General features: G+C 46.2%; 1 protein-coding gene across 1 annotated transcript; it reads right to left on the bottom strand.

Annotated features, from left to right (window-relative positions):
- Positions 1-36,932: 36,932 nt before the first annotated feature.
- On the bottom strand, positions 36,933-40,931 carry LOC143840802 (uncharacterized). The gene is made up of 3 exons (XM_077344285.1): positions 40,588-40,931; positions 39,758-40,503; positions 36,933-37,295 (listed from the first exon to the last, which is right to left on the bottom strand). The coding sequence occupies exons 1-2, from the start codon at positions 40,852-40,854 to the stop codon at positions 39,784-39,786; spliced, it is 987 nt and encodes a 328-aa protein (XP_077200400.1). The 5' UTR covers positions 40,855-40,931; the 3' UTR covers positions 36,933-37,295; positions 39,758-39,783.
- Between the last annotated feature and the right edge of the window lie 31,158 nt (positions 40,932-72,089).

Consider the following 72,089-nt stretch of genomic DNA (forward strand, 5'->3'; position numbering starts at 1 on the left):
TTTATAACACAAACATATTATCTAAAGGATGCCCAAAGCCTATCAACATTTCAGCACAGCTGACAAAAATACACAGGGGAAACAAAAAATGGTTAACGCCAGAGAGATGTGGAAGTGGCTAAATCCTAGGGACAAAATCCAATCAACTGCAATCAATCCTTTCAATTGTGTAATAAAGTCTTGAGAAGATTAAGCTTTGCCATTGGAAAGTGACATTGTTTTCCATTTAATAATGAACCTCTTATTGCCCTAGTAAACCAATGTCAAATTACCATGAAGTTAAAGGACACAGGGCTTCATCTGTTACTATTTTAAGCTACCGGTCCCTGCCGTTTTCAAGGGCTCAGTACACTGGGCAACATGCAACAGCACAAGGGGCCTTTTTGATGTTACAATAGATTTGTTTTGGCAAGGAAAACCGGATTCACATTCTTTAATGCACATTTGCATTGACTGTTCTGTCCCTCTCACTTTGACCAACCATAAAAATGTTCCCGGCAAAAGCAGTGTCTTTTGCTTTGGTTTTAAAAAGATGCTGCTGTTTAAGGTTCAGCCACAAGTTGAAAGACATAGGTTTATTAAGCTGGAGGAATGGGCAGATGAAAATCATATTTTATACCCACATCAAGCTGGATTCAGAAAGGGCTTTAGTACTATTGACCAATGTCAGATACTTCAGCAACTGGTCTATTCAGGGATAAATGGCCCTAAGAAAGTGTTGTACGTTGCATTCGTTGACTTGGCCGCAGCTTTTGATTCTATAGACAGGCAGCGCCTATGGCAAAAATTAGCAGACTTGAACATTGATAGGCGGCTCCTATTTCTGCTGCGGGAGTTGCACTTTGACACTTATGCTCAAATTAGAGTGGGAATTTCTGGCTCCCTAACCAACAAAATTCCAACATGCAAGGGCGTCAAGCAGGGATGTGTCTTGGCTCCCCTGCTGTTTAATTTATACATTAACAACATTGTAGAAAGACTCTCTGGCCCACAATTTGTTTCTCCCATACTAGGAGGTCAAAAAATATCTATTTTACTTTATGCAGATGACATGGCCCTAATTTCCCTCACAAAAATTGGGATGCAAAGACTACTACAACAACTTGGTGCTTATTGTAAAGAAGAAGGTCTTAAAATAAATTACGATAAGACAAAAGTAATGGTCTTTAGAAAAAGGGCCAAAAAGTTCTCTTGGAGCATATCTGGAAATTCTGTTAGCCAGTGCAACTCATTTAAATATCTGGGTATCACATTTAGTGAGAGGCTGAATTGGAAACTTCATCTGGACACCATTAGAGCCTCTGCAACACGCCTAGTGGGCACTATTCTGAAGTTTTATTATACAACAGGAGGCTTCCTCATCGATCCAGCCCTCAAATTATACAAGTGCAAGGTTATCCCCCATCTTTTGTATGGAGTAGAGGTCTGGGGATGGAAGGAAAACTTCATACCTAGGCTAGAATCTGTTCAAAATATATTCTTAAGGCGAATTCTAGCCCTACCTAGGGGAACTCCGGCTGTTTTGATGAGGGCAGAAACAGGTCTGCCTTCTCTTAGTGCCCGAGTACATTTGGCAATTTTAAAACAGTGGAAAAACCTCAGGTTAGCCAACATAAACAAATTTAGTCATCAGTCCTTTAATATAATGTTATCTAAGGATCCAGCACGGCATTGCCTTATTAATAGCCTTATTGCACGCTACTCCATCCCCGATGACCTCCTAAATCCTTCAGCTAATAACTCTCACCTTAGAGACTGGATCTTCAAAAGTGATGCCCAGTTAGACAGAATGCAAATTTTGGAAATTAAGACAGCAACATGGTTTAAGCGGTTTAAATATGACCATCGTAGATCCTCTTATCTAATGAAAATCAGTAACCATAATCTCAGAGTAGCTTTTACATCACTTCGATTCGAAACGATGCCTACAGAGGTACTGGCGGGTCGATTTAGCTGTACGCCAAAAAAACAGCGTTTCTGTATTTGTGGTGCACAAGCTCTGGAGGATTTACCCCACTACATCTTTGACTGCTTACTTTATGCCCAACCCAGAGCCAAATTCCTCAATGAGACCTTACGGGGTTCTAACCTTCACTCCGTTGCTGAAAAGATTATCTTTTATCTGACCAGGTTGATGATGTAACATATAAAACCGCCCTATTTGCCTTGGCTGCAAGGAAAATAAGGGCCAATGTTACAACCACTAAGGCAGCCTCTTAACACTCTGGCACTTTGTATGCTGTTTCAGTTTTTTGGTCTTAAATTTTATATTTTTATACAGTTCCTTTTATTCTATTTTACTGTTTGTAAATTTGTATTTTATATTTTGTAAAGGCCTATGGCTATATACAAATAAATGTATCTTATCTTATCTTATCATAGGTTTATTACCAATCAGGGTCCACAGGGCTCAAATAAAATACATATATCATACAAGAGTATAAGAAGGAAAGTCTAATAATTAAACCAAACAGAGAGAAACAGACCTATCCACTGGCAATATGATAAAAAAGGCAAATGCCATTTTGGGCTGTATCAACAGAGGCATCACATCAAAATCACAAGATGTCATAGTCCCATTGTATACGGCACTGGTCAGACCACACCTGGAGTACTGTGTGCAGTTCTGGAGGCCTCACTTCAAGAAGGACGTAGATAAAATTGAAAGGGTACAGAGGAGAGCGACGAAGATGATCTGGGGCCAAGGGACCAAGCCCTATGAAGATAGGTTGAGGGACTTGGGAATGTTCAGCCTGGAGAAAAGGAGGTTGAGAGGGGACATGATAGCCCTCTTTAAGTATTTGAAAGGGTGTCACTTGGAGGAGGGCAGGATGCTGTTTCTGCTGGCTGCAGAGGAAAGGACACGCAGTAATGGGTTTAAACTTCAAGTACAACGATATAGGCTAGATATCAGGAAAAAGTTTTTCTCAGTCAGAGTAGTTCAGCAGTGGAATAGCCTGCCTAAGGAGGTGGTGAGCTCCCCCTCACTGGCAGTCTTCAAGCAAAGGTTGGATACACACTTTTCTTGGATGCTTTAGGATGCTTAGGGCTAATCCTGCGTTGAGCAGGGGGTTGGAATAGATGACCTGTATGGCCCCTTCCAACTCTATGATTCTATGATTCTATGATTCTAAATATATTGGAAAAATAAAGAAAAATGTCCTATTTTTGTGGTTTTCCTTGTTTCTTTATTCTTTAGGACTTCTGTCAAAGCAGAGATTACCTGGATTCCGTTTTGACAGAAGTCCCAAAGAATAAAGAAACAAGGGTACAGAGGAGAGTGACGAAGATGATCTGGGGCCAAGGGACCAAGCCCTATGAAGATAGGTTGAGGGACTTCAAGTACAACGATATAGGCTAGATATCAGGAAAAAAATATTTCACAGTCAGAGTAGTTCAGCAGTGGAATAGGCTGCCTAAGGAGGTGGTGAGCTCCCCCTCACTGGCAGTCTTCAAGCAAAGGTTGGATACACACTTTTCTTGGATGCTTTAGGATGCTAGGGCTAATCCTGCGTTGAGCAGGGGGTTGGACTAGATGGCCTGTATGGCCCCTTCCAACTCTATGATTCTATTCTATGATTCTACATCCCTGAACAACCAGAGTCAACATTTGCAAAACAACAACAAAAAACCCTTCCACTTTAATTAGTATTCTCATTCCACTGTTGTTTTTGTCTTTTTTCCCATGTGCCAGTTCACAAAGGCAACCTTCTCCATGCTCCAGCCATGTGTGGGCATTGAAAACTGTTAAGAGCTCTGATCTTTGTTCAAAAGACAATGAACTTTTATTTTTCAGAAAATGAAAGGAAAGTGAAAAAGGTGTGGGTTTTGTAATTCAGGTAACCTTTATTTGCAGCTAGTTAACCAAGTATTGGATTTCCTAGCGAAATTAAGACACTGGGCTTTGGGATTTAGAAGTGTTTGCCATCATTCAGGCTCAATAATTGAGGTCACTGGGATTATAAACCCTAATGTGTCAAATTGAATTTGCTGGCAACACATCGAAAATCCTTTAATTATCATCTTTGGAGCTTGTGGATTAACGAGAGTTTGTCGGCAGCAAATAGGCTGTCAACTTTTTCTTTGAGAACATTTTTTCTTCTTCTTGGCCTTCTTAATGCAGGAATAAAGTATGAACAATTTGCTCTGCTTGTACCTTAATATAAGAAAATCCTGTTGTGCCTGGCGTTCGTGACCATAGTAAACACCTTCTTGGATTAATTTGGAGTAAAGACACACACAACAAATGTTTTTGTTTCAGCCTGGGATGACATTTCTTTGTGGTCAGGGGAAGAATCTAAAGGAGGAATTCACTTTGAAGTTCTCCAGTGATGACAGGGATATGTGAAAAGCCTCTGATATAGGACCATTCTTTTACTTGCGGTTTTCTTTAGTTTTTTCCCCACCCAGGAGTAAAATCTTGGTGGGAACAGAATCATAGAATCATAGAGTTGGAACGGGCCATACAGGCCATCTAGTCCAACCCCCTGCTCAACGCAGGATTAGCCCTAAGCATCCTAAAGCATCCAAGAAAAGTGTGTATCCAACCTTTGCTTGAAGACTTCCAGTGAGGGGGAGCTCACCACCTCCTTAGGCAGCCTATTCCACTGCTGAACTACTCTGACTGTGAAAAACTTTTTCCTGATATCTAGCCTATATCGTTGTACTTGAAGTTTAAACCCATTACTGCGTGTCCTCTCCTCTGCAGCCAGCAGAAACAGCATCCTGCCCTCCTCCAAGTGGCAACTTTTCAAATACTTAAAGAGGGCTATCATGTCCCTTCTCAACCTCCTTTTCTCCAGGCTGAACATTCCCAAGTCCCTCAACCTATCTTCATAGGGCTTGGTCCCTTGGCCCCAGATCATCTTCGTCGCTCTCCTCTGTACCATTTCAATTTTATCGACGTCCTTCTTGACGTGAGGCCTCCAGAACTGCACACAGTACTCCAGGTGTGGTCTGACCAGTGCCGTATACAATGGGACTATGACATCTTGTGATTTTTATGTGATGCCTCTGTTGATACAGCCCAAAATGGCATTTGCCTTTTTTACCGCTGCATCACACTGCCTGCTCATGTTTAGTTTACAATCCACAAGTACCCCAAGGTCTCGTTCACACACAGTGTTACCTAGAAGCGTATACCCCATCCAGTAGGCATGCTTTTCATTTTTCTGACCCAGATGCAGAACTTTACACTTATCTTTATTAAATTGCATCTTGTTCTTATTTGCCCATCTTTCCATTGTGTTCAGATCTCGTTGAACTCTGTCTCTATCTTCCGGAGTATTTGCCAGTCCTCCCAATTTGGTGTCATCTGCATATTTGATGAGTAGTCCCTCCACCCCCTCATCTAGATCATTAATAAATGACTCACTGGTCTGTAGTTTCCAGGGTCATCCTTCCTCCCTTTTTTGGAGATCGGAATAACTTTTGTTCTCTTCCAGTCCTCCGGGACATCTCCAGTCCTTAAAGAGGTTCTGAAGATGATGGACAAGGGCTGTGCAAGTTCTCTGGAAAGTTCTTTGAGTACTCTCGGGTGCATTTCATCCGGACCAGGGGATTTGAACTCATCCAGTGCAGCTAAATGCCTCTCGACAACCTCTCTATCCATGTTAACCTGCCACCCAGACACTATCCTTTGGCTACAGCCATCTCTAGATGTGCCTAAACACTTAGACCTGTGGGAAAAAACAGATGTAAAATAGGCACTAAGCCTTTCTGCTTTCTCTGCATCTTTCGTTAGAGTTTGTCCATCCGCACCCAACAGCGGGCCTATTGCCTCCTTTACTTTACGTTTGCTCCTCACGTAACTGAAAAATCTTTTCTTGTTACAATGGGCTTCCCTGGCCAATCTTAGCTCACTCTCAGCTTTGGCCTTTCTGATGATTGATCTACAGTGCCTAGTAACCTGTAGGTACTCTTCTTTAAAGCTCTGTCCTTCCCTCCATTTCCTGAACATTTTCCTTTTCTTTGTTAGTTCCTCTTGAAGTTCTCTGTTCATCCAAATAGGCTTCTTAGAGCTCCTGCAGTGTTTTCGTCTTTCTGGAATAGTCATTGATTGAGCATGCAATAGCTCTTGTTTGAGTAGCGCCCACCCTTCACATGCTCCCTTCCCTTCCAGCATTCTTGTCCATGGTATGACACTCATCATGTCTCTGAGTTTATTAAAGTTTGCCCTACGAAAATCCAACATCCGCGTCTGGCTACAAGCTTCCTTGGCTCCCCATCTCAAAAGGAATTCTATGAGGACATGGTCACTTCCCCCTAGGGTCCCCACCTCCTTCACCTCATCCACCAACTCTTGCCTGTTGGTCAGTATTAAGTCCAGTATGGCTGAACCTCTTGTGGGTTCATCTACCATTTGATAAATGAAATTGTCAGCCAGGCAGGTCAGAAACTTGCATGACTGAGGACGCTTCGCAGAGTTAGTTTCCCAGCACACATCTGGGAAATTGAAGTCACCATGATGACAAGGTCCTGCCGTTTGGATATTTTCTCAAGCTGCTCACAAAGTGCAGCATCCACATCCTCTCGTTGGTCAGGCGGTCGTTAGCAGACACCAACCACCACACTGTTTGTTTTCCCCTCGCTTATTTTCACCCAGATGCTTTCTACTGCAGATATGCTCTCCTTCACTAGAATTTCCTGACAGGTAAGCCCTTTCCTCACATACAGTGCCACTCCTCCACCTCTTCGATCTATTCTGTTTTTTCTGAACAGTTCATATCCATCCACCATTACATTCCAGTCATGAGAATCATTCCACCAAGTTTCTGTGATGCCTACTAGATCATACCTTTCCATCAGCATGAGAAGTTCCAGCTATTCCTTTTTATTGCCCATGCTTCGGCCGTTAGTATAAAGACAACTGAATCCTTTTACTTTTGGTTCCCTATGAGCTGGCCTTGCCGGTTGGGCTGCCTCTGATCATTTTCCTTCCATACACTCCCTATGTTGATTGTCTCCTTCCCCTAATGGCTTTAGTTTAAAGCTCTCCTGATGAATCTCCCCAGGTTCCTGCCAAACACATTCCTCCCCAGTTTCGATAAGTGCAGTCCATCAGGTGCTAGTAGGCCTTCCTCAAGAAAGCCTATCCCATGGTCCCAGAAACCAAATCTCTCCTGCCGGCACCAACTACACAGCCAGTGATTCACCTCCATTATCTTCCTCTCCCGATGCACTCCTCTTCCCTTGACAGGCAAGATTGAAGAGAATACCACTTGTGCCCCCATTTGCTTGAGCTTCCTCCCCAGATCTTGATAGTCTTTTTTAATAGGAGCAATGGTATTCAGGGACATGTCATTTGTTCCCACATGGACCATCAGAAATGGGTAGTGATCCGTAGATTTGAGGAATTTGGGCAGCCGTTTTGAAACATCTTTAATTTTCGCCCCTGGCAAGCAACACACCTCTCGGGTTAGGGGGTCGGGCCCAGCCACATGGCGATCCATTCCTCTTAGCAGGGAGTCTCCAATTACCAGTACTCTCCTTTTTTTTTTCTTCTCAACTCCATTTCCTTCTGTCCCCCTGGCCTTTTCCCTTTGTCTTAGACTTTGTTTCAGGACCTCTTCCCTTTTTGACCCTTGCACCTCCTCTGCAAGGGCCTGAAATCTATTCTGGAGCTCCAAAGGCCCCGAGAACTGTCTCGCTCTTCGCCGTTGAGTCTTTTTCCGAACTGTCTGCATAGGCTCCTTATTGTGGTCAATCTCCTTATCCTCTTCAGGACTGGTTGTATTCTCTTTATTCCTAGTTGCAGGGCTCTGGTCTATGAACTCCTCCCCTTTCTTACTTTGGGTCAGAGTAATTATTCTGTTTTCTAATCCCCTAATCCTTTCCTCCAAAAGTCTTACCAGTTTACACTTGGGGCAGCTGTAGTCCATCTTGTCTTCTGGAAGGAAGGCAATCATGTCACACTCACTGCAGATGACGGGATGAGTGTCCTGGAGGTCCATTGTAATGTCTAGGCAGTGCAAGTACTAGGGAAATATAATCTACTGATTCTAATTGCTCGGCCAAGAACCCCAGGCTAAGAGCCATAGGCCAAGAGCCCTTTGTTTCTCGCGCCTCTGGCGAGGAGCAGCCCTTTTTAATCCTCCCAACAATTACCCAGCAATCACCTCACCCAGGCAGCACAATAGCCTCACCTGGTCAACATCAACTCTCCCCAGTAGCTCTCTCCACGTGCTCTCAGTTGTCTGAGCTCTGCCTCTGGCAAGGAGCAGCCCTTTTTTATCCTCCTAATAATTACCCAGCAATCACCTCAACCAGGCAGCATAATAGCCTCACCTGGTCAGCAGCCACTCTCCCCAGTAGCTCTCTCCACGTGCTCTCAGTTGTCTGAGCTCTGCCTCTGGCAAGGAGCAGCCCTTTTTTATCCTCCTAATAATTACCCAGCAATCACCTCACCCAGGCAGCATAATAGCCTCACCTGGTCAGCATCAACTCTCCCCAGTAGCTCTCTCCACGTGCTCTCAGTTGTCTGAGCTCTGCCTCTGGCAAGGAGCAGACCTTTTTTATCCTCCTAATAATTACCCAGCAATCACCTCACCCAGGCAGCATAATAGCCTCACCTGGTCAGCAGCCACTCTCCCCAGTAGCTCTCTCCACGTGCTCTCACTTGTCTGAGCTCTGCCTCTGGCAAGGAGCAGCCCTTTTTTATCCTCCTAATAATTACCCAGCAATCACCTCACCCAGGCAGCATAATAGCCTCACCTGGTCAGCAGCCACTCTCCCCAGTAGCTCTCTCCACGTGCTCTCAGTTGTCTGAGCTCTCAGCCTATGTGTTAGGCTGGTATACAGTACTGGCATTGGAGAATTACACTCAACCAGAAATGGAGAATTCTTCATGTTTCAATCGACATTATAACTACTGAAACTGTTATTGGTCATTAACAATAAAATATATGGAAGAGAGGACAAGAAGAAGAAGAGTTGGTTCTTATATGCTACACTTCTGTACCCATAGGAGTCTCAAAGCGGCTTACAGTCGCCTTCCCTTTCCTCTCCCCACAACAGACACCCTGTGGGTGGGTGAGGCTGAGAGAGCCCTGGGATTACTGCTCAGTCAGTGCTGTGGCAAGCCCAAGGTCACCCAGCTGGTTGCAGGTGGAAGAGCGCAGAATCAAACCCAGATGACCAGATCAGAAGTCCAAACTCCTAACCACTACACCAAGCTGGCCCACATAAACTATTTTCTAAAATTATATGTTCACAAGAAAAAACTTCATCTCCCTATAGTAGTGGGGCATCAGGATCAAGATTCCAAGGACACATAGTTTTTAAATGCTGTTAAGAATCACAAGGGGAGGTTTGATGTGTCTCTCAAGTGCATAAGAGTAAACAAACAAAAAAAGGCAATTACAAAGTACAAGAAACTTAGCAGTAGACCACCATCCTGGTCACAGAAGAAAGAGAAAAGAAAAGAAAGTGAAGACAAAAACTCAAACAGCAGAAGAGAACAATTGCTTGTCAACCTCACAAACAGTGATGTTTGTTTTCCTCTTGAAGTCAAACACTCTCAGTGATCAAGCATCTGTTGAAGATCCACAGCACAAAACAAGTCCTTCAGTACAACTTGTTTTGAATGGAACTGACGAGAGAAGGTTATTTTAACATCCTTTTTATCTATTTTCTATATTTTTAATATATATATATATATATACTCTAACCAAGTACTCTTGTAAAAAGGCCATGAAATCATCTTTGAAACCAATAAAGATAAAACTTTGTGACTATCAATAAAATACACGTTTTTCTAGAATTTCCTACTGGTTTTCTACCTTTGCAGACCTTCTAAACTTGTCTGAATTTTTTTAATTCTCTTTTATGTAGAAACTAAGCTTCAAAGCCTGCTTGTAAGAGCAGGCTTTGAAAGGGGGGCCTGGTGGTGTCCCCTGCACCCCCCGGAGGCCCCCCCCCCGCACGGGGACCCCCTGGCCTGCCCCCTTCCCCGTCGAGTCCCTGGCTTTCCTGCAGGCCTCGGAGCAGGGCCACCACGCAGTGGGCCCAACACAGTGGGCCTGCTCAGAGGCCCACAGGGAAGCCTTTGCTGCCCAGACCGCTCCCTACCGAACTCCAGCCAGTCAAGTAATGGGCCCCACCCACTTCTCCACCCACTTAGGCCTTAACCAATTATGAATACCGCTCCCAGCAGTTTCAGATGCAGATTGAAGTCTATGCAGGCTACTAGGTGGCAAAGAAAAATCTGTCAGGTGCTGCTGCAATTAGTTTTTCTAATGTAAGTTGGCCTAGATCAGTAGTTCTCAACCAGGGTGTTGTGGAACCCTGGGGTTTCTTGACAACCCTGGAAGGCATTTCTGAATGGATGAAAGTTAATTAATTTTAATATATGTTTTTAAATTTGTTAAATGTGATATGACCAAATACGGTCATGTTGACCTGTTCTCCCTTCCAAAATGGCCAATGATGGGCCTGGTGAGCATAGAATCATAGAATCATAGAGTTGGAAGGGGCCATACAGGCCATCTAGTCCAACCCCCTGCTCAATGCAGAATCAGCCCTAAGCATCCTAAAGCATCCAAGAAAAGTGTGTATCCAACCTTTGCTTGAAGACTGCCAGTGAGAGGGAGCTCACCACCTCCTTAGGCAGCCTATTCCACTGCTGAACTACTCTGTGAAAAACTTTTTCCTGATATCTAGCCTATATCGTTGTACTTGAAGTTTAAACCCATTACTGCGTGTCCTCTCCTCTGCAGCCAGCAGAAACAGCATCCTGCCCTCCTCCAAGTGACAACCTTTCAAATACTTAAAGAGGGCTATCATGTCCCCTCTCAACCTCCTTTTCTCCAGGCTGAACATTCCCAAGTCCCTCAACCTATCTTCATAGGGCTTGGTCCCTTGGCCCCAGATCATCTTCGTCGCTCTCCTCTGTACCCTTTCAATTTTATCCACGTCCTTCTTGAAGTGAGTCCTCCAGAACTGCACACAGTACTCCAGGTGTGGTCTGACCAGTGCCGTATACAATGGGACTATGACATCTTGTGATTTTGATGTGATGCATCTGTTGATACAGCCCAAAATGGCATTTGCCTGCTCATGTTTAGTTTACAATCCACAGGTACCCCAAGGTCTCGTTCACACACAGTGCTACCTAGAAGCGTATCCCCCATCCAGTAGGCATGCTTTTCATTTTTCTGACCCAGATGCAGAACTTTACACTTATCTTTATTAAATTGCATCTTGTTCTCATTTGCCCATTTTTCCATTGTGTTCAGATCTCGTTGAACTCTGTCTCTATCTTCCGGAGTATTTGCCAGTCCTCCCAATTTGGTGTCATCTGCAAACTTGATGAGTAGTCCCTCCACCCCCTCATCTAGATCATTAATAAATATGTTAAAAAGTACCGGGCCGAGCACCGAGCCCTGAGGTGCCCCGCTACTCACCTCTCTCCAGTCTGATGAAACACCATTGACAACAACTCTTTGAGTGCGGTTCTCTAACCAATTCCCTATCCACCTAACTATCTGAAAATCCAGATTGCAGTCCTTCAACTTATCCATCAGAACATCATGGGGAACCTTGTCAAAAGCTTTACTAAAATCCAAGTAAATGACATCAACCGAATTTCCCCGATCCAGCAAACCTTTTACTTGGTCAAAAAAGGAAACCAGGTTGGTCTGGCAGGACCTGTTGGAGACAAATCCATGCTGACTTCCTTGGATCACCAAATTGTCCTCCAGATGTTTGCAGATCGCTCCCTTTAATATCTGCTCCATTATCTTCCCCACAACAGAGGTCAGACTCACTGGTCTGTAGTTTCCTGGGTCATCCTTCCTCCCTTTTTTGTAGATCGGAATAACATTTGCTCTTTTCCAGTCCTCCAGGACATCTCCAGTCCTTAAAGAGGTTCCGAAGATGATGGACAAGGGCTGTGCAAGTTCTCTGGAAAGTTCTTTGAGTACTCTCGGGTGCATTTCATCTGGACCAGGGGATTTGAACTCATCCAGTGCAGCTAAATGCCTCTCGACAACCTCTCTATCCATGTTAACCTGCCACCCAGACACTATCCTTTGGCTACAGCCATCTCTAGATGGGCCTAAACATTTTGACCTGTAGGAAAAAACTGATGTAAAATAGGCACTAAGCCTTTCTGCTTTCTCTACATCTTTCGTGTATTTCCCTACCTTCCCAACCATATTCTGCATGATTGTAGTCACTTCTGAGGTTTCTTTTTTTTTTTATAATAATTTTATTGTTTATTATTATATAAAGCATTTACAGAGAAGTTGTAAGAAAAAAAAAACGACCAGTTGATATGGTTTGCCATCTCTTTTAACATAGATATTTAGTTCTCATCACATATTATTCCTAGTCTAGAAGTTTTTACCATTTTTCTTAGCCAAGTGATTGTTAATACATATGAGATCTGTTATAGGAATACATTCTGTTATTATCTTAAATGATATTAGGTCAGTCTCCTTCATAAGTTGGCCCTAACCCAAGAATTACTACTGTTGTCTTGTTAATGCCTATAAAATATGGTTTGTCATCCTCTTTTGGCATACATATTAACATACATATTCAATTCCCATCGCATATTAATCCTGATCTAGGAGTTATTACCATCTTTCTTAACAAAGTAGTTGTTGATACATAGGAGGGTATAATCTATTATAAGGATATATTCTATTATTGTCTTAAGTGATATAAAGTCAGTTCCCTTCATATATTAGACCTGTCCTAAAGGTTGCTACTGCTTTTTTTTTCTCACAAGAAGCCAGGAGAATACTCCATTGTTCAGCTCATCTTTCAGGTGGTCGCAGAAAATGAAATTGTATTTTTTTCCATAGTAGAGTGTTTCTGATTGTCCTTCTGTCAGGGCCAGAGAAATCTCTTGCTTGATTCTTGCTTGTAATCGCCTTTGAGGGGGCTCTGAATCCTTTGTCAATCTGGATCTCTTCCTCTGGTCGCACAGAAATATCTCCTGATAGCTTCCTAGTTGCTGTCGCTTTTGAATAGACTCTTTTTATTTTGCTGATCCAAGTCATTTCCTGCTCTGAATAGACTTCCAGGTTTTTGGTACTTTCCTTCCATGAATCTGTTTTCCCAGGTTCTTTAAAGATACTTTGGGTTTTTACATCTCTGGCACTCTCTCCCTCCTGAAGTTTCACTTGATTTACTGTTAGCTGAGCTGCGTCATCAGCTGGTCTCTCCGGATCTTGGGCTCCATCCAAAAACTCCCCCTTAGTCCCACGAATTTCCTTTTCCAGCTTATTGACTGCTTTCAGTATCTCTGAGTTTCCTTTGCATAACAAATGGAAAAGCTGTGCCTTTGTTAATTCTTCCATAGTTCTAGGCAGTCACAAACTATAAACAGAAAGTCTCGTGAGGTCTCGCGGGAGCACGAGCGATCCCAAATTATCAGTTTGTCGATCTCCGTATCAAGTCAAATTCTCCCACTGAACGTTCACCCATAAATCTTCAAAGCACTCTCTTTGTTTGGTTAATGGGTGTAATTAGCTGGGAGTCTCTCACTCGGGGAAAGAAGGAATTCGCTTGTAAATTGGTTGAGGGGGGGGGGAGGGAAGAGCTTGTGAGAGGAGAGAGAGAAAAGCCAGAAAGCTTTCAATTCTTACTGTTGTAGGTTCCAGCTTCTGTCAGCTTCTGCTCCTATCGATCTGGTAAATGATGGTCTGGGAAGAATGTGAGATCGGCTGGTCGTTTCAAGCTTGTAAAGTTGTTTGCGACAAAGACGCCATCGTGACCTTGAGCTCAAGCCGCTATTAATCCAGGGAGGTCTTGCTTCTCCCTACGGATCTGTAGGACCCTCAGGTCACCGTTCCCGGTTCCTGGGGCGACCGGTGAGCAGATTTGCGTATCTGTTCAGGTCAGCCAGGTGCAGAAGCCCCTGACCCTCGGCATGGCTTAAGAGCTGAACTAAAGTCCAGCTTTCTTTATGGCGCCATCTTGAGGTCTCCCCACTTCTGAGGTTTCTTGAAGCCTTAAGAAGGTTTCAGGAGGTTTTCAACAATATAAAAGTTGAAAAAGGCAATTGTCCCTTGTTGATACAACAGACAGTCTTGCTCCCAGCATCTCTGTCAGTGGCCAAGGTCCCTGGGAGATATAGCAGCTCGCAGAAACAGCACAGTGGGGGCAGGAAGCCTAGGCTCCAGGCTTACTACATTTACATCTACCCTGGACAATGGCCAGGACCCTGGGTGAAAAGACAAGGTTGAAGACCAAAAAGCCTACATAAGATCCATGCATAGACCAAGACCTGCAAATAGCAGGAACCAGGATATACGGCAAAAGCATAAATCATGGTTTGGACACCAAATAGGATGGAAGATAATGACTTGCCCTAACTCCATGATCCCTGAAGGAAAGGAAGCCACTTTGAAACTCTGTCAGGTAGTAAAAAGTAGGGTACTAAAACAGTTCTTCTTCTTCCAGGCTAGCTTTCCCTTTTATGGCAGGAAGTGGTGGATCCTGGGGCATCTACTCTTTGGCAGCCATGACTGACAGGACAGCCTCTGGGTCAGCCTCTGGTCCACTGTCGAGATCTTTTGCTCTCCACCCAGTCCCCTAGACTTTAGGGTCACTGGATCTGGAGATCCACTTGAGAGGATTTTCTTTCCAGGATTTTCCCCCTACATCATGCTGAAATCTGAGCCAGTAAGCTCTTCAGCATTTGCATTTTCATCACTTATGTGTCCCTATTGTTTCTTTTTAAAACCTTTTCTGCATGTGTTTTGCTCCCTCTAGTGGTAAATTCAATATTACATCATTGTAAGATTGCCATATCTTTAATCCGCTCCTGCGGATTAAATAAAAGAGTAAGGGCTGCTGGGGAAGAGTTAGGGCGGGCTCTGTCCGGGATAAAAACTTGGAGGAGCAAAGTTTGATTCGTTCCTCTGAGTGGCACTCCAGGGCCAAGTGTCCAATTGGGAGGCGCGCAAAGCGCGCCTCCCTATTGGACACTTGGCCCGTTCCCCAAATGCCGCGCCATACACTCCAGTCCTCCCAAGCCGCCATCCTGCCCGGATGGCTGCCAGGGAGGAGGCTCACCCCACTTCCCTGGGCTCGTGGAAAATCATTTTCCCTCTGCCAACAGGATGCCCTTCCCCGACTATGCTCCTCAATCCTCGCTCGCCCCCTCAATCTGCGCTTGCCGCCACTGCGGCCCTCCCTCCAACATCAACGCAGAGCCCAGCCATCCGCCGACAAGCCGACACCCGCGCCCTGACATCGCGGCCAACACGGGGAGGATGCCGCCGAGCCGCGGGGGCTCACGACCACCCTCCTCCATCGCCGCAAAGACAAACAGCACATCGACGACAAACAACACGCTTCGCCGTTGACATGATGAGCCTGCCGCCCAGCCGACGCCGGACCCCACGCCCTACCTGCTCGCCTCCTGTTGCTGCCCGCCACCACAACTACGACAATGCGGAGCTGCCGCCCACACTCCAAAATGGCTGCGGGGACCACCAACGAGCCGACGAGCCACCGCCCGCTCGAACTTCGCCGCCGACATCAGGAGCCCCGTCGACCAGCCGCTGGCACTTGCTCCCTGACATCAGGAGGCCCACCGACCAGCCACCGCGGGAGCCCACACCCTACCTTCTACCCTCCAATTGCTCGCCAACGCCAGGACAATGGTGCCGCAGAGCCACACGCCACATTACAAAATGGCCTCTCTCTACGGTAAGCTACCTCACCTCATGCGGCCCTCGCCTCTTCCTCCCTCTGCCTCCACCATCCCTCCCATACTGCAGCCCGGTGCCAATCTGCCACATCTGCCACCCCTCTCCCTCTCTACCTACTCGGGGGGGCCTGCTGCAAATGCGGGGTGCACGGCCACCTCCATGGACCCCTGCCCGCACCCCCCGACAAGGGGGAGCGCCTGCTAGCCCCCATTGTATTTTTTCTACAATGGGCTTTGTTCCTAGTATCCAAATGAGAAAAAACAAAGGGACATACTGTCATATCGGCTATCGAGCCAAAGCCAGGAGAGTTGAGTTAGAAACTTACTGAGCTCCCCCTCCCTCCTTTCACTCTTTGAACCTTCTGACCTCTTGGCCAACTTTATGACTCTCACTCCTCTGCTGTAAGAACTCTGAAGACCTTCCCTTATTGTCCCATTTGTCCTTGGTTTGTTTGGGTGATGCTGGGATTTACTGCTGAGGACTGGTTTTGGGGGTGCTTTGGGATTTACTGTTTTTTTCCCCAGTGTTTCTTCTTTTATCTGACGGGCAGCATTGTTTGCCTTTTCTTCATGGGGTCGTGTTTCTTTTAAAAGTTGATTTTTACAGTTCTTTCTTTCAGTTTTCAGTTTCATAGTTCTTTCCTTCAGTGTTTTGTTCTGGGGGGCACTGTAGCCCACAGTTTTGTAGCTGTTGTACTTATTGTAGTAAATTGCCAACTTATTATTTATTTATTTATTTATTTATTTATTTATTTATCATACTTCTATACCGCCCTCCCCGGAGGCTCAGGGCGGTTTACATTATAACAGAGAACCTTACATAAAACAGTCTGTAGAACAGGTACATTGATAACCAACAATTGCAACCAACACAACACAGTATAACAATAAACAGTTGTGATACAAACAGGTCCAGGGCTTGTTGATGGGATTCTGAGGGGGGTGGCTTATTGATTGAATTCTGAGGGGGGGGAGCAGGGGCCCTTGGTCGCTGTAGATTACGTCTGGTCTCGGCCAAATGTCTGGTGGAGGAGCTCCTTTTTGCAGGCCCTGAGGAACTGTTTAAGCTCCGTCAGGGCCCTGATCTCCTCTGGGAGCTCGTTCCACCAGGTAGGGGCCAGAACAGAGAATGCTCTGGCCCTGGTCGAGACCAGACGGACTTCTTTAGGGCCAGGGATCCTTAGCTGATTGGGAGCAGTAGAGCGTAGAGCTCTTTTGGGGGCATAGGCAGGGAGGCGGTCCCTCAGGTACACTGGGCCCTGACCACGTATGGCCTTGAAGGTAATTACCAGGACCTTTAGTCTGATCCGGAATTTAACTGGTAACCATTGCAGCTGATGGAGAATAGGCCGGATATGGGACCTCTACAGTGTTGCCGTGAGGATCCTGGCTGCTGCATTTTGAACTAGTTGCAGTTTCCGGGTCAGGGCTAAGGGCAGGCTGCATAGAGCGAGTTACAAAAGTCCAGTCTAGAGGTGACCGTCACATGGATCACTGTGGCTAGGTGTTCCGGGGCCAGGTAGGGCGCTAGTAGTTTGGCTTGGCGGAGATGGTAGAATGCCAGCCGCGCTAACTTTGTGATCTGGGCCTCCATTGTGAGGGAGGCATCCAGAATCACGCCTAGGTTCCTGGCGGAGTGAGCCGTGGAGAGCTGCACGCCATCCAGGGTAGGCAGGCGCGCTTCCTCGCAAGGACCCTTCCTACCTAGCCACAGGACCTCCGTCTTTGAAGGATTGAGCTTCAGACGACTTTGCTTGAGCCATCTCATCACTGCTTTCAGGCAGCTGGCTAATGCTTCTGGGGGAGAGTCAGGGTGGCCATCCATCAGGAGGAAGAGCTGGGTGTCATCTGCATATTGATGGCAACCCAGCCCAAACTTCCGTACCAGCTGTGCGAGAGGGCGCATGAAGATGTTGAATAGGATAGGAGAGAGGACCGCTCCTTGTGGGACTCCACAAGTAAGTTGCCGGCGGCCTGATGTTTTCTCTCCTATTGCAACCCTCTGTCCACGATCCTGGAGGAAGGAGATCAGCCATTGAAGGGCTGTCCCTTGTATTCCAGCATCGATGAGGCGGCGAGCTAGAAGCTCATGATCGACTGTGTCGAACGCTGCTGAGAGGTCTAATAATATCAGCAGTGCCGACCCGCCTCGATCCAACTGGCGATGGAGGTCGTCCGTCAGGGCGACTAGCGCTGTCTCTACCCCATGGCCAGGCCGGAAGCCAGACTGGGATGGGTCTAGGACCGAAGCTTCTTCCAGGTATTCTGTCAGTTGGTTTGCGACTGCCCTTTCTATCATCTTGCCCAGAAACGCTAAGTGAGACACGGGCCTGTAGTTGTTAGGCTCTTGTGGGTTTAGAGATGTTTTTTTCAACACTGGACGTACCACAGCCTCTTTCAAACCCTCTGGGAATTTTTCTGTTGTTAGAGATAGGTTGATTATCTCCCGGAGGGGGCCCATTATCTTTATGCCAGCTGTTTTCAAGAGCCAGGATGGGCAAGGATCTAGTGGGCATGTAGTTGGTCTTGTTGTCGCTATAATCCTGTCCACTTCGGTCAGCGTGAGTCATCTGAAGTTACTCATAGTTTTCTCCAGAGACGGCCAAGGGGCCTCTAGTTCACTTTTTGTATCTAAGGTTGGGGGGAGGTCGTGGCAGAGTGTCGAGATTTTGTCCGCAAAATGACTCGCAAATGCCTCACAGCTAATGTCCAATTGGCTACTGTTTTGTTGCTCTTCAATCAGGGCAGTGAGGGATCGAACTACCTTAAACAATTCAGCTGGGCGTGAGTCTGCAGATGCGATGGTAGCCGAGTAAAAATTGCGTTTTACTGACTTCACCACCATCTCATAGGCTTTCATCTGCATTCTATAAGATGTTCTCGAGGCTTCATCATGAGTCTTCCTCCAAACTCGCTCTAGCCGTCTCAGTTCCCGTTTCTTGTCGCGAAGCTCCTCGGTGTACCAGGGAGCTCGCTTGAAATGGGGCCGGAGAGGGCGTTGGGGAGCTATCTCATCAATGGCAGTCAGCAGTCTGTTATGCCAGTCACTGACCAGGCCATTGAGAGAAGTGCCAGGAGGCATTGGTTCCCGCAGAGCATTCCGGAATCCTATTGGATCCATAAGTCTCCGTGGGCGAGCTAAAATTTGCTCGGCACCCAACTGAGGAGGTGGTGGGAGCCTTAGCCGAGCCTTTAGAGCATAGTGGTCTGACCATGGCACAGCTGTTGTTGTGACTAGATCCACATCCAAACCTGTGCCGAAAATAAGATCCAGGGTGTGACCTGCTTGATGGGTGGGGCCAATAACAAATTGTGAGAGCCCTAGTGTTGCCATGGTTGACACCAGGTCCTGCCCAATTCTAGAGGATGGTAGCTCAGCATGGACGTTAAAGTCCCCCAGAATTAATAGGCTGGAGAACTGTAGCGTCCAGGCTGACACTGCCTCTAGCAGGGCAGGCAGAGCATCTGGCGGTACATTGGGCGCGCAGTACACTAGCCAGATGGCCACGCTCTCGATTGATCCCCATCCGAGGCCAACACATTCAATGCCTGGTATTGATGGTGCAGGAAGGGCCCTGAAGGAGAAAGCCTCTCGGATCAGGATTGCCACCCCTCCTCCCCGCCCCACTGTCTGAGACTGGTGGAGGACAGAGAACCCGGCAGGGGCTAGATCTTTGAGGGCAACTGTTTCACCCTCCCTGGTCCAGGTTTCTGTCATGCACGCCAGGTCCGCTCTTTGCTCTGCAAAGTAGTTTTGCAGGGTAGAGGTTTTGTTGTTTATTGACCTGGCGTTGCACAGCACCAGTGTCAGAGGCGGGTTGTTTACCTTAGCCTCCACCCTAGTGTCATGAGGGATGGGGCGGAGCCTGTAGGGGGCCCGAGTATGGGTGGTTTTTGGGCCCCTTGGTTTGATGTATCTCTGCCATCTGCTGTCCCTGCCTTTGGGTACTATTGTTGGGTACTATTGTTCTGCTCTGGTTTGTTGGCCTGGGGGGCACTGTTGGTTCTCCTGCCACAGCTGTTCTCACAGAGCAGTTCTGTCAGTGCTCTCTCAGGAACTACCCTCGGCTTATATGTGAGTCAATAAATTTGCCCAGATTTTGTGGTAAAATTAAGTGCCTCGGCTTTTATGCAGGTCAGCTTATATGCGAGTATATATAGTAGGTTATGGGGAAGACCTCTGTCTGTGACCCTGAGATACTGCTGACCTGGAAGGACCAAAGATCTTGTTCAGTATAAGGCAGCTTGCTGTGTTTAACTTATCTGAATTGGGATAAGTTGCCCACCTTAAACTTGTCTAGTTAACTTCATTCAGAATGTGCCTTTTCAAATTATTGATTACATTAATATTTTAGTCATTGTTCCTGGCAACTTGAATAAAGGAGCTGGTACTTTATATTCTGTCTGCTATGAGACTGCTTTCTTGGAGAATGCCAGATTTTGCTCTCTTTGATCTGGAATAGGTGCATCACGGAGTCTGCAAATCTGTTCCGAGAGGAATTTTTATCAGAAGAAATCGGGAAAGGAATACCAATAGGGAAGTGTTGTTTGAACATCAACATAGCATTCAGCTGGTCATCTCGATCACATTTTTTTGTCTCATCATTCCTGTGTGGAGATCAAGACATGGTATGGAGTTATCTGCTCCTTGATTTTGTTCTCCCAACAACCTTGTAACCAGATCTCACATGAAGCAGACCACCACACTGTCTCCCCTGTCAAAAGCATGGCATCATTTTTTAGATATTTGGGGCAATCATTGTATGAACTTTCACTTGATATTCTCAATAAGTAGACTTTAGTGAAGAAAATCTCTTTAGAATCATAGAATCATAGAATCATAGAGTTGGAAGGGGCCATACAGGCCATCTAGTCCACCCCCTGCTCAACGCAGGATCAGCCCAAAGCATCCTAAAGCATCCAAGAAAAGTCTGTATCCAACCTTTGCTTAAAGACTGCCAGGGAGTTTACTTAGGAACAAGTGAAACAGGACATCAATTCTTTGCTAAGACTGAAGCATGGCTACATAAGCACCCCTATATCTCCAAACCAAATCTTCCCCATGATTCCAGTCTCAGTCGTGACACCCCTCTCTTCACTTCTCATGATGAAATAAGGTCTAGCCTGGGCTCCAAGGACATGGAGATAACCTGAGGTCAGGCACTGACTTACTACCTGCCCCTCCCAATGGAATGGCAGAGGCAACAGATATAAACCCAGAGGCAGCAGATATAAAGTCACTATAGACCCAATCAGGCATTGACCGAAAAGAAAGACAAAATGGAGTCACAACAATTATGGCACCTACACATAGGTGGAAGCATGGCTTTGACACATTGTAGGGTGACACATGAATGGTGGGACTCAGATGTGGGACACCCAGGTTCAAATTCCCTATGCCGCAATAAATCCCATTGGGTAGCCTTGGGCCAGTTACTGTCTCTCAGCCTAACCTACCTCACAAGGCTTTGGGGTGGATACTCCCTGAAGGAAGGGAAGGACAGAAATATGGCAGATGTACCAAAGCACCTAAAGGCTCTGTACTAATGCAGACTGATAATACCTACAAACCTTAGAGTCCAGTTATGTCTTTCTTCAAAAGAAGGATCCCAATGAGTTCAACAGGACTCATGGCCTAAGTTTCCATGTGCAAGCACACTTCTTCATACTCTTCATTGGGCTCAAACTTTCTTCTGCTGCTTCAGACCAACATGGCTACCCATCTGTAGCCGAATTTAACAGTGTTTACTTCCATTGCCCAGCCAATCACAGAGTTCTAGTGAGCCTCTGCACACAAAGTGGGTCTCTCATTTGTAGCCTTTGTCTACCCCTCCCCAAAGAAACAAAATAAAAGAAGCTGAAGGCTCAAGTCCTAGCTAGAGTTGCCAAACTCCAAGTGAGCCCAGGAGTCCCCCAGAATTACAATGGATCTCCAGATGACAAGAGATCAGTTCCAGATCCTGGAGAAAATGGCTGTTTTGGAGGGTGAACTCTCTGTCCAGTGTGGTGCACCAATTAAGAGGGTCAGACTAGTAGGTTGGAGAACTGGGTTTGAATCCTCACTTATGCCAAGGAAGCTTGCTGGCTGACTTTGGGCCAGTCATACTCTCTCAACATAACAGACCTCACAGAGGGGTATGTTATGGTGAGGACAAAAAGCTTCAAGGTTCTCTGTGGACCCAGTGCAGCTCAGTCTCTGTATGATTAATTGAATTCGGTGGAGAAAGACCAAAAACAATACTCTGCCCCTCGTGAGAAACCCCATCTCAAACTGGCTCCCAGCAAGGATTAAGTCTAGTTCTTCCCTGTCAAAGGATAAACAAAAGGCATATTTGATTGACTGTTTGGCTAAAGGAGACCTCAAATACTCTAACCCAGTGGTTCTCAACCTTCCTAATGCAGTTCCTCTTTAACACAGTTCCTCATGTTGCGGTATCCCTCAACCATAAAGTTTCATAAGTGTTTTTTTCCTGAGGTTTTTCAGTTCAGTTCTTCCTCTTGTCCCCCTGAGCTGCGCCACCACCTGGAGTACCTGGCGGGAGACTGCACTGCACTGGAGGCACTGCTGGAGCGGCTGGTGGCTGAGCATGGGTGCCTGCAGGAGGAGCAGCAACAGTGGTAGCGCCACCCCTAGCCAAGCTGCTCGCCCTGTTGCGACCCCACTGAAAGGGTTGTTCAACCCCCAAAGAGGTCCCGACTTCCAGGTTGAGAACCACTGCTCTAACCAATAGACGAGAGACCCACAGTGTAAGGTGGTTCAATCTCTTTCTGATCTAAATGGCCCAGACTAGCCTCAGTCTTGTTGGATCTCAGAAGTTAAGCAGGATCAGGCCTGGTTAGTACTTGGATCGGAGACCACCAAGGAAAGCCAGGGTTGCTATGCAGAGAAAGGCAATGACAAGCTACCTTTGAATATCTCTTGCCTTTAAAAACATACAAGGTTTCCATTACTTGGTCGTGGCCTCATGACACTCCACACACACACTCCTATTGCCAGTAGATTTCCCCATTGACACCTCCTTTCCTTCTACACTTGAGAAGAGCACTATGGAATTAGCTGGCCACATAGATGGTACAGAGAATTTCTTGGGTTCCACGAAATGGGCCAGAATGGATTCCTTTGTTGGCTGTTTGAATTGCAGTGAGCTAGTTAACTTAGGCCTGTTTTTAGGATTCAGAGGCCCTGGCTAGGCTGACAGGGATAACACAGGCTGTTGTGAAATGGGTATTGACATGTTCCTGGAAACTTGTGGGAAAGGGAGGAAAGGACAGGCTGGGTGGCAGGGGAAACAGTAGTATTTGGAGGGGGGTTAGAGCATCACACCAATATAGTGGCATCACTTCCAGGTTTATACTGGCAGTGACATCACACTGAAGAAGAAGAAGAAGAAGAAGAAGAAGAAGAAGAAGAAGAAGAAGAAGAAGAAGAAGAAGAAGAAGAAGAAGAAGAAGAGTTGGTTCTTATAGGCTGCTTTTCTCTGCCAGAAAGAGTCTCAAAGCAGCTTACATTCACCTTTCCTTTCCTCTCCCCACAACAGACACCCTGTGAGGTGGGTGAGGCTGAGAGAGCCTTCATATCATTGCTCAGTCAGAACAGCTTTATCAGTGCTGTGGCGAGCCCAAGGTCACCCAGCTGACTGAATGTAGGTGAGCATGGAATCAAACCCAGCTCACCAGATTGCAAGTCTGCACTCCTAACCACTATACCAAACTGCCCTCTCTTCCACCCCTTCCATCCTGCCAGCAGCAGAGGCAGTGGTCAAAGGATGGGAATACTGGAGACAGCAGAGAGTTCTTTTCATAGTGCAGATGAATCATGTATCAATCCCAGTTGAGCTCACATTCGATGTCTTGTCCTTTCCTTCTGAGGTGCAAAGACCAATAATACGTAGAACAATGGGACATATTCTGTAGCTCATGAAAAACTACATTTGCAATGGTCCATTGATCCAAGGAGCCACATTTACTTATATCCCTGGTATAAGGACTGTATCTCAAGGAGGGTCAAATAGGGTTCCCAACTTCCAGGTTGCACCAGGAGATCCCCAGCCACTACAATTGATCTCCAGGCAACCAAAGCAGTTCTCCTGGAGAAAATCGCTTCTTTGGAGGGTGGTCTCTATGGCATTGTACCCTGCCCTTCCCCAAACCATGCCCTAGCCAGCTTCTATCCACAAAAATATCCCAGTATTTTCCAACTGAGAGCTGGCACCTTAGATTCAAATATTATCCTGTTATTCTGGCAGCAGCTGTTTCCAGGTAGGAACTACCTTCCAAGCATGTGACAAGGAGTTTGCCAACTTTCCTGAGACACAGGGCAGATGCCACACAGGCAAACAGCACTCAGAAGAGCCACAAGTGGCGTATCCAAAATCCACACAAGGCTCCTGAGCCACTGGCTAAGTCTCAAAACCTTAAATAAAAAGCCTTTGGAACACATCTCCTGTAAAATCACCCTTTGTCCTATGAATTTAGCAGACAGCTTTTGGACTAATTTAGTTAAAGTTCATGAAATACACTGAATTAATTAGGAGCAGGGCTTAAAAGTCTTCACTTGGCATAAGTGTAAATTGCAGTTTTGAAAGGAGTCTGTGCTGGTGGTGGATTCTTATTTCTTTTGTTTGAGCAGCTGCACTGAGCAAATAAAAAAGGTATATTGATTTTCTGCAAACTATAATATTTGTTTTGAAAATATTGAACACCATAAATATACACAGTTTGCAAATATTTGCATTCTATAATTGCTTTCTGCAAAAATCTGGGGGGGGAAATATTAAATTACTCGGCAACAAGACATAGCACTGGAGCTGGCCAGTTTTCTACCCTTCATTATGCAGGAGGCAGTCTGATTACGAGATCTCTGCTTGGGAAAAGACTCTCATGAGGATTAAACAATAGATGATCACAAATCAAAGGGAAGAATTTGAGTAAAAGCATGGCATCAGGGAAGAGAGTAAGAGAGACAGGCAGGCAATTATCACAGGCAAAACAAGTGATACAGTTTTCAAAACCTTCCTCCCTCTCATTGAACAGGGCATTGGAATCTTCCACTACAGCATCCTAACCCTGGAGCTGCATTCCCTTCTTTCCATTTTTAGGATTCCTTAGTAGGATTCCTTAGTGGAATCCTAAAAATGGGAGTACGGGGGTTCCTTTTTTCCCTGTCTAGTCCCAGGTGACCCTGCACAGTTTTCAAGACATTAAGAGGTGGTTTGCCGGAACAACAGAAAGATGGCACCATAGTAGCCCGTGTGCAACCGGCGCCCGAGCCAAGCAGAGGGCCAGGAGCAGAAACACCTGGCAGACTTGAGCGAGGTGCGCAAATCTCGCTCGTTGGTTGCCCCAGGAGCTGGGAACAGCATCCTGAGGGTCCTACAGATCTGCGGAGACTAAGTTCTCCGGATCACCGGTGCTTGTGCTCAGGGCCAATAATGGCGCCGCTGTCGAAAACAACTCTCTAATCTTGAAACGACCAGCCGCATAAAATCCTGCATCCTTCTCAGGTTCTCTCTTCCCAGCTTGAAAGATCAGCAGAGCGGCAGCCTGGCAAATTATCAACACAAAGACTGTGAGTTCTCTGTTTGCTTTCTCTTTCTTTAAAGCCAGGCACTAGCCCCCCTTCTCCCCCCCTAACCAATTCGCAAGGGAATTCTTTCTTCAGACGGGAGGCAAGCCAGCTAAATACACTCATTAAATTAAACAAAAGAAAGAGCTAAAGATTTTATAACGGAGAGCCCAGTGGGAGTTGTTGACAGAATACGGAGATTGACTAACTGATAATTCCTGAACTCCTGATCTCTCGCGAGACACCCTGTCTATGATTTGTGATTATATGGTGGTGTATGCATCTAGCGGAATGAATACTGCAATGGAAAACCTAACTAATGCACAGATGTATCGCCTATTATGCAAGGGCAATTCACAGATATTGGAAGTAGTCAAAAAGGTTGAAAAGGAGATTCAAGACACCAAAAAAGAGCTTTCAGACAGAATCGATGGTTTGAAAAAAGTAGCTGATGAAAACACAACCCAGCTGGCAACACACCAAACGAGAATCCAGCGTCTGGAAGCTAATCAACAGGAGTGGGAGAGAGTGTCAGAAGACAAATTCGAAGTCCCGGAAGTAGAATCCAAAGCTAGGAACACAAAAATCAAAGGCGTTTCGGAAGAATTTGGGAAAATAGACCTGAGGAAGGAAATCACCAAAAGCCTGGAAGACTATCTAGAGGAGGAAGAGATCCAGATTGACAAAGTATACAGAGTTTATTCAAAGGCGGCCGTATGCAAGAAACAACCAAGAGACATCTATGTAAGCTTTGACAGCAAGGCTGCAAGAAACAATCTACTCAAAAAGCATTGGGAGACGCCGCTGAAATTGCTGGAGCAAGAAGCACAAATCTTTCAAGACTTACCAGCAGATATATTATGGAAAAGAGCACAATTCCATTTTTTGCGACCACCTGAAGAATATGACGAACAGTGGAGCAATTATCTGGACTTTTAAAAGAAAGACAGCAGTAACTTTTAAAGGTAAAGGTAAAGGTATCCCCTGTGCAAGCACTGAGTCATGTCTGACCCTTGGGGTGACGCCCTCCAGCGTTTTCATGGCAGACTCAATACGGGGAGGTTTGCCAGTGCCTTCCCCAGTCATTACCGTTTACCCCCCAGCAAGCTGGGTACTCATTTTACCGGCCTCGGAAGGATGGAAGGCTGAGTCAACCTTGAGCCGGCTGCTGGGATTGAACTCCCAGCCTCATGGGCAAAGCTTTCAGACGGCTGCCTTACCACTCTGCGCCACAAGAGGCTCTTGTGCAGTAACTTTTAGGTTAGGGCTAATATGCGATGGGAACTGACTTTATACTTTGTAAGATAATAACAGACTATATTCTCATATGTATCAATAATTACTTTGCTAAGAAAGATAGCAGTAACTTCTAGATTAGGGCTAATATGCAAAGAGAACTGACTATATACTTCTTAAGATAATAACAGACTATATTCTCATACATATCAATAATTACTTTGCTAAGAAAGACAGCAGTAACTTTTAGGTTAGGGCTAATATGCGATGACTATATATTTCTTAAGATAATAACAGACTATACTCTCATATGTATCAATAATTATTTTGCTAAGGAAGACAGCAATAACTTTTAGGTTAGGGCTAATATGCGATGAGAACAGACTATATATTTCTTAAGATAATAACAGACTATACTCTCATATGTATCAATAATTACTTTGCTAGCTGGTCGTTTTTTTTTCTTTTTTCATCTTTCTGTAAACGCTTTATGTTGTTGTTGTTGTTATGTGCGAAGTCGTGTCCGACCTATCGCGACCCCATGGACAATGATCCTCCAGGCCTTCCTGTCCTCTACCATTCCCCGGAGTCCATTTAAGTTTGCACCGACTGCTTCAGTGACTCCATCCAGCCACCTCATTCTCTGTCGTCCCCTTCTTCTTTTGCCCTCGATCGCTCCCAGCATTAGGCTCTTCTCCAGGGAGTCCTTCCTTCTCATGAGGTGGCCAAAGTATTTGAGTTTCATCTTCAGGATCTGGCCTTCTAAAGAGCAGTCAGGGTTGATCTCCTCTAGGACTGACCAGTTTGTTCGCCTTGCAGTCCAAGGGACTCGCAAGAGTCTTCTCCAGCACCAGAGTTCAAAAGCCTCAATTCTTTCACGCTCGGCCTTCCTTATGGTCCAACTTTCGCAGCCATACATTGCAACTGGGAAGACCATAGCCTTGACTAAACGCACTTTTGTTGGCAGGGTGATGTCTCTGCTTTTTAGGATGCTGTCTAGATTTGCCATAGCTTTCCTCCCCAGGAGCAAGCGTCTTTTAATTTCTTTGCTGCAGTCCCCATCTGCAGTGATCTTGGAGCCCAGGAAAATAAAATCTGTCACTATCTCCATTTCTTCCCCATCTATTTGCCAGGAATTGAGCGGGCTGGATGCCATGATCTTTGTTTTCTTGATGTTGAGTTTCAAGCCAACTTTTGCACTCTCCTCCTTCACCCGCATCAACAGGCTCTTTAGTTCCTCTTCACTTTCTGCCATTAGAGTGGTATCATCTGCATATCTGAGGTTGTTGATATTTCTCCCTGCAATCTTGATCCCAATTTGTGACTCCTCTAATCCCGCATTTCTCATGATGTACTCTGCATACAAGTTAAATAGGCAAGGCGACAGTATACAGCCTTGCCGAACTCCTTTCTCAATTTTGAACCAGTCAGTGATTCCATGTTCAGTTCTCACTGTTGCTTCTTGACCTGCATATAAATTTCTCAAGAGACAAATAAGATGCTCTGGTATTCCCATCTCTTTAAGAACTTGCCACAATTTGTTGTGCTCCACACAATCAAAGGCTTTAGCATAGTCAATGAAGCAGAAGTAGACGTTCTTCTGGTACTCCCTAGCTTTCTCCATGATCCAGCGTATGTTGGCAATTTGATCTCTAGTTCCTCTGCCTCTTCGAAATCCTGCCTGTACTTCTGGAAGTTCTCGGTCCACATATTGCTGGAGCCTAGCTTGTAGGATTTTGAGCATAACTTTGCTAGCATGAGAAATTAGTGCAATGGTGCGGTAGTTTGAACATTCTTTGGCATTGCCCTTCTTTGGGATTGGAATGTAAACTGACCTTTTCCAATCCTGTGGCCATTGTTGAGTTTTCCAAATTTGCTGGCATATTGAGTGTAGCACTTTTACTGCATCGTCCTTTAAGATTTTGAATAGTTCAACTGGAATGCTGTCACCACCACTAGCTTTATTGTTGCTCAGACTTCCTAAGGCCCATTTGACTTCACATTCCAGGATGTCTGGCTCCAGGTCAGTAACTACCCCACTGTGGTCATCAGGTATGTTAAGCTCGCTCTTGTATAGTTGTTCTGTATAATTTTGCCACCTTTGTTTAATGTCTTCTGCTTCTGTGAGGTCCCTACCATTTTGGTCCCTTATCATACCCAACTTTGCATGAAACGTTCTCTTCATATCTCCAATTTTCTTGAAAAGATCTCTGGTCCTCCCCATTCTATTGTTTTCTTCTATTTGTTTGCACTGTTCATTTAAGAAGGAATTCTTATCTCTTCTAGCTTTTCTCTGGAATTCTGCATTCAATTGGGTGTATCTTTCTCTTTCTCCCTTGCCTTTCACTTCCCTTCTCTCCTTAGCTATTTGTAAAGCTTCCTCCGACAGCCATTTTGATTTCTTGCATTTCTTTTTCTTTGGGATGATTTTAGTTGCTACCTCTTGTACAATGTTGCGAACCTCCGTCCATAGTTCTTCAGGCACTCTGTCTATCAGATCTAATTCCTTAAATCTATTTGTCACCTCTACTGTGTATTCGTCGGGGATATGATTTAGTTCATACCTGAGTGGCCTAGTGCTTTTCCCTACTTTCTTCAATTTAAGCCTAAATTTTGCAACAAGAAGCTCATGATCTGAGCCACAATCAGCTCCTGGTCTTGTTTTTATTGACTGGATAGAACTTTTCCATCTTTGGCTGCAGAGCACATAGTCAATCTGATTTCTGTGTTGACCGTCTGGTGATGTCCATGTGTAGAGTCGTCTCTTGGGTTGTTGGAAAAGAGTGTTTGCTATGACCATTGTATTCTCTTGACAAAATTCTACCAGCCTGCGCCCTGCTTCATTTTGTACTCCAAGGCCAAACTTGCCTGTTATCCCGGTTATCTTTTGGCTTCCTACTTTAGCATTCCAATCCCCCATGATGATAAGCACATCATTTTTTGGCGTTGCTTCTAGAAGGTGTTGTAGGGCTTCATAGAACTGATCAACTTCATCCTCTTCAGCAGCAGTGGTTGGGGCGTAGACCTGGATCACTGTGATGTTGAAAGGTTTGCCTTGGATTCGAACTGAGATCATTCTGTCATTTTGGGGATTGTATCCCAAGACTGCTTTTCCTACTCTCTTATTGATTATGAAGGCTACTCCATTTCTTCTGCGAGATTCTTGTCCACAGTAGTATACCTGATGGTCATCTGAATTAAATTCACCCATTCCTGTCCATTTTAGTTCACTGATTCCTAAAATGTCGATGTTCAGTCTTGTCATTTCTTGTTTGACCACGTCCAGCTTACCTTGATTCATGGAAACGCTTTATATATAATAACAATAAAAATAATAAAAAAGAGGTGGTTTGCCATCCCTACTTCTGCATAGCAACCCTGGCCTTCCTTGGTCATCTCCTATCCAAAATTGACCCCCCCTCCCCCCTTTTTTTTCCAGATCTGATGCCTTCTGTCTGGAGTGGGCTATCCATGGCTGATGCTGCACTTACTACTTTTTTGTTACCATAGTTGATCCTGCTGAATTCAGATTGATTTGAACCCGGGTCTTTCTCCTCCCCCCCCCCAATTGAAATAGAAAGCCTTCTGCACTTGATTGGTGAAGCTCAGATCGGGGAGGGGAGTGCTGGTCACAAAACTGAACTACCTTTCCTGAACTGGTGAAGGGGGGGGGGATTGGGTGAAGTCCAGCCGGCACTATGCTTTATTCCTTCTCACTTGACTCCCAAGCCAGCAGCAGCCTCTTAGAGAATGAGGCAAACATAGGGTTACTGTGGATCAATCGTGCATGTTGCAGAGGGAAAATTAAAAGTGCCCCAAATCAAAATAGAAATCAAATTCAGTATCGATGGGAGGGATTTGTTTGGGCTGGGAATGGATAAAAAGCTCCATGCAGACTCAACCCAGGTCAGAGTTTGGGCTTCCATTTATCCAACCGTTCCGAAAAAAGGCTAGTTTGAAAAATATAGCATCACCAAGCCTGGAGCATTCTGTTCCCTCTATTGCTTTGAAGTTTCTTTGAGTAGAGACAGATTGTCTGAAAGGGTGTCTATTAGGGTTTGGTGCTTCAGTGCCCAAAGCGGCTGGCTGCTCCCGACGCAACCAGCGTCACGGGGGGGGGGAGCGGAGGTGCGGGCATCAGAGCTCCCACCAGCACACTGATGCCCGCGCCTCCCCTCCCCCCCACACGGCATGCCGCTGGCTGTGTCGGGAGCGACCGGCCACTTCGGGCGTTGAAGCAGCCAACCCTATTATCCATTCACAAACTGGTATGAATCTCTTTGACCTGCTTGTACGTCCATGGAAAGTTAGTGCTGGTTGATCTGCCATGAACTTCAGTTTACAAGCCATGAACTTACGTGAGCTGGTTCTTGCCCATTCCTATGTGGTGAGGGTAGAGGTGGACTTCTAGTATGGAGAATTAAGTCCTTACTAGCTTTAGAATTTCTGGCTGCATTCTGTTTCTTGATCATACAAGAATCTGATGAAATTCTGGGAACTTAAAAGCAAAACATAGCTGCCCCCTAGGATTTGAAAATGAAGGCTATGAACTTGGCTTCTGCATTTCAGCTAACTCATTATTGCTAGTACAGGGTTGCTAGTACAAAGGAAGAAGTACTTGGGAATGATATGTAATGGGAGATACAGATGGGAAGAACACTGATGGGAAGCTTCATAACTTTAAATATCCTGTCTCAAGTTGAGTTCAAGAAATAAAATTAAAAAATCATAAAAGGTGAGTATCACTGCTGATTTGGAATTGATTTATGAAGGCATTAATTTGCCATTTAGCTCATAGAATTGACTATTAATAATCCTTGACATAAAAATGATAACTTCTCTTTTTCCAATTTTTAAAAAACCAAACTATTTTCACATTCTCAGATATCTCATTTTGGTGTCTGAGCACATGTATGTGTCCAAGTGCATTTGCCAAACTTTGTATAGCAGGGTGATGAATTCACTCCCTTACCCCACACTAATCTCATCATTTAAAAAAAATAATTCATCATGAAGCATAGATTAATTCAAAAAACAAGCCTCACACTGAAATACATAGTTTCAATACTACATATCATGAAATCAAACTAATAATAAAATATCAAGCTAAACAGAGGTAAGAACATTGACTGTGAGGAAGATGTTTTCTCAGAGCTTGTAAAGAAGAGATACATCACCAAGTGTGCTATGCAACCTACCTGCAACTTCTGAGTCAGAGCCCAGAGACCGAATTCATTGTTTCACTATCTTAAGCAGAAGAGTTGTTTTTTATACCCCACTGTGCACTACCTGAATGAGTCTCAAAGCAGCTGACTCTTCCCTTCCTCTCCCCACAACAGGCACCCTGTGAGGCAGATAGGGCCGGGAGAGATCTGAAACTAGCTCAAGGACACCAGCCGGCTGCATGTGGAAGAGGAGTGGCCTCTCTTCTTACCCGCTACGCCAACTTGGCTCCAAGTTAGAAGAAAATTATTTGTTTAAATGCTGTTTAAGTTTTCATCACAACATCTACAATCTGGCCCTTCTAAGATTAAAAAGTTAACTTTGGGGGGCTCACAAAGTTAGGAGTGATGTCTGTGTCGGCAGGCACATATATTTAAAACAACAACAGTATACTGAGTTTCTGTGGGAACACAAAATTGTGCCTGGAAGAAGAAGAGGTGCACACGGAAGGAAGCCTAGCCACCAAGGAGAGAGGGAGGGGAAGAAAAGCTACAAAATAGATCATAAATCAATCACTGACCCGAAAATCAGACCCTAAGTCATTCAAACAGGAAGCCATTCATCTTGCTGAAAAGAACCATCACAAGAGAAGAATGATGTGGCAAATTGTTGTGCAGTTTCCAACCTACCCTTCCAGGGAAAGATTATAGAGAGACAACTCATCTCTGGAAAAAACAACTACCCTCTATCCCTATAGAACTGGAATGATGCTGGTGGTTTTGATTGATGATATCTGTTTTAATGTAGACCAAGGATGTGCCTCTTGGTTCTGTCAGTTGGCCAGAGCCAGTGCCAGCATACTTGAGGTACAGCAGCAACCAAGGCCCTGGCTTCCTGACAGGATCCACATGCTGCCAAGGAAAGTTATGAGTGGGAGTGCTGATGATGGTCAGAGCAGGAGAGGGAGCCCCTGGGCACACGCTGCCCAGGACTTCCCAAAATCTGGAACCATCTCTGCAATAGACTCTGATATAGTGGATCATGCCATTATATCAAGGCACTTAGTAGAAAAATTTGGGATTAAATGATGTTCCTTGGTCTGATTTAAATAATATTGTCATTATTCAATTTGTTTACTACCTCTCTCCCATTGGGCTTGAGGCAGTTTAATATTAAAATGCATAGATGGGTACCTCATTAATTACATAGAATCATAGAATCATAGAATCATAGAGTTGGAAGTGGCCATACAGGCCATCTAGCCCAACCCCCTGCTCAACGCAGGATTAGCCCTAAACATCCTAAGGCATCCAAGAAAAGTGTGTATCCAACCTTTGCTTGAAGACTGCCAGTGAGGGGGAGCTCACCACCTCCTTGGGCAGCCTATTCCACTGCTGAACTACTCTGACTGTAAAATATTTTTTCCTGATATCTAGCCTATATCGTTGTACTTGTAGTTTAAACCCATTACTGCGTGTCCTCTCCTCTGCAGCCAACGGAAACAGCATCCTGCCCTCCTCCAAGTGACAACCTTTCAAATACTTAAAGGGGGCTATCATGTCCCCTCTCAACCTCCTTTTCTCCAGGCTGAACATTCTCAAGTCCCTCAACCTATCTTCATAGGGCTTGGTCCCTTGGCCCCAGATCATCTTCGTCGCTCTCCTCTGTATCCTTTCAATTTTATCTAAGTGAGGCCTCCAGAACTGCACACAGTACTCCAGGTATGGTCTGACCAGTGCCGTATACAATGGGACTGTGACATCCTGTGATTTTGATGTGATGCCTCTGTTGATACAGCCCAAACTGGCATTTGCCTTTTTTACCGCTGCATCACACTGCCTGCTCATGTTTAGTTTACAATCCACAAGTACCCCAAGGTCTCGTTCACACACAGTGTTACCTAGAAGCGTATCCCCCATCCAGTAGGCATGATTTTCATTTTTCTGACACAGATGCAGAACTTTACACTTATCTTTATTAAATTGCATCTTGTTCTCATTTGCCCATTTTTCCATTGTGTTCAGATCTCGTTGAACTCTGTCTCTATCTTCCGGAGTATTTGCCAGTCCTCCCAATTTGGTGTCATCTGCAAACTTGATGAATAGTCCCCCCACCCCCTCATCTAGATCATTAATAAATATGTTAAAAAGTACCGGGCCGAGCCCTGAGCCCTGAGGTACCCCGCTATTCACCTCTCTCCAGTCTGATGAAACACCATTGACAACAACTCTTTGAGTGCGGTTCTCTAACCAATTCCCTATCCACCTAACTATCTGAAAATCCAGATTGCAGTCCTTCAACTTATCCATCAGAACATCATGGGCAACCTTGTCAAAAGCTTTACTAAAATCCAAGTAAATGACATCAACTGAATTTCCCCGATCCAGCAAACTTGTTACTTGGGCAAAAAACGGAACTAGGTTGGTCTGGCAGGACCTGTTGGAGACAAATCCATGCTGACTTCCTTGGATCACCAAATTGTCCTCCAGATGTATGCAGATCGCTCCCTTTAATATCTGCTCCATTATCTTCCCCACAACAGAGGTCAGACTCACTGGTCTGTAGTTTCCTGGGTCATCATTCCTCCCTTTTTTGAAGATCAGAATAACATTTGCTCTCTTCCAGTCCTCCGGGACATCTCCAGTCCTTAAAGAGGTTCCCAAGATTATGAACAAGGGCTGTGCAAGTTCTCTGGAAAGTTCGTTGAGTACTCTCGGGTGCATTTCATCCGGACCAGGGGATTTGAACTCATCCAGTGCAGCTAAATGCCTCTCAACAACCTCTCTATCCATGTTAACCTGCCACCCAGACACTATCCTTTGGCTACAGCCATCTCTAGATGTGCCTAAACACTTCGACCTGTGGGAAAAAACAGATGTAAAATAGGCACTAAGCCTTTCTGCTTTCTCTGCATCTTCCGTTAGAGTTTGTCCATCCGCACCCAACAGTGGGTCTATTGCCTCCTTTACGTTTGCTCCTCACATAACTGAAAAATCTTTTCTTGTTACAATGGGCTTCCCTGGCCAATCTTAGCTCACTCATGGCTTTGGCCTTTCTGATGATTGATCTACAGTGCCTAGTAACCTGTAGGTACTCTTCTTTAGAGCTCTGTCCTTCCCTCCATTTCCTGGACATTTTCCTTTTCTTTCTTAGTTCCTCTTGAAGTTCTCTGTTCATCCAAATAGGCTTCTTAGAGCTCCTGCAGTGTTTTCGTCTTTCTGGGATAGTCAATGATTGAGCATGCAATAGCTCTTGTTTGAGTAGCGCCCACCCTTCACATGCTCCCTTCCCTTCCAGCATTCTCGTCCATGGTATGACACTCATCATGTCTCTGAGTTTATTAAAGTTTGCCCTACGAAAATCCAACATCCGCGTCTGGCTACAAGCTTCCTTGGCTCCCCATCTCAAAAGGAATTCTATGAGGACATGTTCACTTCCCCCTAGGGTCCCCACCTCCTTCACCTCATCCACCAACTCTTGCCTGTTGGTCAGTATTAAGTCCAGTATGGCTGAACCTCTTGTGGGTTCATCTACCATTTGATAAATGAAATTGTCAGCCAGGCAGGTCAGAAAGTTGCATGACTGAGGACGCTTCGCAGTTTCCCAGCACACATCTGGGGAATTGAAGTCAATTGATGGACAAGGATTGTGCAAGTTCTCTGGAAAGTTCTTTAAGCAATCAGGGGATTTGAACTCATCCAGTGCAGCTAAATGCCTCTCAACAACCTCTCTGTCCATGTCGACCTGCCACCCAGACATCTCTTGGCTACTGCCATCTGTAGATGTGCCTAAACCCTTTGACATGTGGGAAAAAACAGATGTAAAATAGGCGCTGAGCCTTTCTGCTTTCTCTGCATCCTCCGTTAGAGTTTGTCCATCTGCACCCAACAGTGGACCTATTGCCTCTCTTACTTTACATTTGCTCCTCACATAACTGAAAAATCTTTTCTTGTTACAGTGGGCTTCCCTGGCCAATCTTAGCTCACTCTCAGCTTTGGCCTTTCTGATGATGGCTCTTGGTCTCCAGGGTCAGAGCAATATAGCCTTAACTTTTGGGGGATGGTATAAAAGCGCCTTTGTGTCAGAAGTGCTTCTTCTTCCAAGTATTTTGAAATGATCAATTAAGAATGCAGTTGTAGTAGATTTGAATATATACTGTTTATTGCCTGTTCTGGTTTCCCTCTGCTGTCACCAAGAGGTCCCTTCCACAATCTATCTTCAAAATGTTCCTGGGGAGAGCTAGCTCATATCCTTGAAATGAAGATGTGTACTCATACCTCCACAGTTGTTTGGTTGCTTGGAGTTCTTTCACTCAAACCAGGATTTAACATTTGCTAAAAAGTTATTTCATAAAAAATGATGGTTGCTGTTGCTTTATCTAATCGTGCTGCAGATCTACACAAGCAGTGTTCAGAATACCATTCCATATCACAAGCTCAGTTAACTAGACGATTGGTGTGCAGACAAACTGGTATTCCAAACATTCAGTATTAATCGAGAATCCACTATCTTTTCCTTCACGTCACTTATTTGTACACTGAATCTTCCATTTTACTGTCCAGTACTAAAAATATGTCTCTTACACCACTAATTTGCATTACCTCCATATGTGGCTTCATTTGATTTTCAGGAGGGCATTATGGGCTGGAATAAGATGTGACACACCAATGTTGGGATAAACAAGGCCATAGCTTTATTACCTCTCCACGGGAGGGTTGGCACAGCATGGAGAGGGAGCCTGACCTAGCAATTAGTCAGACTACACCAACACCCCACGGAGTCCAGAGGGGCCCTGAGGATCCGTACCATTCCCTGTTGGGAGAATGGATTCCCTGACATACTGAAGTATACCATAAAGACTCATTATGCACGGGCGTTTTAACGCACATTCGGGGTGGAATGGCGGCGACTAAAATCACCGATAACGCACGGTGCCGGCGGCAACGGGCTGCAGATTCGACGCACGCCGCCGGAAAAGTCGCGTTAGCGGAACGCGGAAGAAACCGCAGCTTCCTTGACAACCAGGGTCCAATCAGACGTGGCGCCGAAGCCGCCGCGTGCATAATCGGGGAGTTCCGGGTTCAGGCGCCAGAGCCACAATCGAAGCGGCTGCTGGAACGCCTCGCCAGGCGGAGGGCGCCCAAAGGGAATGGGGACAGAAAGGTGGCCGGAGATCCCAAAGGGGAGGGGAAGCAGGGGAGCCCTGGACGCAATGGGCCGGGGCGGTAAGGTCCAGCGGGGGAGAGGGGCACCATGTCCTATGAGTGAGGGCACAGAGACCACCAAAGCGACAACCCACCAATCCCGAACCCTCCCCCAACCACAAACGACACCAGAGACGAGGGTGTGGGTGAAACATAGAAACTTTATAAAACAGTTTAAAAAGTGTACAAAAGTGCAGATGGGAAAATAGTGCAAAAAATACAGTGTAAATACGGGGGACGAGCAAACAGGACACGCGAGGGGGGAAACATTACGAAAGGGGATGACCTAGGGGACCGATGGATCGGGGCAGCAAACAAGGGGAGGGGCGAACTGGGAGGCAACTAAGGGGACACCCAAACCCCCCCAAAGTCCAGCTGCAGGGCGGCGGGTGGTCGACGGCGGGAGCTCACGTGGGCGGCGAGGAGGGTCCGGCAGCACAGCAGTCCGTCGAGGTATCCCCTGCAAGTGGGCAAGAAAGGCACCCGGTGAGAGCGGCGCTGGTACCAGAGGTCCCTACAGAGGGCCATGACGGCAAGGCAGCGCAGAACGGCCAGGCATGTGGCCCGGGTCCGCACAGTCGCCCGTTGCCGCCATACACACCCTCCTGCTGCCGTAACATCAAGAGCGGAGCGCCAGCCTCCGCCCACATCAAGTCCAGCACGTCTGCGTGTGGCGGAGGCGGTCCTGGGGACCCGGCAGCGATGGCTCTCAGAGCCGCAAAGAAGGCTGCCCTCAGCCGCTCGAATTTCTCCCGGCACTGGCGGGGTGTGCGGGAGTACCCGGCGGCCTCGAGGTACTCCGAGGCCGCTCGGAACAGGTCGTAACAGTTGACCAGCTGCGGCGTGGTCATGAGGCGGCGTGACGCGCCCATCGCCAGGCAGTGGAGCAAAAAGAGCTCCACAGCCCGGCATTGCCAGCGGGCTCCGTCATGCCGCTCCCTCCACGTACGCAGCATGGTCGAAAGTGACCAGCCCCTCCCAGGGACCGCCCCTTCCCACCACGCCCCCCTGGCGTCCGGCCGACAGTATCGCGAGGGGGACGGGGACCGCCCCCGACGTTCCTGGGAAGCCGGCATCCCCCGGACGCACCGACGCGTGTCACGACCGCCTATCGCCGGCCACGCTGCCCGTGCTCCCTGGCCACGCCGTGTAGACCCCGTTGCCGGCCACCTGGTTAGTGCAAGAGCACGCGGCCATAGCGAGCAGGGAGGCCATGGCAGCGCGCCGTCCACGGACCCCTGCCCCAGCGCCCGAGGGGCCACCTGCCCCAGCGGACGACTACCCGACCCCTAGCTCGTCGGCATCGGCAAGCACGGGCGAGCAGGGGGGACGGGGCCGTAGCTGGAGGGAGCATGAGGTCGTGGCTCTGCTGGAGGTCTGGGGCACCCCGGACATCCAGGAGGCCCTGCACGCGTCCCACAGGAACCGTGAGGTGTTCGAACGGGTCTCCAGGGACCTGCGGGAACGAGGGGTCGTTCGCAGCGCCTTGGAATGCCGGACGAAGACCAAGGCGCTGCGGCAGGAGTACTACCGTGTCCGCGAGCATAACGACCGGACGGGAGCCGAGCCAGCCACATGCCCGCACTACCGGAGGCTGGCTGATATTTTGGGCACGCGCGGCAGTGGGCGGCCGCGACGGGTGGCACGGAGCCTCAGTGTGCGCCGTGTTCCCCGGCCGCCCGAGGTGGTGGAGGCTGAGTGGGCGGGCCGGGGACGTCCACCGAAGAGACCGGCATCCGCCGGTGGGGCTCCGCCGGCTCCACGGGTGCCCTCTAGGCAGCGGGAGCCACGGGCAGGTAATGGCCCCGGGGGGCGGCCGCCCGGCCAGTAGGGTGGGGGGCCACGCCACAGCCACCGAACCCACCCCCTGTCTCTGACCCCCACCAGGGCCATCAACGGCGCCGGTGTCGCCTGGGGGGGACAGCGACCATGCCGGACAGACAGACGAGGAGTCATCCGGGACCCAGGAGACCACGGGTACCATGGGTTGCCAAGCGGGTGGGATGGGTGGTGTGGGAGCCGTGGGAAGGGCTGGCCAGCAGCCGGCTCCCCAGGTGTTTTGGCCCGACGGCGGACTGCCACCCCGGGCCAAGGCGCCGCCCTTCATGTCGCCCATAGGTGCAGCATGGGGGGATGCCCCGGACAGAAGCCCAGTCTCCCCGGACGTGGCCTCCGAGTCCGAGCGACAGGGGGAGGACTCTGCAGGTGCGTGCAATGGCGCAGAGGGACAGGGGGGGCGCTGGGACGGCCGTTCCCCACCACAACACACCTATTCACATGCAGGTGGAGGCGGTGGGGACGGTGATGGCGGCGAAGAAGGGGAGGGGCCGGCCCTGGACCTCGGGGCGCTCTCTGCCGAGGAGCGGCTACAACAGGAACGCAGGCGCCGCCGCCGCGTCACCCTCCTCACCACTGTGGGGGAACGGCTTCTGGAGCAGGGGGAGGAGGACTTGGACGAGCGTCGCCAGTTGCAGACCACGCTGCTGGAGCTCGGGAGGGCGGAGTGCGAGCGGGACCGCCAGGAGTGGGCAGAGTTCCGGGACCTGCACCGGGAGACGATGGCCGGGCCAGCTGCCACCTTCGCGACAGCAACAGGAGTCCTGGACCGCATCGCAACAGCCCTGGAGCGGATGACTTCCATGGATGGCGCCCCTGGCCCCGCCGCTGCCATCCCACCGGCCGAGCCACCCCTTGCAGCTCCCATTGCAGGGCTCGTGGAGGCTCCGGTCGCCATGGCACAGGGGGAGGGGGCGGCAAACGGGATAGACGGTGTCGAGGACACCCCTCCACGCCGCGGTGCGCGGGGGTGAGCCAGGGGCGCTGGCACGGGGGGCCGACGGCGGCCCCGGGGAGGCCGCGGGCCCCGGCGCTTGTAAACCGGTGACAAATAAATGGCCGTCCCGTCAGTGGGGTGGCCCTTACCTTCCCCTGTGTCACGTGTCCGTCATTCACCTGGCGCCCCTCCGTGGCCGGCGGTCGAACATGTACGCGGCCACTGCGTCCCTGACGCGTTGCCCCTGCTGCCGTGTGCGCAGCCGCTCCCGCCGACTGGGCAGCCCTTCCTCCTCGACCTCAATGGTGTCCCTGGGCGGCATCTCCAGACGGAGTTCATGGCCGTGTGCCTCGCAGATGTTGTGCAGGATGACGCAGGCTATGATCACCGGGGTCACGTTCACTATGGCGGCCTGGAGGGTGGACAGCAGGCATCGCCAGCATCCTTTCAGATGGCCGAACGCCCGTTCTACCACATTGCGTGCCCGGCAAAGACGGCCATTGAAGTACGCCTCCACCGCATTCCGTGGGGGGGTATAGGGCTTCATGAGCCACCGGCGTTGGGGATATGCCCCATCGGCAACTATGAGGGCTGGCACGCGTACCCCCTGCATCGTCACGGTGGGGTTCCCCGGGACGTACGCTCCGGCGTCCATGGCAACGCGTAGGTTAGACTGCTGGAAAACGAAGGCGTCGTTCCGCCGACCACCCCAGCCTGCCTCCGCATCAATGAAACGGCCTGTGTGATCCACCGTCCCCTGGAGGATGACCGAACAGAAGCCCTTCCTGTTCCCGTATTCGTCGTAGCGCCTCCCGGGGGCACGGATGGGGATGTGGCAGCCATCCACGGCCCCGATGCAGCGGGGGAACCCTAGGCAGCCGAACCCATCCATGATCTGTGGATGAAAGGGGGAGTTAGGCTGCGAGGATAGCGCCCCTTGGTCCCCTGGCCGCCACTGTGCCCTGCCTTGTCTACCTACCTCGCCGACCCCGTCTCCCAGACACACTACCATCTGGTACAGCTCCGCTTCCATCGCCAGGCACACCTCCCGTATAATCTCCCCCGCCGTGGCGACCCCAACACCAAACTGGTGGATGACGTCTCGATATGTGTCCCCTGTCGCCAAGTACCATAGAGCGATAGCGACCCGTTTCTCCACGGGGATGGGCATCCTCATGTTGGTGGCTTGTCTCTCCAGCCGCCCCTGTAGGGCTGTCACGATCTCCTGGAATGTGCTCCGCGTCATGCGGAAGTTATCGATCCAGTGGTCATCGCTCCAGCTGGCTGTCACATAGTTCTCCCACCAGTCTCGGCTCCGCCGTTCAGCCCAGCGGACCCTCGGGAACCGCATTGCGGACAGGACGTGCCACCGGCGGATGGCACCTCGCCCCCAGGACAGAGAGGCACCCCACCATGTTCCCCATCTGCGCCATGAGTGCATGGCTCGGCGCCGCCTCCGCTTCCTTCGTCGCCGCTCGCGCTGCAGGACACTTGTGCCCGTCGCCAGCATTAGACCGTGTACGCCGCCTACTATGACAGCGATTGCTGATGCCACCTGTGCGGCCACCACCACCGGTACCCTATTATCCATTGTGTTTCTGGGGTCGGCGGCTACGGTGCTTGTTCCCCCCCCCCCGTCCCTGTCGGACCCGGTAGGACTGCGCCTGCGCAGCCTGCTTCCGCCCTTCCTGGCTCCGCCGTCCGACGCGGCACCAGCTTGCCGACGCAGCGGCGCGCTAGCCTCGCTTCCTTTGGGCTGCGCATCGACGTCTCGAGACCTCCCACTCCGGGTTTTGCCGCCGTCGCACCCCGTTCCGTGCATAACCGGTATGCGTCGCGTCTTCCCCCTCCGCGTTTTCCATGTGACCCGAAATCGCCGTTTCGGCGGCCGTGCATAATGGGCCTAAGGGAAGCAACCTATGTGGGGGAGCCAAAGGGGCTCAAACCTCAGTTGGTTGACCCCAGGCCACCTGGCAAATGAGCCCCTGTCATCCCCACTGGGTAAGCCATGCTCATTTACATGCCATCTCTTAGGGAGGCACCAAGCCCCAAAGAGCCCAATTGCACACTGGACTCCTTACCAATAGGCTAGATGACCCAAGAGGTCCCTTCCAACTCTATGATTCTATGATTCTAGGCTCCATCCCATACAACCCTGCAGCTGTGATAAAATATTAACTGTAAAACATCCACCTCAAACTCTGTAACAAGGCTGTTTTACACATCAACATAGGGTGGGTGGGAAGCTAATTCTTCCTGGACAAAAAGGTCTGGACCTGCACATGTGGTGCCTTTATAGGCCACCCCTTTGCCTTCACAGAATCAGCCTCTCCTGCTTTTATTGATTTTAGTTTAACTTCTCACGTTATAGCCATACAAAAGACAATGTCCTGTTACCAAAGTGACTATGTTTACTTTCCCTTAAGTTTTTTTGTCGAATAGAAATACTTTATCATTCCCTCCAATTCTTCCCTTGTGCTACCCTTCAAACATATTCTTAAACCTTGAAAATTATTCAAGGAAAATTTTTTTAATGGTATCAAGGGTAAGAAGGGGGGAAAAAACCCTCTCTTTCTGCAGCAGTTTTCTTCTTAATACATAATGATGTTCATTAAAGAATAAAAGAAGATAACAACCAGTGATTGAAGACACAAAGCACATGCCCATAATCTCCTTTTTTGAAGTGAATATTGTTGTAATGCTTTGCGGCATTTATGGTGCCATCCTTGACAGAGTCGTACCTTTCTAAGCCCACAGTGGACTGAGAAGGGCCTAACTCCATTTAGGATTGCAATGCCAATCAGGCTAAGACCTATCTATTCATTTCGCCAAAGGAAAAACCATCACATTTGACCAATTAAAAGAGAGAAGCCATTAACTTTTTTCCAGGAGGGCTTTGAACATAGCTGATTTTTAAAAGTTGTGGCACTTAACATCTTTAAAGGAGAAGGTACTTTGCACTCAGCCACTTTCAAAAAGAAGACAATGTTCTTAATTACTTTTTCATAATTTTTGAGTTTAACCACTCAAAAGAGGAACGTCTGCATTTTGCCCTTTTAAAGTATTAAAAAGATGACATGGTCCTGGTTTCCCTTACAAGAGTTGGTCTGAAAAAGCTACTTAACAACTTGGGTACTTATTGTAAGGAAGAGTCCCTCTCCATCAACTATGCAAAAACAAAAGTTATGGTTTTTAGGAAAAGACCTAAAAAATTTCTTCAAGTATACACAATATTCCTATAGAAGAGTGCAGTACATTTAAATATCTTGGAATCACTTACAGTGAGACCCTAAACTGGAATGCCCACCCTGCAACTATAAAGGCCTCTGGTCTAAAAATCATTGGAGCCATTCTGGGATTTTACTACACCAGGGGAGGGTTTCTGGTTGACCCAGCTCTAAATCTCTTTCCTCATATGTCATCGACATCTGGGGCTGGAAAGAACAAATAAACAACAGGTTGGAGTCCATTCAGAACTTTTTTTCAGATGTATCCTGTCTCTTCCAAAAGGGTCTCCCGCAGCCCTGATGAGGGCAGAGCTTGGTTTCCCCTCACTCAAAGCCTGTGCCCACTTAGCTATTCTGAAATCTTGGAAGAAAGACAAAACAACCAAATCAGATTCTTTAAGCCATCAAACATTTAGCCTCTTATTGAGCAAAGACAGGACTCGGTCTGACTTTTTTAGCTCCATTCTTTCACGCTATACCATACCAGATGACTTACTGCATACATCAGCCAATATCTCTGATGTACGTGATTGGGTGCTCAAAGCTGATTCATTGATTGATCACTCTTCAGTATTGCTATCACAATCAGCCCCATGGTATAAAACAATTAAAAAGACCAGTCTAGAGCATCATATTTAGTAAACATAACAACATGCAATCTTAGAATGGCCCTAACATCTTTGTGGTTTGAAATGATGCCATCAGGCATGCTCTTTGGACGATATCTTCAAATACCCACAGCCCAACGCCTGTGTATATGTGGAAATTCATCTGTGGAGGACCTGCCCCACTATGATTTGGCTTGTCCCTTGTACTCCGAACCCAGGGGCAAATTCCTTGCCAAGTTACTACCAAACTCACACCCCACTTCTGATTTTGATAAAGTCACCTATCTGTTATCAGATGTCGACCCCTATATTTCATATTGAGTGGCACTTTTTGCTCTGGCTGCCAGGAAGATCCGAGCCAAAGCTTTTTTACAGGTGTCCCCACCTTGATACACCGTGTTTCTTTTAAATTGTAACTCAGTAGCCCTTGCCTACAATTTTATGTATGCATTATTGGAGAAATATTGTTTTATTCGTATTTGTACCATGTTGTTTTTAATTATGTTTTGTAATGGCCTTTGGCTATACACAATAAAGGTTATCGTATCGTATTGAGTATTATAAACAAAGTACTGAACACTTTCCCTAGCGGTTACCGCTGCATTAAAAAGACCCAGAAATCAAGTCTCAGACTGGTCCATATAACGGACCTCCCTCCACACAAATAGCCCCCCCCCCCCAAATGCAAGAAGCTACTAGACACCAGGACATTGGAAGCAATAATATGAAGCAGATGGTCTGATCAGTCTTAAAATTTAATACTGATTTTTAAAATTGTTTTACTGGTATTATTATAGCTATAGCAAATGCTGGCAGAGTCTCATGGGAATTGTAGTCCATGGACATCTGGAGGGCCACAGTTTGACTACCCCTGGTCTAGATGAATTCACACCTGCACATTATCACATTGTTTCATGGGAACTGTAGTTTCTCCACTGTCTCTCATACACAAGTATCCACAGAAACTGTATAATTTTTAGTCAGATAAAAATGTACGTCTTTAGCCACAATAACATCCCAATCTCGATTATTCAGGTTAGCCCAATCTCAACAAATGTCAAACTAAACAGGGTCAAACCTGGGTAGTACTGGGATGGAAGACCACCAAGGATGGCCTTTGGCTATACACAATAAAAGAAGTCCAAAGTCCAAGGAAGGCAGGACATTGTCAACCACCTCCGAGTCTCTCTTTCCTTGAAAACCCTATGGCCATCAACAAGCAGTAACCCAACAGCACTTTATACACACATGTTCCTGGCATATAGCCCTCCCTTTGAAAAGAAAAAGGAGCCAACATTTTATTTTATTACTTATTACATTTGCAGACGATACTAAACTGGGAGGGGTAGCAAACACAACTGAAGACAGCAACAGAACACAGGATGATCTTGATAGGCTCGAGAAGTGAATAAAATGAAATTCAATAGAATCATAGAATCATAGAGTTGGAAGGGGCCATACAGGCCATCTAGTCCAACCCCCTGCTCAACGCAGGATCAGCCCTAAGCATCCTAAAGCATCTAAGAAAAGTGTGCATGCAACCTTTGCTTGAAGACTGCCAGTGAGGGGGAGCTCACCACCTCCTTAGGCAGCCTATTCCACTGCTGAACTACTCTGACTGTGAAAATATTTTTCCTGATATCTAGCCAATATAGTTGTACTTTAAGTTTAAACCCATTACTGCGTGTCCTCTCCTCTGCAGCCAACAGAAACAGCATCCTGCCCTCCTCCAAGTGACAACCTTTCAAATACTTAAAGAGGGCTATCATGTCCCCTCTCAACCTCCTTTTCTCCAGGCTGAACATTCTCAAGTCCCTCAACCTATCTTCATAGGGCTTGGTCCCTTGGCCCCAGATCATCTTCGTCACTCTTCTCTGTACCCTTTCAATTTTATCTACGTCATTCTTGAAGTGAGGCCTCCAGAACTGCACACAGTACTCCAGGTGTGGTCTGACCAGTGCCATATACAAGGGGACTATGACATCTTGTGATTTTGATGTGATGCCCCTGTTGATACAGCCCAAAATGGCATTCGCCTTTTTTACCGCTGCATCACACTGCTTGCTCATGTTTAGTTTACAATCCACAAGTACCCCAAGGTCTCGTTCACACACAGTAGGCATGTTTTTCATTTTTCTGACCCAAATGCAAAACTTTACACTTATCTTTATTAAATTGCATCTTGTTCTCATTTTCCCATTTTCCCATTGTGTTCAGATCTCGTTGAACTCTGTCTCTATCTTCCGGAGTATTTGCCAGTCCTCCCAATTTGGTGTCATCTGCAAACTTGATGAGTAGTCCCTCCACCCCCTCATATAGATCATTAATAAATATGTTAAAAAGTACCGGGCCGAGCACCGAGCCCTGAGGTACCCCGCTACTCACCTCTCTCCATTCTGATGAAACACCATTGACAACAACTCTTTGAGTGCGGTTCTCTAACCAATTCCCTATCCACTTAACTATCTTAAAATCCAGATTGCAGTCCTTCAACTTATCCATCAGAATAGGGACAAATATAAAGTTCTGAATTTAGGTAGGAAAAACCAAATACAGCAATATAGGATGGGGGAGACTTGTCTTGGCAGTAGCATGCGCAAAAAGGACCTAGGAGTCTTAGTAGACCACACATTGAACATGAGTCAACAGTGTGACTCGGTGGCTAAAAAGGAAAATGGGATTTGGGCCTGAGTCAAATGGAGTATCGCGTCCAGATTACGGGAGGTGATGGTACCGCTTTAGTCTGCTCTAGTTCGGCCTCACTTGGGCTGAATCTGCATGGAGCTTTTATTCCAATCCCAGGTCAATTCAGTCCCTGCCATCTCCACTGAATGCGATTTCCACTTTGATTTTGTCCAATTTAAATTTCCCTCTGCAACAAGCATGATTGATCTGGAGTGACCCTACCTTTATCCTGCAATATCCTAGAGTGGATATAACCCTCAGTATTTGAAGAATCGGATTGAGAAAGCATGAGAAATTATATGGAGCTCTGCCTGTTTAGAATTTGGGGCTGAACCCTGTGGTAGAGAAGCCCTGATTGGCCAGGGCGTCAGTTCCTGGTTTCCAGGCTTAAAGGGGAATACCTGACTTTTCTCAGTGGAAGATCCAGAAGCCTGAACTTCTTTCAGTAGAGATTTGCCTCTTGTTTTTTTTTCTCCCTCCTCCGCTGTCTCCAATCCTCTACCCCCCCCCCCCCTTCAAGAAAAGAAAGAAAGGGGCTCCTGCTGTGCTTGGCTCCCCACCCACCCTTCTGAGCTTTCCTAACTACGTGCAGAACACTTTTCTATTTCAATGGGGAGGGTGGGATAGAGGAAGACCCAAGTTCAAATCGATCTGGATTCAGCAGGATCCACAACAGAATAAACAAAGTAAGTGCAGATTCATCCTTGGAGTACTGTGTTCAGTTTTGGGCACCACAGTTGAATAGGGATGTAGGCAAACTGGAGCATGTCTAGAGGAGGGCAACAAAGGTGGTGAGGGGTTTGGAGACCAACACGTATGAAGAAAGGTTGGGGGAGCTTGATCTGTTTAGCCTGGAGAGGAGATGACTGAGAGGGGATCTGATAGCAATCTTCAAGTATTTTAACGGATGCCATATAGAGCAGTGGTCCCCAACCTTTTTATCACCGGGGCCCACTCAACGCTTGACAATTTTACTGAGGCCCGGTAGGGGGGGTAGTTTACTCCTATACTCTCAACCACTGTCCTAACACTCTCTGATCGCTATGGTAATGTTTAAACATCCCTTCAAAATAAGATACAGACACGTCACAACAATGAACATAAGGAACATTTTATTTTCATGGAAATTTTAACTCATGACAATGACAAATCAATGGGAACCCTGAGCTTGTTTCTCTGCAATGAGATAGTCCCATCTGGGAGTGATGGGAGATAATGACACCCGAAGTGTGTTGTAAAGGGCCGGGAGGGGGGCGGGAAGGCGTCCTTCAGGGCCTACCTCCAATTAGTCGAAGGACCACATGTGGTCCGCAGCCCACAGGTTGGGGATCGCTAATATAGAGGATGGAGAGTTGTTCTCTCTTGCTCCAGAGGGACAGACCAGATCCAATGGTTTGAAATTAATTCAAAAGAAATACCGTCTAAACATCCGGAAGAAGTTCCTGATTAGAGTGGTTTCTCAGTGGAACAGGCTTCCTTCTCCATCTTTGGACATTTTTAAACAGAGCCTAGATAGCCATCTGATTCAGAGGCTGATTCCGTAAAAGTTCAAGGGGGTGGCAGGTTACAGTGGATGAGCGCTAGGGTTGTGAGTGTCCTTCATAGTGCAGGAGGTTGGACTAGATGACCCAGGAGTTCCCTTCCAACTCTATTATTAATGGTGATGATATATTTGACGTATATAACTTAATGGCCCAACACTGACCCACAGAAAATAAAAATCTTTTAACTGTGCAGACACCAAAGCATAGCTTACTTACTAAGGGATGACACAGCCATGACCCTATGACAAAAACAGCAAGCATGCAGATGCAAAGCCAATCACAACCACTGTTCAAACCGATCATTCAATAGGAACATCAAAATGATCTAGCAGAAAGACACTCATGTGAAATTTGATAGGATTTTCAGGTTCCCCCACACCAGCCACTGAAGCATGGCAGCTCCAGGTTGGGAATATTTGAGGGGTGGAGCCAAGGGAGGGGGAGGGTTGTCAGTGGGGTACAATGCCATAGAGTCCACCCTCCAAAGTTTCTATTTTCTCCAAGATCTCTAGTCTGAAGATGAGCTGGGAGAACCCCAGACCCAACCAGTGCAAATAAGCAGTTTGACCAGTTAGGGATGCACACATACCGGAAAAATGCAGTTTGTGGTTTATGGCTGAACCACAAACCAAACCATGAACCTAACCCAATCAGGCATTTCCTTCACAAACCCAACCGGTTTGTTGTTCATGGCCCTATAAATCCCATTGAAATGGACCAGAGAACCTACAGCTGGAAGTTGCAGAAAGCTCAAAAAGCTGAGAGGTTTGGAGCAGCCTGTTCTCTACCACTAAGTAATTTCATGCTGTGTTGTACAGTTTGTGACAGACCAAAAAAGTGAGTGAATTGGAGCAGGCACTCCTGCTGCTCTGCTGACTTTCAGACATTTTATGCTTTCCCTTTAAATTATAAGGGAATGTAAAAAACAGTTCAATAGAGTTGAATATCAGGAACACCTATTCCCGCTACTCAGCTGTTTTTGTGATTTTTGTGGACCAGGCAGCAGTGGTTTAGCAGTGGTTTAAAGAGAATTGGAGTCCCTTTAAACTCCTGCTCTCTGGTCCATCCCTGAATCACCACAAATGCCATAACCCTCTTTAAAAGTTTGTGGTACATCGTCATGAACTTTGGTACATGAACTATGAACAGGGCATAATTTTTGCTTCATGGTTCTGTGACCACACATGTTTTCTGCATCTTTCAAAAAAGTGGCCGTCTCATCACCAGATGCTTTCCTTCTTCCACAGGATGATTTCCACATTTTGTAATAAGATGGAATTGGGGCTTCTCTCTGACCCAAGAAACATGAATTAAAACATTCATTGGTTTTCCTCAGAAGTGGGCTCTCATTTACAGTTGAGAAGCAATTCTGAGTAATCATGAGGCAGAACTTTTTTTAAATTTGATAATTCAGCAGATTATACAGTCAATGCCAGGGGTAGTCAAACTGCGGCCCTCCAGATGTCCATTCCCAGGAGCCCCTGCCAGCATTCGCAGGGGGCTGCAGATTGACTACCCCTGGTAGCCAGGTGTATTTTTTTTTAAATGAAACTCACCACTCGCTCTTAGACTTTTTGTTAGAAAGCCGACAGTTTCTTTGCTCTTTCTTTCCTGTATTGTGGCAAACTTCAACCACTGAATCCTGCTACTCTGTCTCTGCATTCACATATCAGTCCAATGGAATCTTTTGAATCTTTGTATTGTTGTTTGCCCCGGAGGATTACTGCCTTATAATGAAGTTCTTGAGGTAGTTCTTGAAACATCTACAATTCTAACAAAATGCAATCAATACTACACTATCAGTGCCATCCTAAACTGGGCTGATTTCAATGGACTGGGAAGGGACAAAATTAAACAGCTGTGGAAATAACTTTAAAATCAAACAAAACTATTATCTGTCATCAAAAGCCTGGACCAGCTACGGTGTCCAAAGTTCATCAAAGCAAGTGGAAGCAGAAGCAGAAGCAGAAAAGCTGTTTTTTTATACCCCACTTTTCACTACTCAAAGAAGTTCCAAAGCAGTTTATAAGCACCTTTCCCTTCCTCTCCCCACAACAGACAACTCCTCTTAGATAGGTGGGGCTGAGACAGCAAACAGCCCTAAGAGAACTATGAAGAAGAAGAAGAGTTGGTTCTTATATGACGCTTTTCCCTACCCTTCCCATTCTTCTCCCCACAACAGACACCCTGTGGGGTGGGTGAGGCTGAGAGAGCCCTGATATCACTGCTCGGTCAGAACAGTTTTATCAAGGCTGTGGCGAGCCCAAGGTCACCCAGCTGGCTGCATATGGGGGAGTGCAGAATCGAACCTGGCATGCCAGATTAGAAGTCCGCACTCCTAACCACTACACTAAACTATGATTAACCTAAGGTCACCCAGCTGGCTACAGTTGTAAGAGTGGGAAATCAAATCCGTTTCTCCAGATTAGAGGCCAAGACTCTTAACTACGATGCCACTAAATCTCATGAGGAGATGTAGAAAGAAACTTTACCAGTTAGCCTGTATAACCAAAAAAGGCTCTGAGCTTTTCCATTCTTTTGTGAAGAAGGCAACTTTTATTTATTTATTATTTGATTTATTTGATTTCTATACCGCCCTTCCATATGGCTCAGGGTGGTTTACATACAACATGGGGGGGATACATGGAACAAATTAATATATAATATAAACAAATACAACAACAGCAATAATCTAAATAACACATTTTCAGTGATCTTAAACAGTATAACAGGAACAGAACTTAGCTTAGAGAGGACAGACTGGTGCAGGACATGGAGAGGATGTCTGAGGGGGTACCTTTTGTCGGTCTCAGACAAATGCCTGGTAAAGGAGTTCCCTTTTGCAGGCCCTGTAGAATTGTGGGAGTTCAGGCAGGGCCCTGATCCCTTCAGGGAGCTCGTTCCACCAGGTGGGGGCCAGGACAGAGAAGGCTCTGGCTCTTGTTGAGGTATGATGTGCCTCATTGAGGCCAGGGATCACCAGCCAGTTGGCAGGGGCAGAACGTAGTGCTCTTTTGAGGGTCTCCTAGGTACACTGGGGCCAGCAACATCTTAAGAAAATGAGGTAACATAGAAACAGGATGTGGAATGGTATGGTGTAGCACATCTCATTTGAACACTCTTTTCCAACAACCCAAGAGACGACTCTTCGTCTGAAGCGGCTGGGCCAAAGCCGAAAGGACGCTCAGTTGTGGAAGTAACTGGTGGCGAAAAAACAGTCCGATGCTGTATCCATAGAATCATAGAATCATAGAGTTGGAAGGAGCCATACAGGCCATCTAGTCCAACCCCCTGCTCAACGCAGGACTAGCCCTAAGCATCCTAAAGCATCCAAGAAAAGTGTGTATCCAACCTTTGCTTGAAGACTTCCAGCTCACCACCTCCTTAGGCAGCCTATTCCACTGCTGAACTACTCTGACTGTGAAAAACTTTTTCCTGATATCTAGCCTATATCGTTGTACTTGAAGTTTAAACCCATTACTGCGTGTCCTCTCCTCTGCAGCCAGCAGAAACAGCACCCTGCCCTCCTCCAAGTGACAACCTTTCAAATACTTAAAGAGGGCTATCATGTCCCCTCTCAACCTCCTTTTCTCCAGGCTGAACATTCCCAAGTCCCTCAACCTATCTTCATAGGGCTTGGTCCCTTGGCCCCAGATCATCTTCGTCGCTCTCCTCTGTACCCTTTCAATTTTATCGACGTCCTTCTTGAAGTGAGGCCTCCAGAACTGCACACAGTACTCCAGGTGTAGTCTGACCAGTGCCGTATACAATGGGACTATGACATCTTGTGATTTTGATGTGATGCCCCTGTTGATACAGACCAAAATGGCATTTGCCTTTTTTACCGCTGCATCACACTGCCTGCTCATGTTTAGTTTACAGTCCACAAGTACCCCAAGGTCTCGTTCACACACAGTGCTACCTAGAAGCGTATCCCCCATCCAGTAGGCATGCTTTTCATTTTTCTGACCCAGATGCAGAACTTTACACTTATCTTTATTAAATTGCATCTTGTTCTCATTTGTCCATTTTTCCATTGTGTTCAGATCTCGTTGAACTCTGTCTCTATCTTCCGGAGTATTTGCCAGTCCTCCCAATTTGGTGTCATCTGCAAACTTGATGAGTAGTCCCTCCACCCCCTCATCTAGATCATTAATAAATATGTTAAAAAGTACCGGGCCGAGCACCGAGCCCTGAGGTACCCCGCTACTCACCTCTCTCCAGTCTGATGAAACACCATTGACAACAACTCTTTGAGTGCGGTTCTCTAACCAATTCCCTATCCACCTGACTATCTGAAAATCCAGATTGCAGTCCTTCAATTTATCCATCAGAACATCATGGGGAACCTTGTCAAAAGCTTTACTAAAATCCAAGTAAATGACATCAATCAAATTTCCCCGATCCAGCAAACCTGTTACTTGGTCAAAAAAGGAAACCAGGTTGGTCTAGCAGGACCTGTTGGAGACAAATCCATGCTGACTTCCTTGGATCACCAAATTGTCCTCCAGATGTCTGCAGATCGCTCCCTTTAATATCTGCTCCATTATCTTCCCCACAACAGAGATCAGACTCACTGGTCTGTAGTTTCCCGGGTCATCCTTCCTCCCTTTTTTGAAGATCGGAATAACATTTGCTCTCTTCCAGTCCCCCATGATGATAAGCATATCATTTTTTGGTGTTGCTTCTAGAAGGTGTTGTAGGGCTTCATAGAACTGATCAACTTCATCCTCTTCAGCAGCAGTGGTTGGGGCATAGACCTGGATCACTGTGATGTTGAATGGTTTGCCTTGGATTCGAACTGAGATCATTCTGTCATTTTGGGGATTGTATCCCAAGACTGCTTTTCCTACTCTCTTATTGATTATGAAGGCTACTCCATTTCTTCTGCGAGATTCTTGTCCACAGTAGTATACCTGATGGTCATCTGAATTAAATTCACCCATTCCTGTCCATTTTAGTTCACTGATTCCTAAAATGTCGATGTTCAGTCTTGTCATTTCTTGTTTGACCACGTCCAGCATACCTTGATTCATGGATCTGACGTTCCTATGGAATAAAAATCTTTACAGCATCGGACTGTCTTTTCGCCACCAGTTACTTCCACAACTGAGCGTCCTTTCGGCTTTGGCCGAGTCGCTTCATTCATTCTGGCGCTACTTGTACTAGCCGTCTGCTCATCCCCAGTAGCATATTGGACACCTTCCGACCTGAGGGGCTCATCTTCCGGCGTCATATCATTATGCCTATTGGAACTGTCCATAGAGTTTTCATGGCAAAGATACTGGAGTGGTTTGCCATTTCCTTCTCCAGTGGATCACCTTTTGTCAGAGCTCTCAGCTATGACCTGTCCGTCTTGGGTGGCCCTGCATGGTATAGCTCATAGCTTCACTGAACTACGCAAGCCCCCTTGCCACAACAAGGCAGCAATCCTTGAAGGGGGGAATATACACTAGAGGTAACAAATAGATTTAAGGAATTAGATCTGATAGACAGAGTGCCTGAAGAACTATGGACACAGGTTCACAACATTGTACAAGAGGTAGCAACTAAAACCATCCCAAAGAAAAAGAAATGCAAGAAATCAGAATGGCTTTCTGAGGAAGCTTTACAAGGAGAGAAGGGAAGTGAAAGGCAAGGGAGAAAGAGAAAGATATACCCAAATGAATGCAGAATTCCAGAGAAAGGCTACAAGAGATAAGAATGCCTTCTTAAATGAACAGTGCAAACAAATAGAAGAAAACAATAGAATGGGGAGGACCAGAGATCTTTTCAAGAAAATTGGAGATATGAAGAGAATGTTTCATGCAAAGATGGGTATGATAAGGGACCAAAATGGTGGGGACCTCACAGAAGCAGAAGAGATTTTTAAAAGGTGGCAAAATTATACAGAGGAACTATACAAGAGCGAGCTTAACATCCCTGATAACCATGATGGGATAGTCACTGACCTGGAGCCAGACATACTGGAATGTGAAGTCAAATGGACCTTAGGAAGTCTGAGCAACAGACTCTCTCAATTCCTGGCAAATAGATGGGGAAGAAATGGAGATAGTGAGAGATTTTATTTTCCTGGGCTCCAAGACCAATGCAGATGGGGACTGCAGCAAAGAAATTAAAAGACGCTTGCTCCTGGGGAGGAAAGTTATGGCAAATCTAGATAGCATCATAAAAAGCAGAGACATCACCCTGCCAACAAATGTGCGTTTAGTCAAGGCTATGGTATTCCCAGTTGCAATGTATGGCTGTGAAAGTTGGACCATAAGGAAGGCTGAGCATCAAAGAATTGAGGCTTTTGAACTCTGGTGCTGGAGAAGACTCTTGCGAGTCCCTTGGACTGCAAGGCGAACAAACCGGTCAGTCCTATAGGAGATCAGCCCTGACTGCTCTTTAGAAGGCCAGATCCTGAAGATGAAACTCAAATACTTTGGCCCCCTCATGAGAAGGAAGGACTCCCTGGAGAAAAGCCTAATGCTGGGAGCGATCGAGGGCAAAAGAAGAAGGGGACGACAGAGAATGAGGTGGTTGGATGGAGTTACTGAAGCAGTCGGTGCAAACTTAAATGGATTCCGGGGAATGGTAGAGGACCGGAAGGCCTGGAGGATCATTGTCCATGGGGTCGTGATGGGTCAGACATGACCGCACCTAACAACAACAACAAGGAGAGAAGGGAAGTGAAAGGCAAGGGAGAAAGAGAAAGATACATCCAACTGAATGCTGAATTCCAGAGAATAGCTAGAAGAGATAAGAATGCCTTCTTAAATGAACAGTATGAACAAATTGAAGAAAACAATAGAATAGGGAGGACCAGAGATCTCTTCAAAAAATTGGAGATAGGAAGAGATCATTTCATGCAAAGATGATAATAATAAAGGACCAAAATGGTAGGGACCTAACAGAAGCAGAAGAGATTTTAGAAAGGTGGCAAAATTATACAGAAGTAGTATACAAGAGCGAGCTTAACATCCCTGATAACCACGAAAGGGTAGTCACTGACCTGGAGCCAGACATCCTGGAATGTGAGGTCAAATGGGCCTTAGGAAGTCTGAGCAACAATAAAGCTAGTGGAGGTGACAGCATTCCAGTTGAACCATTCAAAATCTTAAAAGACAATGCAGTAAAAGTGCTACACTCAATATGCCAGCAAATTTGGAAAACTCAACAGTGGCCACAGGATTGGAAAAGGTCAGTTTACATTCCAATCCTAAAGAAGGCAACGCCAAAGTATGTTCAAACTACCACACCATTGCACTCATTTCTCATGCGAGCAAAGATATGCTCAAAATCATTCAAGCTAGGCTCCATCAATATGTGGACCGAGAACTTCCAGAAGTACAGGCAGGATTTCGAAGAGGCAGAGGAACTAGAGATCAAATTGCCAACATACGCTGGATCATGGAGAAAGCTAAGGAGTTCCAGAAGAACATTTACATCTGCTTCATTGACTATGCTAAAGCCTTTGATTGTGAGGAGCACAACAAATTGTGGCAAGTTCTTAAACAGATGGGAATACCAGAGCATCTTATCTGTCTCTTGAGAAATCTATATGCAGGTCAAGAAGCAACAGTGAGAATCGGGCATGGAATCACTGATTGGTTCAAAATTGAGAAAGGAGTTTGGCAAGGCTGTATACTGTCGCCTTGCCTATTTAACTTGTATGCGGAGCACCTCATGAGAAAGGCGGGGTTAGATGAGTCACAAATTGGGATCAAGATTGCAGGGAGAAATATCAACAACCTCAGATATGCAGATGATACCACTCTAACGGAAGAAAGCGAAGAGGAACCTCTTGATGCGGGTGAAGGAGGAGAGTGCAAATGTTGGCTTAAAACTCAGCATCAAGAAAACAAAGATCATGGCATCCGGCCCTCTCAATTCCTGGCAAATAGATGGGGAAGAAATGGAGGTAGTGACAGATTTTATTTTCCTGGGCTCCAAGATCACTGCAGATGGAGACTGCAGCAAATAAATTAAAAGACGCTTGCTCCTGGGGAGGAAAGCTATGCCAAAACTAGACAGCATCCTAAAAAGCAGAGACATCACCCTGCCAACAAAAGTGCATCTAGTCAAGGCTAAGATGTTCCTAGTTGCAATGTATGGCTGTGAAAGTTGGACCATAAGGAAGGCCGAGCGTCAAAGAATTGAGGCTTTTGAACTCTGGTGCTGGAGAAGACTCTTGTGAGTCCCTTGGACTGCAAGACGAACAAACCGGTCAGTCCTAGAGGAGATCAGCCCTGACTGCTCCTTAGAAGGTGAGATCCTGAAGATGAAACTCAAATACTTTGGCCACCTCATGAGAAGGAAGGACTCCCTGGAGAAGAGCCTAATGCTGGGAGCGATCGAGGGCAAAAGAAGAAGGGGATGACAGAGAACGAGGTGGCTGGATGGAGTCACTGAAGCAGTAGGTGCAAACTTAAATGGACTTTGAGGAATGGTAGAGGACTGGAAGGCCTGGAGGATCATTGTCCATGGGGTCGCGATGGGTCGGACACGACTTTGCACTTAACAACAATACTGTCCATAGAGTTTTAATGGCGTGGTTTGCCAGTTCCTTCTCTAGTGGATCACTTTTTGTTAGAGCTCTCTGCTATGGCCTGTCTGTCTTGGGTGGCCCCGCACAGCATAGCTCATAGCTTCACTGAGCTTCACTGAGCTACGCATGCCCCCTTGCCACGGCAAGGCAGCGATCCTTGAAGGGGACAGTAAAATTGTAGCATGCTGCTAGTATTAATCTCCCACAAATTTGTTTTCTCATTCATCACTGAAATGCTTATTATCTCTGAGGAAGAATTCATCCTCATCCTCCAATTATCAAACAGCACTCCTCAGCACAAAATAAGAATATTACCCTACCCAATTAAAAACTGAGCATCATATAAGTGAAGTAGATTACTACCGCCAATTAGATGTAATTAAATTCAAGTCTGTAATTAAAATCACATCAAGTAGAAATCACCTTCATTAGCAGCTAGTTTTACATAAACACTATTTTCAGAGGTTACCTGCTGGAAACATGAAGCTTCGAGAGCAGGAGTAATTGCAAATTTACAGGTGAACACCAACAACCAATTACCAGCATGGATCTTAAGTGCCATGAGAGCCCATGTGATGTAGTGGTTAGGAGTGTTGTACTAATATCTGGTAGACGAAGGTCTGAACCACCACAACCACCACCACCACCACCACCTCCTCCTCCTCCTCCTCCTCCTCCTCCTCCTCCTCCTTCTTCTTCTTCTTTGATATTTAGACCACCTCTCTCCAAAATTGGGCTTAAGGAGTTGAAAAATAATTAAAATACATGGGCATCATGTTAGACCTTTCAGCTAGGGTCCTCACTAGGACACCTTGGAGGGCACATATTCAGCTGGTACTCCGTCATCTCCATTGGTAGCAGTCTGTTTCCGGGTCAAGTTTAAGGTGTTGGTATTAACCTTTAAGGCCATACACGGCTTAGGTCCTACCTACCTGCGGGACCGTTTGGTTGCTTATGCCCCACGCAGGGTATGAATCTACTGACTGTCTCGGGCCCCCGGGATGTTCACCTGTCCTCGACCAGGGCCAGGGCCTTTTCGGGCCGGGCCCCAGCCTGGTGGAATGAGCTCCTGGAGGAGCTAAGGGCCCTGTCAGAACTACCATCTTTCCGCAGGGCCTGTAAGATGGAGCTCTTCCGCCAGGCCTTTGGTTGAGGCCAGGGCAGAGCCCGGGATCCATCCAAGATCTCTAATCCATCGGCCAGTCTCCCTCTCCTCTCTCTCTTACAGAATTAACGCCCGACCTCTCTCTGAACAAGCGGGGAAAGTGGGGAAAGTTATAGAATAGAATGCCATCGTTTTATTGTAATAATGGGGTATTTATGGGATTTTATGTGATTTTTCTTTGATTTTATATTTTATTGTGAACCGCCGTGAGACCTTTTGGTGAGCAGCGGTATATAAATCCAACTATAAATAAATAAATTAAATAAATACTTTATTAAATTTAGAACTACATTTTTAAAAGTTGATTTTAAAAAATTCAGCTGACACCCCAACTAGCAACTAATTTAGTTAAAAAGCTTAATACCCCCCCTCCATATCTCAACCTAACTCATTAACCACCTTTTCTTCTTCCATACCCAGTGGTTATGGCAGGTGCATGTAAGGAAAAGGGGGGACAGAGAGGGATGGAGAGAAGCCTGTTTTAAGTCTCCTCATACTCGACTATAGGCCTCATGGAAGAGTGCTATTTTACAGACCCTGTGAAACTGTAATAGCTTTGTCAAGGACCTCATCACAGCTGGCAGCTCATCCCATCAAGCTGGAGACAGAGAGACAGGTTTGATTCCCCACTCCTCCTTATGTAATTGGGCCTTGGGCTTGTCCCAGTTCTCTCAGAGCTCTCTCATTCCCACTTACCTCATAGTTAGACAAAGGTGGGTCAGTGCTGCTGATACTACTAGATCTCTCAGCAGCGTTTGACATAGTCAACCATGAGCTACTAGCTTGCCGCCTCATCGATGCCGGAATACGAGGAACAGCCCTTCAATGGCTGATCTCCTTCCTCTGTGGTCGTGGACAGAGGGTTGCATTAGGAGAGAAAACATCAAACCGCCGACAACTTACTTGTGGAGTCCCACAAGGAGCGGTCCTCTTTCCTATCCTATTCAACATCTTTATGCGCCCTCTCACACAACTGGTACGAAGGTTTGGGCTGGGTTGTCATCAATATGCCGATGACACCCAGCTCTTCCTCCTGATGGATGGCTGCCCTGACTCTCCCCCAGAAGCATTAGCCAACTGCCTGGAAGCAGTGACGAGATGGCTCAAGCAGAGTAGAGACAAGGGCCTGGATAGCTACTTTTGAATTTTGGGTCAGACTATATTTTAGAGTAGAAACTGGCAGCCTTTTAACTTGTCTGAAAAGTGACCCTCTTAAATTTCAATGGTTCCAGGCTACTGAACAAAAATTAGTCTCCATTGGCATCGATCTGAACTACCTACTACCTCTGGAAGAAAAATGTATCTTCCGGATTATTAAACAGAGAATACTATACCATGAGCAGCAGGAACTCATATCTACCCAGCCTCGAGTCTGCTCACCAGCATTCTTTGGCATCAATATGCAGAGAAATATTATGTCTACATATTTGCATCTTCTTGATGTCCCACCCCTGAGAAGAGCTTTTCTCCTGGCACAGGAGAATGAATGCTTTCCCCTCAAAGGTCTTAGAGGGAAGATTCCACCATATCCCATACCATGCGAGACTCTGTCCGTGTGGTTCTGGCTGCTAGATTGCCCCTTATATGAGCAGTGTCGGGATGACAGCTTTGTTGCTTTGCTGGGAAACAAGCCTTCTGTAAGTAAATCTATGACCTAGCAATCTCTGCTCTCTGACAAAGACCCAGAGTAACCATTTTAGTTGCCAGAGTTTTAACTAAGATGCTTTTATAATATGCTGCCTACCTTGTATTTTATCTTTTATAGTTTATTTAATCATTTTAAGATCTGTTTGATTATGTAACCCCATGGCCTATTTTATTATTTTGTTGAAATTTTAAACCCTATTTTTATATGTCTTATACATATTTTATGCCAATAAAAGGTTACTGACTGACTGGCTCAAGCAGAGTCACCTGAAGCCCAGTCCTTCAAAGACAGAGGTCCTGTGGCTGGGTAGGAAGGGCCCATATGAGGAAGTGCGTCTGCCTGCCCTGGATGGTGTGCAGCTCTCTACAGCTCACTCCGCCTGGAATCTGGGCGTGATTCTGGATGCTTCCCTCACAATGGAAGCCCAGATCACAAAGGTAGCACGGCTGGCATTCTACCATCTCCGCCAAGCCAAGCTACTAGCGCCCTACCTGGCCCCGGAACACCTAGCTACAGTGATCCACGCGACAGTCACCTCCAGGCTGGACTTCTGTAATTCGCTCTAGGCAGGCCTGCCCTTAGCCTTGACCCGGAAACTACAGCTAGTCCAAAATGCAGCAGCCAGGATCCTCACAGCAACACCGTGGAGGTCCCACATCCAGCCCATCCTACATCAATTGCAATGGCTGCCAGTTGAATTCCGGATCAGGTTAAAGGTTCTGGTAATTACTGGAGCTCTTCCCAGGTAAGTGCAACACTCGGCGCAGGAGAGGTTGTGCCAGCCAGGAATGCGTTGCCGCCGAGCATGGGCAGTCTGTGTTTGGGGCCTGTTGCCGGAGCCTGGTTTTGTGCGGGTGACAGTGGGAAACGGTGACCCATTTGTAACCACACGAATATCTGCCCTTTTTTACTTCTGTTTTCTCTGGAGCTGCCGAGATGGCCTGTTGATTTTCTGTGTAAAAACCCCTCACTATCAGTTCTCTGTATTTGAGGATACTTCAGCTGGACTCAGTGGGGTGGCCCTGCACCCTCGCTGCTTCCTGTTTGTTTTCTGCTGTCCAGCCTTCTGGCTAGAGGGGTCCCATCCTCTGCTTCATCTCCATTGGTGGAGAGGCCTGGGGAAGGGGGGCAGTTTGTATACATCTTCCTTAAAGTGGGGCCCCCCAAACCTGATACAGTCCTCCATATGAGTTGGTGGATGAGGTGAAGGAGGTGGGGACCCTAGGGGGAAGTGACCATGTCCTCATAGAATTCCTTTTGAGATGGGGAGCCAAGGAAGCTTGTAGCCAGATGCAGATGTTAGATTTTCGCAGGGCAAACTTTAATAAACTCAGAGACATGATGAGTGTCATACCATGGACGAGAATGCTGGAAGGGAAGTGGGCGCTACTCAAACAAGAGCTATTGCATGCTCAATCAATGACTATCCCAGAAAGATGAAAACACTGCAGGAGCTCTAAGAAGCCTATTTGGATGAACAGAGAACTTCAAGAGGAACTAAGAAAGAAAAGGAAAATGTTCAGGAAATGGAGGGAAGGACAGAGCTCTAAAGAAGAGTAGCTACAGGTTACTAGGCACTGTAGATCAATCATCAGAAAAGCCAAAGCTGAGAGTGAGCTAAGATTGGCCAGGGAAGCCCACTGTAACAAGAAAAGATTTTTCAGTTATATGAGGAGCACACGTAAAGTATAGGAGGCAATAGGCCCACTGTTGGGTTCAGATGGACAAACTCTAACCGAGGATGCAGAGAAAGCAGAAAGGCTCAGCACCTATTTTACATCTGTTTTTTCCGACTGGTCAAAGGGTTTAGGCACATCTAGAGATGGAAGTAGCCAAAGGATAGTGTCTGGGTGGCAGGTTGACATGGACAGAGAGGTTGTTGAGAGGCATTTAGCTGCACTGGATGAGTTCAAATCCCATGAGTGCTCAAAGAACTTTCCAGAGAACTTGCACAATCCTTGTCCATCAACCTTTGGGACCTATTTAAGGACTGGAGATGTCCCGGAGGACTGGAAGAGAGCAAACGTTATTCCGATCTTCAAAAAAGGAAGGATGACCCGGGAAACTACAGACCAGTGCGTCTGACCTCTGTTGTGGGTAAAATAATGGAGCAGATATTAAAGGGAGCAATCTGCAAACATCTGGAGGACAATTTGGTGATCCAAGGAAGTCAGCATGGATTTGTCTCCAACAGGTCCTGCCAGACCAACTTGGTTTCCTTTTTTGACCAAGTGACAGGTTTGCTGGATCGTGGAAATTCAGTTGATGTTGTTTACAAATTCAGTTGATGGGGCTCGGTCCAGTACTTTTTAACATATTTATTAATGATCTAGATGTGGGGGTGGAAGGACTTCTCATCAAGTTTGTAGATGACAGCAAATTGGGAGGACTGGCAAATACTCTGGAAGATAGAGACAGAGTTCAACGAGATCTGGGAAAATGGGCAAATGAGAACAAGATGCAATTTAATAAAGATAAGTGTAAAGTTCTGCATCTGGGTCAGAAAAATGAAAAGCATACCTACTGGATGGGGGATAAGCTTCTAGGTAACACTGTGTGTGAACGAGACCTTGGGGTACTTGTGGATTGTAAACTGAACATGAGCAGGCAGTGTGATGCAGTGGTAAAAAAGGCAAATGCCTTTTTGGGCTGTATCAACAGGGGCATCACATCAAAATCACAAGATGTCATAGTCCCATTGTATACGGCACTGGTCAGACCACACCTGGAGTACTGTGTGCAGTTCTGGAGGCCTCACTTCAAGAAGGACATAGATAAAATTGAAAGGGTACAGAGGAGAGCGATGAGGATGATCTGGGGCCAAGCCCTATGAAGATAGGTTGAGGGACTTGGGAATGTTCAGCCTGGAGAAAAGGAGGGGACATGATAGCCCTCTTTAAGTATTTGAAAGGTTGTCAGTTGGAGGAGGGCAGGATGTTGTTCCCGTTGGCTGCAGAGGAAAGGACGTCCAGTAATGGGTTTAAACTACAAGTACAATGATATAGGTTAGATATCACTGGCAGTCTTCAAGCAAAGGTTGGATACATACTTATCTTGGATGCTTTAGGATGCTTAGGGCTGATCCTGCGTTGAGCAGGGGTTGGACTAGATGGCCTGTATGGCCCCTTCCAACTCTATGATTCTATGATTCTATATGAGCCCTGTTACATGCAAGGTAGAGTTATTTTTTATTTCAAAAGAGAAATGAATTTTCTTCTGACTTGCATGTTATACTGCTATTAACGCAGCCCAAAATTGTGCCACACTTGGTTTTCTTCCGACTGTCTCATGCTGCTAATTCATGTTCAGCTTCTAATCTGCTCCAGTCCTAAGATCCTTCTCCCATCTACTGCTGCTGAGCGAGGTATCCCCTTGCATTTGATTATTTTGCCTCAATACAGAACTTTGCACATATCTCTGTTGAATTTCATTTTCTCCGTTTGAGGCCTAAATTCCTAGTCTATCAGGGTCATTTGAATTTTATTTCCATAGAGGTACTGAGGCTGTTGCCAGATTGTAGGAAGAAGCTTGGGGCTCTTATTTACACCCCAGGCTGGGGGGAGGGGGGGAAGCGGCATCCCGCACCCAGCCACTGCCTTCTAGCGCCCGCTGTATTTTGGCTACAGCGGGCTTAAATTCTAGTCCATTATAAATCTAAGAGTATTTCAGGCCCCTCCTTGAGTGGACAAATATAGTAACTAATCAGAGACAAGCTGGGAAGATCATGAGGAGAACAATTGAAAGCCATGGGGAAGACAACAATTTGGATAGCCAGTCTCCAGCCTACCCAAATCTCCAGAATTCTGATCTCCAGTTCTTCTAACTTGTCCCCCAACCCACACTTTTGTCCATACTAAATATCCACATTGTGTAAGGGGATTCAAAGTCACTCTCAACACTATGTAACAATTGGGTTTATCTCACATTAAAAAAACAAAAACAAAATACAGGGATTGCTTGGTTAGTTTTCTTCCACATAGGCAGGGAACCTTGCAGGAATGTTGGTTTCATATTCTGATAAACAATAATGTTCATTGTGGAAACAATCAATGAAATACCAGAAAGAGTTCAAACATCTATTTCTATTGTGTCAGGATAAATAAAGAGAATCAAAATGTTCTTTATCCAACAATGCTGTAATGGATTCCTTTAAAATCTACAATCCGCCATCCAAAAATCTGGGTCTTTTTGTGCACTGCAACTCTACAGGAGGGGAAATAATAATTAATCATGTCACTCACAGAAATATAGATAAAAGTGTAAAATATATGGAAAAAATTCCCACATTACTCAATATAGGGTTGATAACTCCAGCAAGATTGGGAGGGGGGGATAACCTGGGGGAGGGGAGGTTTAGGAATAGGTTCAAATTCTTGTTTAGATTACTCTTGTTTTTTTATAACCTGGATGTCAGCACTTTAAGATCTGTGATTCAGGTGCACTGACTTTCACATTTAAGGTCTTCAGATTATGATTCCCATTGGAGGACTGTATGCTTCTACTTAAGATTTCTGCCATTCTGAAAGCAGGTCCCCCTTGGGGACAGAATTTTGGAAAAGTACAACCCATGGTTTGTAGGTATTTCTTATGATATCACCTTTGGTAAGTGCTTTCTGCCATATGTACACATGGAATTGTAGTAAACATCTATTGATTACTCGTGTGATATTTATGTTTACTGCTTGAAATTTACTCCAGGGTCTTAGACCTCTTGTGATGGTGAGTGATCCTAATTGTCATCATAGTATTACCATGGTTATTATTATAAGAATTCTTAACCACATTTGACATGATTGGCCACAAGTTATTGACCCACTGTCTCGCCAGAACCAGGATTAGGGGGCCTATGCTACAACAGCTCATCTCCTTTTTCTGGAACTGGTCACAGGGGATTACTGTGGGGGATGAGCTATAGGACTCTGTGAGGCTCCCTTGTGGAGTTCTGCAGGGAGCGGTTCCCTCCCCCACATTGTTTAACATCTACATACACCCTCTAGCCCAGCTGGTCTGGAGTTATGGGCTGGGTTGTCACCAATATGCAGATGACACCCAGCTCTATCTCCTAATGGATGGTCAGCCGGACTCCCCCCCCCCCACCACCACCGAAACATTTGCCAAATGACTGGAAGCAGTGGCTGGATGACTCAGGCAGAGCCACCTGAAACTCAACCTGTACAAGATGGAGGTCCTGTGACTGGGGAGATGAGGGCGGGACTAGGAAGTGCACCTCTCATGCCTGGATGGGGTGCAGTTGACATCTGCAGCAACCACCAGGAACTTGGGAGCGATCTTCGATGCCTCCCTTTCCATGGAGGCTCAGGTCACAAAGGTAGTCCGAATGGCATTTTTTCATCTGCTCCAAGCATGGCTGCTAGCACCCTACCTGTCTTCTGAACATCTTTTTCAGCCCTGGCCCCAGCCTGATGGAATGGGCTCCTGGAAGAGCTGAGGGCCATGCAGGAGTTATCAGCTTTCTACAGGGCCTGCAAGATGGAGCTCTTCAGCCAGGCATATGGCACTGTAGTTGTAGTTAGAGTAGTCCATTCTCCCAGTTTGGTAGCTGTTGTACTTGTTGTAGTAGGTTGTCATCTTCAGATACTGTTGTTCTCCTCTGGTTTGCTGACCTGGGGGGCACTGTTTGGTTCTCCTGCCAGAGCTGTTCTCACAGAGCAGTTCTGTCAGTGCTCTCTCAGGGTGTCCAGCATCAAGAGAGGAAGGGAAAGTGATTATAAGCCGCTTTGAGACTCCTTTGGTTAGTGAAAAGTGGGGTACAAAATCCAGCAGTTATTCATCCTCTTGACATTTCTATATTTGTTGGGGGGGGGGGAGGCTGGATGGAAGAGCCTGTAATGATGGAGCATGGCTTAAGCGCTTAAGGCCACCCTGTAAGTTTACGAGTAGCTGCTGCATTTCCCACCCTCAGCTTATATGTGAGTCAATAAATTTGTCCAGATTTTGTGGTAAAATTAGGTGCCTCAGATTATATATGGATCGGCTTATATGCGAGTACATATGGTATGTACACAGCATTCCCATGATCCCTCAAGGTAGTCACTTTCTCAAAAAGAGAGATAAGGTGAGCTCTGACATGGTTTGTTCTTGCGAAACCCATGCTCTTAGAAATCACAGCTCCCAGCTGCTCAAGGACTGTTTTTGATGACGTCTTCCAAAATTTTGCCAGCTACAGATTTTGCGCTCACAGGTCGAAAAGTACCTGGATCCTCCTTTTCCCCTTTCTTGAAGAAGGCCCGCCTCCATTTGCCTGCATCCAATCATCTTGCACCTCACCTGTTCTCTAAGAAATGTCAAAAAGAATGGACAGAGATTCAGAGATTATATCAGCAAGTTCTTTTAGTAGCCTTGGATACAATTCATCTGGCCCAGACTTTGTTTCATTTAAAGAAACTAGGTGGACTTATTTGACACTGCTTATGGAGCCACCTTAGGCTCCTTCCATCTTTTCTTCTCAAGGGAATTGTTTGTGATTGAGCCTTCAGTATTTCACTTTTAAGAAACTCCCAGCCCTCTTTGACTCCCATCTCTTTGTCTTTCTGACCATGTCTTTCTGGAAATGAATCTGTCAACAAGACAAGTTAAGAAATTAATGGAGTTTGCATTTTTACAGAGTTGTTCTTCCAACAGATATCTGGGTAATTGAAGTCACCCATGACCACTGTTTCCCCCCTCTTTGAGAATTGTGTAATTTGGTCTACAAGTATCTCATCCAAGTCCTCTGACTGGCTTGGTGGTCTGTAGAAGACCCCCACAACAATACCATTCTCCTTTCCTACTCCTTTTATATTCACCCAAATACACTCAACTGAACTTTCATGCTCACCTACCTGTATTTCTTCACAAGTATAAAGATTCTTAACATATATTGCTACATCTCCCCCCTTCTTTACTTGTCTGTCCCTGTTGAATAGGTTGTACCCCTCAATTATAGTATTCGAGTTCTATTATCCCACCAAGTTTCTGTGATTCCTATTAGGTCATAGTCCCCTTCCTCTATTAGGACTACTTAGTTCCTCCTGCTTGTTTCCCATAATCTGTGCATTAGTGTAGAGACATCGTAATCCTTCCTTTGTATGCCCCATGGTTTTGGCTTTTGTACTTGCTTGCTAGTAGTTCCCTGCCAGGATTTATCCTGCTATTGGATTGTTTAAATGGTCCAATCAGTGTGACTTTGGGGAACTCACACTGTCCAATCACAGGTGTTGCCAGAAACCCTACACTGCTTGTAAGTCTTGGTGGTGGGCTGTTAAATTCAGTTGGTGCAATCTAATAAAGATTTGATATTTTGCCACATAAGCAACTCTGTAGTTTATTGCAGTGGCCCCCAACCTTTCTGAGGCTTGGGACCGGCAGGGCATCAGGCCGCGCCTGTGCGGACTGCGCCCGCACATCGGGCCGCGCCCGTGGGCCGCGCCCACGCATCAGGCCACGTGGCAATGTGCGGCCCGGCCCTGATTCCCTCTCCCCGCCCTCCCTCAGTAAGAAGCTTCCCGGGCCGCAAGCTTGCGGCCTGGGAAGTTTTTTACTGCGGGGGGGGGGCGGGGAGAGGGAGCCGCGGCCCGGCACCGGGCCGCAGCCCGCAGGTTGGGGACCACTGGCTTATTGGACCGACTATTCAACAGAGTCCACCCTCCAGGGCAACTAATCTCTGTCATCTGGGAATCAACTGTAAACCCCAGGAGGTCTTCAGGCATTGCTGGAGGCTGGCAACCCGATGAGGTGGGCTGATCTTAGGGGTTTTTTTGAGGGGGGGGGGAGTAACTTTCCTCTATTGCTATTTTACAATGCCTTGGAGGAAGTATGGCAATTTATTTTCTCCACAGCAGGCACAGCAATATCCCCCGGTTTTTAAAGATAAGATCTTTTTTATTGTTATGCTCCTCAGTTCATTGATGTTGCTGATTAAACTTTTTTTTGCGGGGGTAAATTACCAAAGGTGAAATAAGACTGGATTATTTTAATATTCTCGAATCAAACTGTATGAGTCACAGACACAAATACTTTGAGATTGGAAGAGGAAATTAATTCAGTCATCGATAAATATTGATTAAGATAACATTTGTTTTTCAGTTGTGCTGTATGGATCTGGTTTTTTGTTGTTGTTGTTTTTTACTCAGACGCAGACGCCAGTGCGGGAAAGCAAAAAGTCGCCTGAAGGGGGGAGAGATGACGAATGGGGAGCGCTTGATCAATGTCCTGCCTTTGAGCTCTAATGGCAGTTCACCGCCTCAATTTGGACTATTAAGAATTCTGGACCTCTTCACACGGGCCTGAGGAAACAAGTCATAAATCCACCGAAGATGCTCAAAATGCTGTTTTTTCTGGAATTTATTTTCCCCTTCTCCCACAGACAATCACAATACTAGTAGGTTGGATCCAAGCAGAATACTTCAGACCATGCTTCACTTCCTGCCATGACAAACTTTGATAGAAATGGAAATAGGATTGACCAGAAGACGATAATATGGTTTCCTCCCCCCATTAACTCTTAGGCAACTGGGCTCTTCCATTGTATTTGTTTATTTATATATATATATGTTTCCCAAGGAAACCATACTGTACATGTCCCCAGCCCTTTTTGAGCCTTTGGATTTCTGACAAGGCATGGTGGGCAAAGCAACAAAATGTCTGCCACAAAATGTCTGCCACATGAGCAGAGGCAGCCACAAAATGAGTGCAATAGCTTCATTTCTACCACACAACAAAGATTTTTTGTCTTGCAGTGACAGCTGCTGCCAAAGCAATAAAAAAAAAAGCTGCAAAGTCAATCAAATCTCCAGGCCCTAATGCTGCCAGGTCACCTAGTCTGGAAGGGGTTCCTCCACTTTCTGGACCCCCCATCCCATTCTAAATGGGATGGGTGCTACGATGTGCTGACATCATCCAGAAGTGATGTCGACATGTCAGGGTCATCAGGGGATGACACTCTGGCTTTTGTGTACAACTCTATGGTTATCAGCTAATTCTATCATTGAGTCTTGCCCAAGAGCCAGAGTGGTGCCCCTCAGCATACCAATGTCACTTCTGGATGATGTCAGCCTGTTGTGTCATTCTTCCCCACTCTGGGAAAGTGCCCCCATCCCCCTCCAGGAGTGCCAACAGACCTGGCAACCCTACCAGGCCCAAGCTGGGGCTTCGCATTCCTATACCTTCTGATTCCCCTCACCATATACTAAGGGGTTGGCACTGCACATAAACTATCCCAGTTGCAGCTGTCTGGTTGCTACTCCCTTGGGTTCCAGATACAATTAGGCTTTGCCCTGCCCAAACTGAATTTCTGTGCCCCTACACCACTACAGAATGTGGGCAAATTGCCCCTGTTCCCACCATCCCCTATCCTGTAACCATTCAATAATGGTCCACATACCATTTACAAAGTTATATTCCTCTATACTTCCTCTAGTGATGCCAACGAGGAAGACCCCTCTTCAGTGGCTGAAGAAAAAACATATTAAACCCATTGAGGAAGATAGAAGAAAATAATTAAATGACAAAATAAAAGAGGAAGTAGAAAATGTATTGAAACAGGTCAAAATTGATAGGTTCTCGATACTTCAGTACAAAGTTTTTAAAGAAGCATTAATATGACTGTTAACAAAAAAATATATATGATATCTTAGAAAAAAGCCAAATTCCCGATTCATGGAAACATATGAACATAGTATTGTTACCTAAGGAAGACAAAGATTTATCTGTGATTGGTAACTATAAACCCATATCTTAATTAAATTGTGACTATAAGATCTTTGCCATGATACTTGCCAATAGACTTAAGAAAATATGAACAGAACGGATCCATGAAGATCAGTCAGGATTTATACCAGGAAGACAATTGAGAAATAACATCAGAACAGTTTTAGATATATTAGAATAATATGCTAAAAAGCCAGGTAAAGAAGCAGTATTGACCTTTGCTGATGCAGAAAAGGCCTTTGATGACATCTCTTGGTTATTTAAGAAGAAGATTTTGAGTAAAAGTAATATGAGCTCTAATTTTATTAGAAGTATTTATGCAATCTACTCTAAACAAAGAAGCAGTTTTCAAATTAATTTTAGAATCAAAGAATCATAGAATAGAATCATAGAAACCGCTCTGTCAGGAACTTCTTCCAGATGTTTAGATGGAATTTCTTTTGAATTAATTTCATCCAATTCATTCTGGTCTGTCCCTCTGGGGCAAGAGAGAAGAATTCTGCTCCATCCTCCATATGGCACCCTTTTAAATACTTGAAGATGGTTATCAGATCCCCTCTCAGTCGTCTCCTTTCTAGGCTAAACAGACCAAGCTTTCCTCATATGTCCTAGTCTCCAAATCCCTCACCATCTTTGTTGCCCTCCTCTGGACATGTTCCAGTTTGTCAACATCTCTCTTCAACTGGGGTGCCCAAAACTGAACACAGTACTCCAAGTGAGGCTGAATCAGAGCAGAGTAAAGCGGTACCATCACTTCCGGTGATCTGGACACGATAGTCCATTTGATACAGCCCAAAATCCCATTTGCCTTTTTAGCCACTGAGTCATACTGGTGACTCATGTTCAATGTGTGGTCTACTAAGATCCTTTTCGCACATGCTACTGCCAAGACAAGTCTCCCCCATCTTATATTGGTGTATTTGGTTTTTCCTACCTAAATGCAGAACCCTACTGAACTTCATTTTATTCAGATTAGCCCACTTCTCGAAACTATCAAGATCCTCCTGTATTCTGTTGCTGTCTTCTGTTGTGTTTGCTACCCCTCCCAGTTTAGTATCGTCTGCAAATTTAATAAGTATCCCCTCTAATCCCTCATCCAAATCATTTATAAATATGTTGAACAACACGGCCCCGGGACAGATCCTTGGGGTACTCCACTTGTCACTATTTGATTACAAAAAAAGTGCCACATTAAGAAGGGGACTTAACAGGGTTGCCCCCTATCACCACTTCGATCTATACGTTTTAGAAACTTTGTGTGAAGCCATACAGTTAGATAACAGATTTAAAGGTTTTAGGGAGGCACTAATATAAACTACATGATATTGCAGATGATCTTGTCCTTTTTCTGGAAGAGCCAGAAGATGGGTTCTCAGCTCTTCTTGAACAGATTCAGAATTTTGGGGAAGTAGTGGGATTTAAATTGAATAATACAACAATTTTGGCAAAAAAAAAAAAAGATTGAAAACTCAAAAAAATAGCCACTGCTTTTTCAAAATAACTATTTTAAGATTTGGGGAACCATTAAAAAAGATTTGCAAAAATGGTCAAGATTAGATAAAGTATTATTGGGCTGAATCTCCACAATTAAAATGAATGTGCTGCTCAAGTTAATAGTCCTCTTCCAGACATTGCCAACAACAATTCCTTTAAACAATGGCAGAAAGATATTCAAACGCTTACATGGAACAGGAAAAAAACTAGGATTATGTTTAAATTGTTCATGGATTCACAGGGAAGAGGAGGTCTCGCTAATTTTCAAATCTATCTAATTTATTTAAGGACTGGAGATGTCCTGGAGGACTGGAAAAGAGCAAACGTTATTCCGATCTTCAAAAAAGGGAGGAAGGATGACCCAGGAAACTACAGACCAATGAGTCTGACCTCTGTTGTGGGGAAGATAATGGAGCAGATATTAAAGGGAGCGATCTGCAAACATCTGGAGGACAATTTGGTGATCCAAGGAAGTCACCATGGATTTGTCTCCAACAGGTCCTGCCAGACCAACCTGGTTTCCTTTTTTGACCAAGTAACAGGTTTGCTGGATCGGGGAAATCTAGTTGATGTCATTTACTTGGGTTTTAGTAAAGCTTTTGACAAGGTTCCCCATGATGTTCTGATGGATAAATTGAAGGACTGCAATCTGGATTTTCAGATAGTTAGGTGGATAGGGAATTGGTTAGAGAACCGCACTCAAAGAGTTGTTGTCAATGGTGTTTCATCAGACTGGAGAGAGGTAAGTAGCGGGATACCTCAGGGCTCGGTGCTCGGCCCGGTACTTTTTAACAGATTTATTAATGATCTAGATAAGGGGGTGGAGGGACTACTCATCAAGTTTGCAGATGACACCAAATTGGGAGGACTGGCAAATACTCCGGAAGATAGAGACAGAGTTCAACGAGATCTGAACACAATGGAAAAATGGGCAAATGAGAACAAGATGCAATTTAATAAAGATAAGTGTAAAGTTTTGCATCTGGGGCAGAAAAATGAAAAACATGCCTACTGGATGGGGGATACGCTTCTAGGTAACACTGTGTGTAAACGAGACCTTGGGGTACTTGTGGATTGTAAACTAAACATGAGCAGGCAGTGTGATGCAGCGGTTAAAAAGGCAAATGCCATTTTGGGCTGTATCAACAGGGGCATCACATCAAAATCACAAGATGTCATAGTCCCCTTGTATACGGCACTGGTCAGACCACACCTGGAGTACTGTGTGCAGTTCTGGAGGCCTCACTTCAAGAAGGACGTAGATAAAATTGAAAGGGTACAGAGGAGAGCAACGAAGATGATCTGGGGCCAAGGGACCAAGCCCTATGATGATAGGTTGAGCCTGGAGAAAAGGACGTTGAGAGGGGACATGAGAGCCCTCTTTAAGTATTTGAAAGGTTGTCACTTGGAGGAGGACAGGATGCTGTTTCTGTTGGCTGCAGAGGAGAGGACACGCAGTAATGGGTTTAAACCTCAAGTACAACAATATAGGCTAGATATCAGGAAAAAATTTTTCACAGTCAGAGTAGTTCAGCAGTGGAATAGGCTGCCTAAGGAGGTGGTGAGCTCCCCCTCACTGGCAGTCTTCAAGCAAAGTTTGGATACACACTTTTCTTACATGCTTTAGGATGCTTAGGGCTGATCCTGCGTTGAGCAGGGGGTTGGACTAGATGGCCTGTATAGCCCCTTCCAATTCTATGATTCTATGATTCTATGATTTTCAAATCTATCATGAAGCAGCTTCACTGATTTGGATAAAAGATTGGATTCAAATGAAGGACAATAAGCTATTAGACCTAGAATGGTTCTATGAATGTTTCAGTTGCCATTTATAAATTTGGCATGACAATGATAGAATCCATAGGTAAA

The sequence above is a fragment of the Paroedura picta genome, chromosome 6 (genome assembly GCF_049243985.1).
Source record: "Paroedura picta isolate Pp20150507F chromosome 6, Ppicta_v3.0, whole genome shotgun sequence".
NCBI classification, from domain to species: Eukaryota; Metazoa; Chordata; class Lepidosauria; order Squamata; family Gekkonidae; genus Paroedura; species Paroedura picta.

Bases quoted from the DNA above. Each gene is read 5' to 3' on its own strand.
- LOC143840802 (XM_077344285.1), bottom strand. From the start codon at position 40,854: ATGACGCGGAGCACATTCCAGGAGATCGTGACAGCCCTACAGGGGCGG. The intron at 40,504-40,587 runs GTAGGTAGACAA...TTTCATCCACAG, and splicing joins TGGGAGACGGGGTCGGCGAG to ATCATGGATGGGTTCGGCTG.